The sequence below is a fragment of the Magnolia sinica genome, chromosome 19, assembly GCF_029962835.1.
Source record: "Magnolia sinica isolate HGM2019 chromosome 19, MsV1, whole genome shotgun sequence".
Classification (NCBI taxonomy): domain Eukaryota; kingdom Viridiplantae; phylum Streptophyta; class Magnoliopsida; order Magnoliales; family Magnoliaceae; genus Magnolia; species Magnolia sinica.
This window is the reverse complement of record NC_080591.1, coordinates 18,512,452-18,573,399: the sequence shown is the minus strand read 5'-3', so window position 1 is coordinate 18,573,399 and position 60,948 is coordinate 18,512,452. Positions and strand designations below refer to the sequence as shown.

The window sequence follows — 60,948 nt, the reverse complement described above, 5'->3', positions numbered from 1 at the left end:
GGATGGCTGGTAATATTCTAAAGAACTTTCAACATGGTCCACTGGTCAGCATGTGCCACCAAAATCATAGCATGGAAGATTTAAACCATCACTTCACAGCTTTTCAAATGTTTCATTTGAAGCCTTTTGTGGACCATGGATAAAACATCCAAACCATTCATATGATGTGTTTCACCATCGGACACGCTCATGCACCAAAAATCCTCTTGATTAGAATATCATATTTGTAGACACTGACACAGGTGCATTTTGCTACTAATAAATGTCCAAGATTACAATCTAAGTAATAACTATCTAAGAGATTTTCAATATACGCATGCCAGTGCCTGAATCCTCAATCTAAAATAATACAAGAATGCCATCATCTACAAACAATCCCATAGCACCTATGGGATTTCATTAGTGCCAGATTGTAAAAGGCGGACAAAATTCCTCTTGCACCCCACATCGTGCACTCACAATTGACAACATCTATGTAGAATGCCGCCATGTTTCTTTCTGATAAATCATAACCAAAACAAATAAAAATTCCTACAGGGCATTGTGTCTTTGAACAACAATTTGTTGCCTACAACAAAGATAGCAAGCAATAGTTAGACTCACTGCATGTTTCTAGTAAAGAAATATACATATTACATCAAAATTTCTATTATAATGGAACAGTGCACTGTTCCACCAGCCACAAATGCAAGTGGCCTCATGGGCGCAGGAGAGGCTAGGATCTAATAATTTGTAACTAGGCCCTGCCAGAATATTGTTTTGGAAGTGAAGATATCAATGTAAAGCTATCCATATAGCTAGAGATGATGACCCTATATGTCCCTTCTTCGATGCATATTCTTGGAACAAATTATGACTGGACTGGCTTCCGACGTTTCGCTGTTTGGCAAACATACAAAAGACCCAACCTACACCACTTGGATTTTCCTTGAATCAGAACCCTTAATCCCATTCTAGAAATCATCCAAATCTACATCATCATAGTAGATAACAGTTGAATTACTTAAACTGCCACCTTTCTTGGTGCAATTCTTTGTCACCTTTTTCTTCGACAGACCAGTACTCTCAATGAAGTCATCATGCTCTTCTGAATCTGAGTCCAAGATGCGTGTTGAATCTCTTCTTCTCTTGATTATCTCAGCAATATCATTACTTCTACCAGCGCCGCCACTGTTCTTGTCTGTCTTTCGGTACTCTTCAATTGTTGATTCTATGGTTTCCAATACCCGATCTCCATACTTGGTTATCTTTGCCCTGAGTCAAAGTGATATTACTCAATATGAAATTTGGTGACTGATGATAATTTCATGACTGAAAAACTTACTTGCCGATGCCATTGATCTCAAGAAGCTCTTCTTTTGTTCTAGGAATCCGCCTGCTTATCTGCTGCAATGTGGCATTTCTGAAGTTGACAGAAAGAGCATCTTGTCAGGAGTTAGATTTTGCCAAGGGTTTAGAGGAACGACAGGGTCCAACTCATCAGCAAACACATGGTTTGCGGACATGAAGGATTCTGTACCTGCCCGTAGTTCATTGATCAAACTGTTGATCTGATGGGCTTGGCTCCACAGGGAGGGGTAGTTCTGGAAACCTCTAAAGATAAAAAAGATCATAACACTTCGATATTTGGCACTGAATGGAAACCGTGCTGTATTTCTTTTCTAAACTCCCATCCATAGGCTACAAAATTGAAGGGTTGGTATCTTCTAACCGGGAATATTTCCAGGGCACCCCTTCCAGTCCACAGCCCATTGGATCATCATTCCATTTGCCCCACATGTATGGAATCCTACATGTCAATCCATGTGTTTGCCGCTGAGAGGGGACCAACAATTCTATTAGAAGAAAGACATGCAGACCGTAACGTGCAGAAAAAGAAGCTCACCCAAATATGTGATATGCCATGACCCCTTCACCAGCTTCTTTTACAAGCACAGTCCGAAGCATTCGCAAAGAAGCATAAAGCTTGGCAGATAGATTCTGCAACCAAAGTTGCCAAACATTTTAGAAGTCAATGACCATACAACTAGAGATAAATGAATGGGCACGAGAAAGAAACCGAAAACACAATCTAGTTTTGTGTATTACCAAGTCTTCTTCATCTTGAGGTTGTGCAGAAGTGTCATTTTGTGGGGGGCTTATCTTTCCTGGAAGCAATGGACCTTTTGCTGGCGTCACTTCTGGTCTGGTCGGCTTAGCTGCCTTTACGGACGCAGGGAATCTGCACAGTAGCACAGTTCTTGTTACTAACAGATCATATATGCATGTTTACGCTGCAATTAGAAAGCCAGCATGGTTAGAGCAACCCTGCTTGGATACCATTTAGGAAAAAGGAATGTTATAGAAGTCAGCGAGTTAATCAGTCCATGGATGACGAATTACAGGGTACAGATACATCTGTTTTTGTATAGTGTACTGATCTGCTTGGTCACAAATTAGACCCACAGTTCAGTGATCCTGGCTGTTGATATGATGGTCCACTGTGGATGGTGATGTCCCAAACCTCACCAAGATTGGAAGCTCCTGTCCATAAAATTTGGGTTCCACTAGTAAGGACCAGTGTATCAGTACACCACACATACCAATGCATCAGAACCCCATAATTTCTTGTCCATAGGTGTGTTCTCCAACTCAGAGCACCCATGGTCATGGTTTTTAGCAGTGGTGAAATAATTTACGCAAGGAAATACCACCAAGCTTTTCCCTAACTAGAAGCACTAACTTGTACTTGAAATTGCGTGGATTGTCTACCACAGCACGTGAAAGCTTGGCGGAGCTTACAATTATGGTTAAGTCCTAGAGGAGGGGAGGGTGAATAAGATCACTTAAAATTCTTTGCCTAATTAAACTAATTTATCAATTAAATGCAATTAAGGCATAAGGGTCCAATTACATAGACTACAAATGATTCAACTAATTGAGCCACTAGTTTATGTGGTGAGATGTGAAATATCAATTGTGTGTGCTACAAATTAAGTGCCTAGCATACATTCTAATCATGCAAACATATGAATTAAACACATTCAATCATAAGCAAGAATAGACATGCATCCACATAAGCAATCGCAAACATAATGATGTATAGTGGTTTGGCTACTTGCCGACTCCACTCCCGGCGGACGCACTCTCCTCCAGTGTATCGGATTTCACTATCTCGAAAGTTTTAAATCAAGTACACTTCTAACCTTTACAAGCGTACACTCCTGACGGAGGCCTACACAAGGACTTACACACGTACACACCCGTGTTGGTGATGATCCTGCACAAAGACCAACACGTACTCACCCGTGTTGGTGACACACATTTCCACCCATGTCGGTGGCTCCCGCGGAGACTTAGTTGGTGTTCTATCAGCTAACCAACAACCACTACAATCATAATCCAAGGACCTGCGTATACTCTCGCCGAAGGCTCCCACGGAAACTAGGGGTGCACATCGAACCGTTGGAACCGTGGAACCGGACCGGAACCGTTGGATCGGTCTGGTTTGGTCCAGTTCTACACAGTACTGGTTCCGGTTCCGGTTCCAAAAGTTTGAGAACCGTTGGATACGGATCGGTTCCAGTTTAGGGCCTTGTAAAAGAACCGTGAACCGAACCGTTGATCCAAACCGTAGATCCGAACCGTTGGAATATGCATTGATCTTCCCACACCATTTGTTTTAGGTTGGGTGTTGGTTTCCAACCTCTACGATGCAGTGGGTTTAATGTTTTCATTTTTTTTAGATTGGGCCAAAAAAAACCCACACAAACAAGTGATCAGACTATTCATCTGGTGAACTCCGACTGAATTTTGGCCCATTAAACGTGCATGTATCAGTTCCTAATTTTTACAATTGTCCATTTACATGCCCTTGAATCATTCAAGTAGATCTTTTAGAGGTGTCAGATATGGACAATGGTCCATATGAATCGATTCTGTTTTCTATAAAGAATATCGGTGGAGCGCCATGATAGATAGCAGCAGCACTTGATTGCTTCTGTTATTTTTTATTTATAACTACTTGCCATTGCATTGCTTGCTCAACATTTTGGTTCTCCAAGTCAGGGCTCTTCTGCTATTTTTGACATGTATTTTGTGGTGAGTACTTCACTGGCTTTGGATTCCTTGTGGCACATCAAATCTTTCAGTTCTAAGGCCACCTTCTCCATTGAAGGCATGAACACCTACCTTCATTTCTTTATCTAAGTACTAAATCAGAACTGAGCCGCTTTGAGTACGTCGTTGTAGGGATTTTATACCTAAGACCCATAGAGCGGATCCAGGTCCAAAAGTTCTTGTTGAATCACTAACTGGGCTGGATTTTTAAATGCCCAAAATCGTGGAACCGATCCGGAACCGAACCGTTTTTCACGGTCCGGTTCCGGTTCGGTTCTAGGGTACTAACGGTCCGGTTCCGGTTCTAAAAATTGTAGAACCGTTAGGAACGGTTTGGTTCCAGTTTCACCCCAGAACAGGACCGAACCAACCCGTATGCACCCCTAACGAAGACTAACACATACACACCCGTGCCCAATGGTAGTCCTACACAAGAACCTACATATACTCCCGCCGGAGACGGTCTTACACAATTACCTAATTGACTTTGGATCTCAAACTCGATGGACTCTAAATATGACAACCTTACTTGTCGAATTGAGCCCCGTTGTTGCACCTTCTTGAGATGTTTCTTCAATGCTCTCTTGTGCTTGAATCGACTTCTCATTTGCTCCCACGATCGTTAATGCAGATGCTTCAGCTCCTACGATCAATCACCTTGCATATGATACTCCAATAAGGTGACCAAGGCAATGAGATGATTATTGAATCTCCTACAACTATGGGATAGTTGTTTTCCAATTAGGGATTCACCTAGATAGGTGTTATAGAGAATATAAATAAGGATATACCTATAGGCTTAGTGTCTAATCTTTAGAAAATGGGTGAGTTCATCCACATCTTCATAATGGAGCTTGGAATGCTCATTAGAGTGATTAATCACAAGAAGATTGGAATGTAATTCTTTAGTATAGAGTCTAGAAGAGGGATTAAGAGTGAGGGAATCACCCATGATCTATTTGCACAAAAAACCCATCATCACGCCCAAGGTCTGAATGCCAACCGGTTTGCAATGGCTACAAGACGGGTAAAAAATGACACCTTTGATCGATCGAGCACCCTTTTGACAGGATCGAGAAATTCTAGAAATATGTAGTTTTGGTTGCTGAACTAGTTTAGTCATGTTTTGATCGATCGAGCGATGAAGCTTCAATCGATCAAGACCCATCGCCAGACTCTCGATAAGATCGAGCTCCTATCGAAAACTGTTGTTTGGGCTGTTTGTTTTACAACAGCTTTGCACCTCTTCAAAGCCTAACTAATCATGATTATTAAGGGTCTAAGGCTTAGTTTAGATGAATCAAATGTTAAACTATGAAGAGAATCCTCTAGAGGTAGGTTATATTGGAATCTGAAGTGGTCTAGGGCTAGGTTTACCAAGGTACCTCATGATTTACTTGTTGTCTTCAGCATTGATGCTTCAATTCTCCAAGACTTCGGTCTTCAATGTCTTCCTATGGAGGCTCAACCAACTCAAGACACTCTAACTCACGTCATTGAAAAAATAAAAAAGCACTAACAGTAGAAATAAAAAGTAATATTGCAAACTACAAAAGACATAGGATTCATATATCAATGTTAGAACAAGAAACCCTCCGGATGCAATTGAATTCTCTTTACTTCCAGAATGCCCTCTAACCATTTAAGCCTCCTCATGCACGATGGATATTTTGGGAGTGTTCCATACCCAACAAAAGTTCTAAGAACTTATTAGAGATAAATCTATGGGACAAACTACAATAAAGGGAATCAACCTTAATAGACAATGTAATAGGTGATGTCCCAGAAATAATCTCTCTTAAAACAAGCCCTAAGGTCCTCAATGTTCTTAACAGCAGCACTTATACACCCATCTGGCCCACATAGCAAGGGATGATACAACTCTAAAAGTCATGAACAAGATCACAACCTTCCTAATCCCTACCATAATGCTGCTAATTTAAAAGCATACAAAATCACATACACTCACATAATCACAGGGAAACTATTCTTATACCATGGTAAACTGGAAACAACTTATGGATCATTAGAGCAATTTCTTGAGATATCATATCCAAGCGTGTATGAAACACAATTTTTTTTTTAAATTTATAAAAAAAGGTATTTCCTAGAAATGTGCTATATAATAACAGGGTAACCTTCATTTATATATGTAACCAAAAACAACTGCAAACCTATTTCTAAATATAGGAGCTATTTGAGTTTGAACTTAAAATTGTCTGCTTATAGATTAGATTCTATTCGAGTCTGTGAAACCATGGATTATGAAAATGTGGATATCAACTCATCAGCAATATGCAGATGATGGTCTCTGAGTTTTTAGCCCAACCACCAATATGTGAGTGGAATAATCAGACTCTTGTTTCACTCATTTTTTCCAAACAAATCTGCATATGAGACAAAAGTTGCTCCGACCTGTTCGTATCTCATTTACATGCTGGATGGCGGCTGATTGGGTCATTTGTGAATTGCAGACATTCAAAGAGGCCTTATACTGGTATTAATTTCTTTTTTGGTGGAGTTAAATATCAGGTAGAAATAGACGGATTTTGGCTTTTAAATAGAACAAGGTATGTGAAGGCCATACTATTTCTTTTTATGTCTTCGTAATTTGTACCAATAGAAATTGCTTAATTGTCATAATTTTCTGTGTCATTATCAAGTCCCAAAGGCCTTCATTCTCGAATCAAAAAGTACATTTTTGTAATAATCTGAAATATTATACTAGATTGGAATTTCGCTAGTAAAATTTTTAACAGTGGGATATCTAGCTGATAGAGGTAGACACACATACAAGTTTCTTAAGGCATGTGAAGGCCCGCCTTTTATAACTTCTTAATTTGTACCAGTAGAAATTGCATAATTGCCATAATTTTCTGTGTCATTATCAATTCCCAAAGGCTTTCATTCTCGAATCAATAAGTAAATTTTTGTAATAATCTAAAATATCATGCTAGATTGGAATTTCTCTAGTAAAAGTTTTAACAAAGTGGGATATCTAGCTGATAGAGGAAAACACACATACAAGCTTCTTAAGGCATGTACTTTCTAAATTCTGCCCCACCAAAAAAAAAAAAAAAAACCTTCTAAATTATTCTTAGATGTGTATAGCAGTCGCCAACGTCATAGCCGCTTCCCGTTTCTGGTAAGCGTGGTCCAAGGGTAACCATCTCACCAGCTGCTTATGATTGGCGTGCATCCAACATATTTGGATTTGAAGATTAGGCCTATCTTTAGATTCTATACTCAGGGTACACTTTGGGTTGTTCCAGATGTTTACATTGAATGAACCCAGCAGTGTTGTCCAAATCGTATGTTCACGATATGCATTGTATGATTCATATCATATTGTATGGGTGTACAATTCAAATCGTACACCCAAATCGTAAATCTTAAATAACTGTACAATTATCGTATGAATCGTATTGAATCATACGATTGTCACATCAAATAGTACAATAACAATTTGACCTCTATTACGATATGCAATATGATAACGATTTTGACAACATTGGTGCCCAGTACTTAAATGAGTGCATCACTTCTTATTAGTTCGATGTTGTATAACCAAGGTTCCCTTATGAACACATAATGCAAGTTTGAAATTTCAAAAGCAAATGTTACCATCAGAGATGTATTCAACTATTTAAGAGGTACATGTTGAACTAATTAGAGAGTTGTGCTTGAGAGCATTTTTCTAATTTGTCTCGAAAGTTGTATAGGGAAGCCTTTCCAACATTCCTTTGTATAGTCTAAAGAGCTGTGACTGGCTATTTGTAGTGACATACAACCATAACAGACCAAAAGAAGTAAATACTGCACCTTACTATAATCCTCTGTTGGCCAAAGCAAAGATTGTGTGCTTTGGATTCATTTACCTGCAGAACAAAGTTTGCAGGTATAGGTGTTACCCAGTTATGCATAGAGAAAAACTTGAATACTCTGGCACAGCCTGATGGTTGACACACCAGTTCTAAGAAATTATCACATGGCATACAAGTAATTCAAATAAAACCATCATAAACCAAAAATTACACCTGTGTGATTATCTAACTAGCTGATTGGTGGATATTCAATGGATGGCTATTGAAAAATAGCCAATGGCCCTAATTCCGCAAACAAGTCTCCAAGAAATGAGAATCAGGGAGTAAGCATGTTCAATCAATATAAATTTGGAATTAAAACCTATCTACAGTAGATCCCACAATTTGGATTATTCAATTTGAGTTAATGCATGCAACGTGCACAACTTCAGAGTGCCTGCATATCAACTATCAAGCATCACAGTCTGCCAGAGTATCAAATAACTATCCTAATTCGGAAGACAGGAATGAACAAGCAGGAAACTTTTTTCCTTTTAAGTCATGCAACATGTATATAAACTGGATACAAGCTCCGATACCTTCAAAACCGATGACACAGATCCATATATATCACTTTTTTTAACATCCTCAATGAGTAAATCCTCAATAACCAGATGCCGCAATATTCGGGAGGCTTCACCCTTGGCTAAATGTTTTCCAGCTCCGTGAAGGCTTTGAGCATCATGTTTATACTTTTTAACCTACATTTACAACAGTTAAGATTGCCTATATCTTCTGAATCCGACAATTAAAAACCAAAGAAGAAATGCTTCTTGCAAGAACATACATATTGGTTCAAGGAACCCCTGTATACTTCCAGAATATGTGATGATGAATAGTGTTGTCCTGTTGATTTCACTAATTGAACCTAAGTACGAGGCAGGCAAAAAATCAAATGAATCAACCCTGTGCATGGAGAATTAGATTACACAAAAGAAATAACTCCAGCTACTGGTAGAAATATCAAAATCTAGAAGATTTCCGAACCAGTTGCGTTGCTATGTCAGTCACATCTTTCTCAATAAAATTCATCATTTTAGAACAGTTGTCACAAGTCTTTCTACAGTTTGAAGGATTGAACTTCTCTCCAAAATGAACGAGTTGTAACAGACGTCGGCAATCTACATCGTTCTCACAATAACTGACCTGATCACAGTTAAAATTCACCAGATACGTAAATTTGTTTTGTTCAGTTGTGGAGATCATAACAAAAAGATCAGTTTTTAGTAAGTACCATGCGCAAAAGATTCTCAATATTTGTTTCTAATATTTTTCCTGAATTTCCTACAGCAATATTTCTTGATCCAGATTGAAAGGGGCTCTGCTCTATGACTCCTTGGCAAAGCATGTGCTTGACTCGTATCTGAGGCAACCCAAATAACAGACCAGAGAGGGAAAAAAAATAAGAAGAAGTTAAAATAGTGCAAAAACCTATCTTCGCATGGGTTTCTAACAAACACAAAATGCACTTTACCATAAGGTTCAGAAGGATGAAGAGGTTATACTGATATTGTAACTTACATAGTCACTGTAACTGTAATATAATACACAAGACGAACGCAGACCATCTCTACCAGCACGCCCACACTCCTACGCAATCCAGAATGTGAAAAAATATCATGAAACTGTAATGTGAAAATGTAAGCCTTCCCTATTAACATCATTTTGTCTATCCTTGATGTTTTCGGTATCAAGGAGACATGGTATCAGGAATGTGTTTAATTATTACCTGATGGTAACCTTCAATGGACTTTGGAAGAGAATGATGAATGACAAATCTGACATCAGGCTTGTTGATACCTGAAATCTCTAGATCAGTAGGCAAGTATTATAATAGCAAATTTAGGAAAACCTTTTATAAAAAAAATCAAAGAAATACCCATTCCAAAAGCCACAGTGGCACAAATTATATTGATTTCATCTTTACTCCATTGTTTTTGAACAAAAGCTCGTTGTTGTGGATCCATACTACCATGATAAAATGATGCTTTATGGCCACATTCCTGAAGAAATACATCACATCTGATAACTACACTTGTAAATCAGGAAAGGGGAGGAATACAAACAGAGTCTTAGAAAAGTCACTAGAATCATCAAACAGAGAGAATGAGACAGAAACCTGACTTATGTTCTTATTATATTACTAATTTATGCCTTCTATGAGCCCCAACTCCAAGCAAACAAAAAAAGGAAAAAGAAAAGAAAAGCAAATGCCACAAAAAATATGACAACAAACCGGCATTGCAGATCAACCGAAATCTACCCTACGAAAATAAGCAAGATAATCAGCCTGCACAAAACATAACTTGGAGAGTATGTGAGATGCATGAAATGAGTTCTCGAGAGATGAAATTAGCAGTGAATGGCAGCAGTAGTAAATAAAAAGTGGATGCCTACCTTGAACCATTAATTAAACAGAGAGCAGAAAGGTAGTCAAAACAGTTACAGATCTAAACAGACAGGGCCTGTTTGGATTGTTGGAATAAAGTTTTCTTCCATGGAAAAGAATCCTTCTCTGATGATGTGATGCTTTCTTACGTCTACGAAAATAAAGCTGGGGAAAACAGGATTCATTTCCACAGTTTTCCTTAATGAAAGGGTGTTTTCCTTTACCTTCACAAAAACTCAATAATCCTCATTCTACACTTTTTGAGAGACAGATTTCACTTTTTGACCATTTACCATTCTACATTTCCCTTAAATCATGCAAAGTAAAGAAAACAACCTTTTTTAGGATTGTTTTCCACAAATGATGTAATCCATGGTATTCCTCAGATCTGACGTTTCCTTTCCAAATCTACCTCCTGGAATCCACCAATCCAAACACGCCCTTAGGTTTAATTGGGACCCTTCAAACAGTAAATTCATCATCGTGTCTGTCGTTATGTATAATGATCATTACCCTAAGCTGTTCACTGTACTGTAAAGAGATTCGTCAACCTTAACTTTGGGATGACTCACATCCCAGCTCTTTACATTGCATCATGGTGAAAATCTCAAGCAAGGGCATGAACTACGCATTCTGCTAAGATTGTCACTTGGAATCACCATTAGTAATTTCTTGCCAAACCGTAGAGAATTTATCTGTCAACTCCCAGGGTGAAGGGATGGTAGAGAACTAGTACAAAACTGAAAACTTAGAGATTCCAAATAGGCAGGACCTGTACCTGTAGATCTGAAATATCAATTCTAGGATCTGTTAGAAGAGTAAATTGTGGCACGTTGGATACATTGCATAGGGCGTACATGCAGTACATGGAAGAAACTTTTTCCTTTGTTATTAATATTGGCAAACCCATTTGAGGGATAGTAGTAATAATTGACTAATCAAACTCATGGGACAATTTTTGTCCTTGAATCAAGCAATATTTCTATTAGAAACTCCGCCACTTTGACAGAAAGAACTGACCGTTAAAGATTATATGAAGTTCTACCACTTCATGAATCTACAACGACCTCAATGAAATGACAAACTATTCAAAAACAAGGTACTTTTGAAGGTTGGATTAAAAGATCAAATAGAAGATTTCAGTGACAAGGGCCTATTTCGAGGACAAGGTTTACCAAATTAAATTCAAAGCCAAAGAAGACATAAGACAGAATGATGTAAGTAGCTCAAAATTTTCTCATAAGTTTGTGAAAGGAAATTGAGATGGGTCACTTTCAAATTCGAACCCACAATATACTAAACAAGGAGGTGGAGGAAAGGAAAACAAGTGGATCACAATCCACCTTCTGGGTGTAATAGAGATTAAACGAGATGCTACAAGTGTTTCAAAATTGGGCACTGTTCAATTGAGTGTCCAGAAAGGAAATTCAAAGACAGCGTCAGCAAAGAATAAGAAAGATAATGGATGTGAAGAAGAAAAGCCAGATGGAGGTGGCAATGGAGAGTGCAAGTTGGTGATTGACAATGACAATTGTTGAAATTACATGTCCAAGATGATGCTACAGAAATTGAAGACACGGATGTTGAGGGGTTTTGTCAAACTCACCAAGTGTCGAGAGGCTTTGACAATTGCTTGATTTCTCTTTTCCATTGATGGCTTGTACCACTATGATGTTTGGTATGATGGTGCCAATGGACGTGTGATGCATGGTTAAAAAAAGAACAGTTGCAATATGGCCGTACTGTAACTATATCAGCCCCTAACAATACACGACACAGATGAGTCGGCTTACTAGCAAAAAATGGGTTGTATTGTCCTGCATCAGATGCTACAAGCTGATATGGCGGTATGCCATAAAGGCCCTCTTCTGTGTTTTTTCTTTTTCTTTTTCATCCTATTATTGTACTTTTTTCTTTTCTTCAACCATAGAGAAGGCTTAGAAACTTATTTCAGACCATATCTAGGCCTATTTTGGGAATCAAAACACAAGATTTGAGTGAGATTCAGTGAATCAAAGCATGATAGATCGATTTGATGGAAATCAAGTGGTAAGCCATCACTTTCTTTCCATTTTTCATTTTCCTTTTGTTGAATTTCAATGAAGGGGTGTGCTCTAGGGTTACTGGTACCACCATAGCTTTATGGTGGTACCAAACACATGTGGGGCCCGCTTGATGTATTCAACCATCCAATCCATCCATTAGATTCACCTCAAGAAATACCTAAGATCCAATACTTAATCCCAATGTAAAACTAAAGTGGACGGCATCGAAAGAGACGAGCTGGGAGGGAACACGCACCCTTGAATTTAATAGGGACACACTTGAGTCGTAAAACAGCCTGATTTTTGGCATGATCTTTAATATGGCCTAGATGAAGGGTCTGTACGGACTGGATTCTATATATACAACATGATACCCCCTGCTCTAATCAACGATCAGTGTTCCCTCCCAACATGTTCGATGTGCTATCATGTTGATTTTGGGGGGCCTAGGAGTTTTCTTAGACGAATCATTTGATGGACAAGTTGGATTATGTGAACAAATCACTAGGCCCCATGTCTGGATGGTACCACCATAAGGTTATAGTGATACAGATATTGCCGGAGCACGACCTTTCAATGAAACATGCAAAGCTACACCAAATCATACTTGATTTGTCTTCGATTAGAGCCTAAATGGTTAACTTTCAGCAGTTAAAGTTGATAGATAACATTCTTAAAAAAATGATTTCATATAATACAACCTGAACACACGTTAAAAATATAGAAGAATGATAGATATTTTGGTGTTTTACATTTTTTCCTATTTCCTCAATATTTTTCAAGATTTTTAGGCGAAAAAATTGGCAAATACAGGTCGAATACGCCGTTGATATTGTCATTCAAAGCCTTGGTGTGATGTATTACTCCAAAGGACATGGCATTATGTTCAAGACCTTAGGATAGGCAAGAAGGAAAACTCCTACACCATTCAAAAAGATGGAAATACATTCGTAGTGAATCTTAAGCCAATCAAGTGAATGGATCATATACCGGGGACAATGTTCCAATTATCGGCGGCATTACTGATAATAAAAGTATCGTGCGGTCGATTGTACCGAAAACCTAAGTTAATATAAAATTTCTAGATATCGTTGATATTTTTAATACTATTGACAATATCTAGCGACATTGATATCGCCAGTATTTTAACAATATCCATTGCCATTGTGACCAATCTCATTTTCCCCTTGGACAGCCGAAGAAATCCCTCCCTGTAACCCATATAACTATTAAAATTTAAAGTTGCCCACTCATTAATTATGGCATCCATAGTATATACCAAATGTAGATGGTCATATAGATCCATGATCATAGTTATTATTGGCTTCTCCGGGTACACAACACCAACAAGAAGTATGAGTGCTCAATCTTGAGGTTTTGTGTGCAGTGGGGGATAGGATGTAGCGTGACCTCCATCACATGTTGTGTACACATGCAACACCTAGGATGGACCCCAAAGCCCATGGATTTGAAAGACCAAGCAGTCCAATCTGTCTAGAGAATACTTTCAAATATCCAATATGATATGGCCATATTGTAACCGTGTTAGCCCACTTCTATATGTCACACTGGACTACATCGGCCCATATCCTATTGGAATTAGGTGGGGGTGGGAGATGCACCCTTCAATGTCAATATTTAGAGTATAGAGACTTGATCAACACCTTTGAACAAAATTTCGACCTAAATAGTTAAAATCATATGGTAAAAATAGTGCGCCAAGCTGGTTGATTAAAATTTTGGGACCTATAGATACACTTGGATGGTATAGCAGAAGACTAGATTAGACTAGATTTCTACATAGGGTTGTGTGAGTCTATGTCACAAAGATGGTTGTGCGTATGCATTGAAATACACAATGCAGTTTACTTGATTAAAGCAATAAAACACCACTTATTTCCTACAATTAGAAATCTAGAAGTGAGACTCTTCTAGAAATCCAATGGTGAGACTCCACAATCATATCTCTTGTTCCTTTTCATTTCTCTATTTTGTTGCTCTTGTTTCATGCAAGTGATGGCCATAACAAAGTAGTGAGATAGAGAGAGAGAGAAGAACAAGAACAAGAACAAGAATAAGAACAAGAAGAGAGGGAAGGTTTAGGGCAAAAGTTTCTAGTGTTAATCCAAAAGGTTAACACTCTTATGTTAATCCACAGGTGTACACAAAATAACTAACACACATAAAGAATTTTTTTTTTATTTAGAGATGATGACCACTTTATTAAAAGCTTGCCAAAAGCGAGCAAAGAATACACCATAAAGAAGACAAAATTCAAAAAAGGAAAAAGCAGCCTTTACATGGATAGCCCAACCCATGATACAATCTTTAACTGTTTTGATAACCTCATACGCCCCCTCATGATCCTCTCTATCGCCCTGTCCCATAGATGTTTAACAAGCAACTTCCCAATGCAAAGCAGCAACCCAAGGTATGTCGAAGGGAAAGATCCAACCATGCATCCAAAGATACTAGTTGGGTGATTGAACTCCTTCCCCCCTACATGAATACCAAGCATTTCAAATTTTGCCACATTAAACTGCAAACCGGAAACAGCTTCAAAACACATTTGGTTTCCAAAGGTTATCAACTACATCCGCCTCTTCCTCACACAAAAGCAATGCGTCTTCCACATACTTAAGATGACTAATCTGGCCCCCATCACCTAAAGCCTTGAACCCACAAAACAAGCCACTTTCGACAATTTCACAGTGTGTCACACTAAGAGCCTCTCCAATAACAATGCACAAGTACAAGGATAGGGGGTCACCCTGACTAAGCCCTCTAGAAGATTTAAAATATCCTTTTGGAGACCCGTTGATTAGAACAAAATAAGATATATCCGATCCACCCCCTCTAATTCTAGCCACAGCCCACTATATCAATCATATAGTCCAAGAATTCCCAACCTACATAATCATAGGCCTTCTCAATGTCCAACTTGCATACTAGCCCTGCTCTACTTCTCCCTGTGACAAGAATCAATGCACTTATGGACCACCAAAGCACTATCCAAATTTTTTCTTGGTGCAAATGCACCCTGATTTTCAAAGATAACTTTAAACAAAACCTCCTTGAATCTTGAAGCAAGGACCTTGGCAAGAATCTTGTAAGGACCTCCTATGAGACTGATCAGCCTGAAGTCTTTTGGCTACTCAACCCCGTCCACCTTAGGGATAAGCACAATAAAGGAAGCTCCAAGCTCAAAAGGTAGCCGACCTCACTCAAAAAACTCCATCATAAAGTCCATAATGTCTTTTTTAACACTATGCCAAAACCTTTGAAACAAAAGTATAGGAAATCCATCAGGAATAGAGGCCTTATCCCTACACATTGACCACAACACCGCACACACTACCTCCTCCAAAATAGGCTTTTCAAGCAAGCTTCGTCAAGAGGAATCTTGTTAAACTCAAGATAATCCAACCTTGACCTCCCCCATTTTTCAACAGACGACAGATTCTTATAAAAAGAGATAATAGACTCACAGATCTTGATTTTGATGGAAGTTATAGAACCATTGACCAACTGAATGGAGATTCTATTACCACGAGCTCAAGCACTAGTAATACTATGAAAGAAGTGAGTATTCTTGCCTCCCTCTTTAAGCCACAACACCCTAGATCTCTGGCGCCATTTGATTTCCTCTTCCTTAGACCTATTCGTTGAGAGATCATCCCTCTTAAATCTGCCTTCAGCCGATGGACTATCACCCTCTTCTATAAGATCAAGCACATGAATAACTTCCGTTATCTTATCAAACTCCTCCCTCACCCTGAGAAACTTTTTCTTCCACAACTTTAAGTTTTTTTTTTTCCTTTCAACAATCTAAATTTCCTGCATAACCTGAATCCAGCATAACTGTCCATCGGAAATGAGTCCCACCAGTTTGACAATAGCTGCTCAAAACCAACAAGTAATAAACTGAAGAGAAAACCCATTGGAATTAAGACGAAATGTCTCATAACAAAAGAGACTGGCTGAAACTTTCGTGAGAAATGACAATACCATAAACTGACTTACTACCCTCACTGCAAGCAATATCCGGCCAGGTAATGGTCAAGTACATGAGTTTGTTGACTCAATGTTAATACAAGCACATCAGGTAATAACCACATTCAAATTGGAGATGATGATTTTGTTTGGGGAGAGTGTTGACGGACAACTCCACTAACCCACCGTTTTAGAAAAGGTCAAGCGTGTACTTTCCTGAGAAATGATATTACCATAAACTGACTTACTACACTCACTGCAAGCAATATTCGACCAAGTAGGGGCCAAGTAGATGAATTTGCTAACTCAACGTTAATACAAGCCAAATTCAGGTAATAACCACATTCAAATTGGAGATGACAATTTTGTTCAAGGAGAGTGTTGATACAAGCCAAATCACCACATTCAAGTTGGAGATGATGAATTTGTTCAATGAAAGTGTCAACAGACAACACCAAGAACCCTTCGTTTTGAAAAAGGTCAAGCATGTACTTTCATGCAGTGTTCGAAATATCGGTATTACACTACGTATCACACCCTTGGGATACAGATACATATCGATTATCGCATGGGATATATCGGTTGTATCACGTAATGTGTCACTGTTGTTGGAAACATGGGGAAATATTGGGAAATTGATCAAAATTTTCAATGAAACTTCAATGATTGTTAAAAAAGACATCAATACACACTTACATATCAAAACACTACAAAAAACAAGTGCATATAATAGGTTTTCTTTGTATTGGGTCCTAATCTATGCATTGTCTAACTAAATTGATGCAGATATATTCAAAGTCTATTGATATAATTTATAAATATAAGAAGACGTGTGAAAACACAAGCAATACATTCAAAAGCAAAAGAAGAATCACTAGATCGGTTACATACATGTTTGATTTTATGTTTGGACACAAAGATTGCAACTGATTTGCGAGAAATTGGGAAATTTTGATTTCTTCAAAATTTCCACAATTTGGCTCATCTCCTACAAATCACAAAATCGAAGCTCACAATCCATTACATGAAAAATCGTGGATTTATAACAATTTGACACTGATTTAACATAATTTACAAAAGAAAAAAAAAAAGGATCAAAAATACTCAATGGATTGAACATGTGGGATATATCCCACAACTTGTGTTTTTCGTATTGCACAGGTGGGAATGGTATACAAGATATATCATCGTATATATCAGCCAATATTGTTGATACTTAAAACACTACTTTCATGAGAAATGACAATACCACGCTAGGATTGAGCAATTGTAATGCCCAAAGAGAGCAAAGAGAGCCAAAATCCTTATCAAATTCAGCACTCGGGAATAACTTTAGGGACTGAATGGCACTATGATCATCATCTCGTGTCACCATGATAATGCCAATATAGATAAGGACAATTGAGAGCCCCTTAGCTCACATATAGAAGAGGGTATGATCAGCACGACTTATGAGAGCAAGTAAACTTCGATAGCACCTGATGGAAGTGCTTGAACTACACATGTGGGGATTGTTTAAGACCACATAGCTTTATGGAGCTTACAAACATACCCTTCTAGTGATCGAAAGAAATTCAAGATGAGGAGCCCTATACACTTCATATAAATCTCCATGGTGAAAACATTTTTTACATAAAATTGATGGAAAGGATATGTGAAATTAGCAGCGATGGAGAGTAAACATATACAAAGTTCAACTTGGCAATGGGAGCAGAAGTCTCATAAAAATCAATTCCTTGAGTGTGAAAAAACCCTTTAGCCAGAAGACGTGTTTAATAACATTCTACTACACCTTTGAGTTTATGCTTGATGTACTTTTTTCTAGGAGGAATAAGAAAAATATCCCATGTCTGATTTTTTCAAGAAAAGCATTTTCTCTATCACAACTTCCTTCCACTTAAGCAGAGAGAATTTGGCAAACACTATAAGGAACTATAATAGAGGAAATGTTGGAAAGAAAGGCAGAATAAAAGGTGAAAAAGAATTATACGGGACAAAAGTTGGCAATAGGATGAGCGATACATAAAATTGTTGTGCTTTACGCAATGCAACAAGGTTTAAAGAATCAGATTGTGCATTTATACCTAGGTCTAGAGAAATGGAGTGGGGACTTGTGAGGAAGAGCAATGCTCCTTTCTCATCGAACATATGTTTTAGCCCACCGACTGGATGAGTACGAGTGGGGTCAGGATCAACATCAATGAGAAGAAGAGGAAAGCAAGGAGTCCTTGATAATCGAGGTGTTCCATATCTGTTATGAATCTTATGATACAGCCATAAAGGTCGATGCATATAGGTAACGGCCATGACAGTTACGTGATACAGGGGTGAAATGGGGTACTTGGTTTTTTTTGACACCATATTGGCCGTTGCGATGATCGTAAAGGCCATTACAGGGCATAACGACCATTACCCCTGTAATGGTTGAAAAGCAACCACTTTATTTCTATTCATTCCAAAAACTTTCCTACATCATTTTACAATAGATTTCGACGACTCTTATTATAGTTTTTAAGATTAAAATCGTAGATCGAAGTGATTTGAGTGAATAGAAGCTCTGAGGACCTTTTTTTTCAAAAAATTGAAAAACTAGTATTCATGCCCTTTTTATGATTTATAGTTCTAATGCTTGATTGTGATGTGTAAACATTAGAGACATATAACCATGTTCACAAATTCACTAGACAACCCGATACATTCTCACTAAAGAGTGGACCGTTGCACTACCATAAACATGTTAAAAACAAAAAATGAATACATATTTGGAATGTTTACATTATTATGAATTTTCTAGATTTTTTTTCATAATTTTTCAGGCAAAAGAAAATTTTCGATTGTTACAAGGGTCATAACGGTCGTTACACCCCTATATCGGCTATTACGGCCAATACATGTATCCGTAATGGTGGTGACCATTACGGCCACCATTACCGATATGGAATACCTTGTTGGGACAAGAAACTTTGGTGAGGTGAATAAAAGAGAATGTCTTTAAAGAAAATGGTATCCATCAAGCAGCACTTCCCAAGAACCACAAGGGAGAAGCATTTGTAACCTTTCTTATTGTAACAATGGTCAAGGAAGATACATTTGACAGCCTTGGTATCCAAATTATCCCGATGAATGCCAAGAACATGAACAAAGCACATATCCAAACACGCAAGGAGGGTTAGGAAAGAGGTTTTTCTAGTTGTAGAACTTAGATGGGTGCCTTCCCGTTAAGAATCTTAGTGGACATTTGATTAATTAGGTACGCAACAGATCAAAGACCATCAGCCCATGGATTCTTGGGAACATTCGTTTTGTGGAGAAGGGCTCGTGCAACCTCAGGAAGATGCCAATTCCTTCTTTTATCCACTCAATTTTGTTTGGGGGTATAAGGATTGGCAATCCGAAATTCAATTCCATGTTCAAGCAAATACCTCATAAAGGTTGAGGAGATGTATTCGCCACCATTATCAAGACACAAAGCTTTCATGTTGACCTTAAATTGATTGGCCGGTATCTTATGGAATATCCAGAAAATGGAGAAAACTCTCTTTGGATTCCATAAGATACACCCAAGTAGTGCTAATGAAATCATTGATGAAAGAAACAGAGTTTATAACTACAACAAAAGTCACTGGAGAGAGACCCCAAACGCCAGAGTGTATAAGAGAAAGGGGGTAACACTTTTTTAGTGGGACAACTTAGATAGGAATCGACAATGTTTAGACTTTGGACATGTTTCACAAAATAACTCTCTCATACTATCAGATTTGAGTAAAAAAGGAAATATCTTAAGAGTTAGATGGTACCAACGAAATCAAGCGTTGGCTCCCATTTCTTATTCAATTAACCGATCAACTTGCTGTCGGATATTTATTTTCGATTCAGTAATATTTCGCAACAATAAATAAATAAATAACGACAAATTTCACTTTATTATTATTGAGAGAATCAATCCTAGTACGCCACTAACGCCTAAAAAACTGGAATGGAAAAAAAGCCTCTGACAATGTGGCTTTCATACTCCTCTATACGCGCCCCGGTATATAATACTCGAATATATGCCTTTCTTTAGATGGAATACATAAATGGATCAATTCATTCAACAGGATTCGTTCGGATCAAACCAAGATGAATGGGATCGATCTGACCTCTCGCTCAGATGTAAGACTCCCGCCGCCGACAGATGTCCCACACCACGTTTCATGAACTATGCTCGAGAATGAATGAATTGTGATATAACATCGGGGCCCATCTAAGTGATGTGCACGGTACAAAGTTCATGGTGCAGAACGATGACGCTATAAAAAACGGTAAGTTGTTTCACTTGGTAATTCGAAAGCTACTGCACCACAAGCAGAGGGATCTTGCGCGTAGCCCCACTGATTTGTTTTCGATAAGAGCATCAAGCAGCACAACCCGGTTCTATGTCCCTTTTTGAGAATAATCACCAAACCCCCGGAGTCGCTACTTTCATAGCTCTAATGCCCGCTGAAAAGTTCAAAGTCGCCTCCCCGCATTAACAACAAAGAAGGTAGGTCTTTCTTTCCTTCTAGAAGCAACCCATATAAATCTATAGCGGGCAATGGTAACAACTGGTAAGCATGGTAACAGTATGGGCGGCCGGCCCAATGCTCCGCATTCTATCTTATCAAGAGGTGTGGTTCAACAGAGGTAGAAGGAAAGATGGCATCGGTCACTTCACCTTCTCTTCGACTCCGATCAAGGAAAGGATCAGTTGAAACCCCCAAATGGTTTCTGCGAGACTAACATATTTTCCTGGAGAACCAATAAATACTTCTACTATAAAGAAGGGTTGTGATAAGAAATGCTCATTTTTTATGCCCTTGCTACGGTTAAATGATCCTCTTTAGATAATTCGTCCAAGGGAAGAATAAAATCTAATTGAACTCAAAAGAAAGAGGCAACAATGCTCAAGGGGCACCGATGGACCAACACCTTCGTCTATCACCCGAATTTGTTGATTCACGGCGTCGAGTACTTGCACTTGAGATCTTGTGACTCGACCTATAGACAAGCCGCTCACAATTAATCATCTGTGTAATCGTGGGGTTTTCGAAAGCAAGTCAATATTTTCTTTTTCCAAAACAGTTTAGCTGCTAGCCGGGTCAACTAACGACTTCTCTTATCTTTCAAATGATGTCAGTAAGCATTTCTTAATATGGAATCAATTTCTCGTCTCTTACTTTCCAGTTTCCATTAGTCTGACTTATGACTAGCTTGGAATCTCCCCTCACAGCGAGGCACTTTGCTATAAGTACATGTCAATGGCAAGCTTGAGCCCACCCATTTAGGCTTTGTACTCTGCAATGTTATTCATACATTCAAATTTCATTCTGTTGATCAATAGTCTTTCCTCTTGGAAGAAGTAGACCAACGAAAAGGATGGTGGATATTATCGCAATGGCGGTCTGTAAAATCTAGAAATGGGTAATTCCGACCTCTTCCACTACATCATTAGTAGCCCGCAAAAATGATTGAGATAATCACTACTCTATCCACGCCTTTCCATAGGTTGAGAAAGAGCCACATCCATAAGTAGAGAAAGCTACCCTAGGTAGTGGTTATCCCCAGTAGGTAGTAGTTTAACCAGTAGTACAGTACCCAACAGACATCTTTTTGCATCTGAATCGGAAGCGGAGGTGGAAAGAACATAGGTGATTTCCGCAGTTCCCAAAGCTAGTTTTTTTTTTTTTTTCGATATAAGTAGTGGCAAAGGTTTGAGTAGTACGAGTGAAGTGAATCGAAAAAAGATGTGTGATTCGATCTAGTCAACGCCAGCCTTTCACACGCGAGTTGGGCTATGTCTCCTAAGGTTTTGCAAAGATCTCTAAATATTCATTTGAAAAAAGAGATGAATAGTTAGGGTTGAGCCGATAACGGGGTTGGGTACGATGATAGGCAAGAGAGGGAATGAAACTTGCCACCCTGAAATAATTCATGATGAGCCCACCAACTTCCTAGCGAGATGCCTACGGTGAAAAACCACCAACTTGTCAAGATCCAAATTCGAAATGGTTCCTAGTCCTTGTCAGAGACCAATGTGTTTGCGTCGGTTCCCGCGCCGGGGGGTGGGGGCCTATGTTCTCAATCAGCGAAGCCTCATACGCAAGAAAGAACTCCCACTCGGGATTCTCCACTCTGTGAAGCCCTTCACTCTGGTTCTTGACAATGGGTTGCTCGCTCACTCAGTCTTATGTTGAATCATACCAACCACTTCCACTATGCACATGAGGCGCTTACCACTCAAATGGAATAAGACAAAGTCATCCCTGAATTGGCACCCGAATCAGACCAAACAAAATATTTGTTAGGCTATTGTTCCCTCGAATCCATGGAGTAAGACATCGATTTATGGGATAAGGACAAGACGAAGATGCCAATACAAAATCTGATTCATGGCACATGTAGCTTGACTTGAAGTTTGGAGGGTTGATCACATCTTGTTCATAGATTGAAAGAGATAGAGCCCATCTTGCTCATGACCACCTTGATCCTTTGTCCAGCCATCAGATTTTGAAAGAAACAATAAGATAGAATGGGTACATTTACAAACTCCCAGCATCATTGAGGAACTAGAGATATCACTCGCCGATGAAGAGATGCCCTCCATGATGATGACAAAGCACTCCAACCAAAACAAAAGTGCTCAACCACACAAATAAGAGCACACAGTCCCCAAAACACTCCACAATATCTTCAAGTGAAGGAATCAAATCAATAATGCCAACAATAGAGGCCCAAAAGAAGCTTTACATCAATCATCTCCTTTTTTTAAAAAAACATCACAACTCTCTCAAATCGCAACGAAACGCAACAATTTCTGTTCCTAGAGGTTGCAATTAGGCAACTGGACCAAATCCAAGCAAAAAATCCCAGAAAAACTGTGCAAGCAGAAAATCAAACTGGACCCTTTTCCAAAATGTTCAGATTTAACAAAACACCTAAAATTACAATAAAATTATGGAAAAATCACCATAATTCTTCTAAAAAACCATGCTCTTTCAGATCTCATACAATTTTTTCTTTAAGGGGCCACCCGATCATACACTGCTGATGTCATCCAAACAAGTTGATCACGTCAGCAGACAGCTGTGGGCCCCACCAAGATCTTCTCCAATCAGCGCTGGATTAGCTCTAATACCAAGTAGCGAGACAGACAGAGTGAGAAGGGGGAGAGAAAAGAAGAAGAGAAAGGTAAGCAGGGAAAAAAAGTAAGAAGAGAGGGGAGAGAGGTTTAGGGCAAAAGTTTCTTGCATTAGTCCAAAAGGGCTAACACTCTTTTATTGTTTAGAATATAGGAAGGTACTCTACAAGTGTACATAAAATAGCATACACAAACACAAACAAGTATGTACATGGTATCCTTCAAACCAGCCCTGCTGGTTGCTGGAAATCGGTATGGAAATCTAGTAATCAGATATATAACCATCAAAGGTATTGAAGCTGAATTCCTGCAGATATCAATTATTTTCTGCACATTGAAATTTGTATGCTTCCTTTTTCTGATCCTAACCTGAGATCAAACCTGAACTACAAGTGTCAGATTGACCGCCACCATGTTCTTATGCTTTCATTTCCATTACTAAATTTCTACCACAAGATAACCGAAGGAAATCTTAGCTGCATTTCAGGGAAATTCAATGTTCTGGAAGTAGGAACATCAGGCTATAAGACACTTGAAAACATGAAACCAATAAATGCATTTGTGCTGAATTTACGATAGTAGGAACATCAGGCTATAAGACATTATTGCATCAATACAGTGTCAGAAGAAACTAAGGAAAATTCAAAATATGTTCTAGAGTCCAATTCACCACATACGTTTCACCATATTAATCTCTTGCACAACAAAACGAAACTTCTTACAAGGAAACATACCTGCAACTTCTCAGCTACTTTTTCACAATCCAATCTTGAAAGACAATAAATTATGCCACATTCGTCGAAGTGGTTTTCTCTAATGAATTTGTCGATATCATCCAAGCATTTCTTTGTCTTGGGCATTATGCTATACCTGACATTTCTAGAAATGTTGAGAATTTTGAAACCTAGCAATCAGAACTCATTTTGCTTCTATGCTTACCATAAATTTGGTCGGTTGAAACTTTGTCGGAAAACAATGCAATTTACAAGACCAAGAGCTCGCACAACATCCTCTTTTACACTTGCTGTGGCAGTAGCAGTTAAAGCCAGCACTGGAGTATTTGGGAACCTTTGCTTCAAAATTCCAAGACTCTGGACAAAATACAGCATAAAGTTGAACTTCTGTAATTTACTGTAACGAATTTCTATAAACGAGTTCCAAAACTCAGACCTGATAATCTGGTCTAAAATCATGCCCCCATTGGCTTACACAATGGGCTTCATCAATAACAATCCTAGCAAGTGATCCACATGCATGCAAACTCTCCAAGTGTCTCAATAAAACATCGCTTCTGCAATCAAATCAAGGTGTTTGTATAAAGAAAATGATCAACCTAAAAGGTGCCTAGAAGTAGAACCAGATAAAGTTATGAATATAGAAGAATGTCAACTTTCCTGACATCTAGTATAATTTATTCATGATAGCTGATGTTACAAGGGTTCGTTTAACATTACACATGAGGATATACTACTCAATACTTCAGAGACACCAAAGTATTTATGATGCAAGACAGGTGATTTAATGCTAGCATGCAACGTGGAGATTATGAAAGAGTCCATAAAGTAATTCAATTGACAAAAGATGCTAATCCACCAAATAATTAAGAGTAAATAATAGGAAATAAAATCTGATTTAACCTAAATCACATGCCCGCATGCTAAGAAATCACATAAATCAATTAAAACTAAGCTCGATGGAAGGATAGAACTTCCAATTTAGCATAGGCACGTTCCACACTCAAGGGATAAATTTGTAGGTTTTATGATTAAGGTTAGGAAGGGGAAAATCTGAAATTTAAAGAATTAGTATTCATGGGATTTGAGAATTTTGGAATTAGGGTTTTTTTTAAGAGATTGGAGAAAATCTAGGAAAGTTAGGGATTTCTAAATTTAGGGTTAGGGCTTTGAGGATGGAAGAAAGGGGTTGGATGGAAGAAAAGGGTTTTGATATAAGGAAGATGGAAAACCAAAAGGGGCAAAGTGTAGCCATACAGTCAACCCAAAGGATTCACACGTGTGGCGTAGGATGGACGGGTTAGGTCGATTAGGGTTTGGGGTTGTGTATAGGTAAAGGAAAGATGGGTTCATGAAAGGATAAAGGCTTAAGATGGGAGAATCGAAGGATTTGAAAAAAAAATCTTAACGGAGGAGAAGAGAGAAGATGGTGTGGGGATAGATGAAGACCTTGCACATCCGTTGATGAAGATTAGCCTCGCACCAATCTCTCTTCCAAATCGCATGGAAGTAAATTCAAATCGCATGAAGATGGCAAAAGAAAGCAAGACCTTTTCTCTTTTTTTATCACAAAATCCAATGGAGTCGGATCTCCACCCCTGTGCTTTTATTATTAAAAATTTAGCATAATTACAACTATGCCACTTACTTAAGTGAATTGACCCATCGTCCAAAATAAGAAAACTAAAACATTTATTATCAATTTCAACTATCAAATAAATCCTAAAAATAACAAAAAACGTAAAGAAAGCAAGATCAAAATCCAATGGGCCCATATCTAAAAGATTTGGTGGCCCGATGGCCTGATCGACAAGATACAACAGCCGGATCGACACGAAATAGCAATCATATGACTAAAATGATCTCCCAAGCAGCCCACATGCATCATCCCAAGGTGGGGTCTTCCTAATGCACATCCAATGCATGTGGGGTCTTTAAAATGGGCCGGCGGGCCCCATCTGGAACTTGTCTCTCATCCACAAATAAAGTTGCGCTGATGTAGGTGGTCATCTCCGTCTTTGGTACACCCGAGTAGGTCCTCCAGTGTCCCCATCAATTTATCCACAAAGAAAGTTGAACTTCTTCAATGTAATATATTATGCTTTGCATTATAAAACAAGTACTATATTCTTTTGAAAGAACTTTCCCAATTGGTCAGCAGTGCATTTCTCCTTTATATACCAAGAAAAGGAAAAGTGTGTCCGAGTATAATCAACTTGATCAAGGCCTATATTAAATGTTAACTATATTTTCTGGAAATACAATTGACCAATCTGAAAATTGCATTGACTCAACAAGGTGCTCAAAACTGGGGGGAAAAACATAAATCTTTTACAACTACAAAGGATGATTAAGTAGCCAAGCAAAGCTTGCATCAACTCTCACCGGTATAAACTTCACTACTAATATAAAATGCAAATGGAAAATAGTGATGTAGAAGGGTATCAACATGCAAGCTATCAACATGTCTGCAATCTACGGAATAAAATACCACACACTACCATTTAATCCTGTATGGAACTTGTGTGGGGAATATCGATGCAACAACTCTAAAGAGATAGATATCTCCTTAGAACCTAAGAGGCCAAGTGTAGAAAAAATAGTAGAAGGAAATGGGAAAAGAAGGAAGAAGAGTAAAGGAAAAAGGAGAAGAGATGAGAAGAGAAGGGGAAACGAGGAGAGAGTGATATTTAAGGCAATAGTCTCATGTGTTAGTCCTTAAAGGGGCTAATCCCTTTCTCTCATTGTACCACCGCTGGGTGGGTGGTGTAATCATGTTCAACAAAGGTAAGGCCAACTCTTATATTCTACCCGTGTGATGGGCAATGGATCTAAGGTCAAATTTGAAGGATAAGGACAGATTTGAAGACGGAAATTATTCATGAAGGTTATTGATGGAGAAAGTGTATGGGTGAAAGCAGGTAATGATCTAGTTGATTATGTACATGGATTTATACATCCTGCTACATGTGTGAAGATCAATTTCGTTGAAAGTTTTTCCTAGTGTGTATTCAAAGTTCCCTTTGTCAAGATGGATACCAAGAGTGAATAAAATAATAATATTATGTCCCTAGCAGAGTCGATGCCCCTCCAAATCACATCGACAGACTAGATGGAACAAATCATCTACAATGAGCCACATCTGTAGAATTTTTTCTAACAAGAAAAAGAAAGTTAAAAATCTCACATCGCCCAAACCTGATGAAACCATGACGAACTATGATGATTAGGTAGCAAAAAATGCTCAAATTAGGAGCAAGGTGTCCCGTATCGGTATCGGTTGGCGTAACGGTGACCTCCAAAACCGATACGGATACGGGGGCGTAACGGTGATACGGGGGCGTAATGGCCCGTAACGGCGCAAAATTTTTTTTTGCCAAAAAAATATGAAAAAATATGGATTAAATCCGGAATATTCTAAGCATTCCAAATATGCATTCATTTATAAATTGGAACATGTTTATGGTGGTGTAACGGTCCACTCTTTAGTGAGAAGTTGTATCGGACTGTCTGATGAATTTATGAACCAGATAACCTGAATTTGACTACAAAATTCATATATTTAATTTTCTAACTATCTACTATCAATGATAGATATATTAGAATGAATGTAATATGAAAATATCTTACATTTAGGTGTTTGCAATTATTTTTTAGGGCCAAAATTCATGCGTAAATAGAAAAAAAAATATAAAATGGCACCCCAAATATGTAAAATGCACATTAACATGTTCTACTATGATTAACACATCATATGGCATCATTAAAACAGCAAAAGAATCGTTAGAAAATGATTTGTCGAATTTTCAAAAAAGGGCCGAAATAAATGCGTAAATAGAAAAAAATAAAAATATATATAAAATGCAACCCAAAATATGTAAAAATAAAATTAACATGTTCTAATATTATTAAAACATAATATGACATAATTAAAACAGAAAAATAATTATTAAAAAATTAATTTTAGAATTTTCAAAAAAAGGGCCGAAATAAATGCGTAAATAGAAAAAAATATAAAATGGAACCCCAAATCTGTAAAATGCATATTAACATGTTCTACTATGATTAACACATCATATGGCATCATTAAAACAGCAAAAGGATCATTAAAAAATGATTTTTCGAATTTTCAAAAAAAGGGCCAAAATAAATGCGTAAATAGAAAAAAAATATAAAAAATATATAAAATGGAACCCCAAATCTGTAAAATGCATATTAACATGTTCTACTATGATTAACACATCATATGACATCATTAAAACAGCAAAAGAATCATTTAAAAATGGTTTTTCGAATTTTCAAAAAAAGGGCCAAAATAAATGCGTAAATAGAAAAAAATATTAAAAAAATATAAAATGGCAACCCAAATCTGTAAAATGCACATTAACATGTTCTACTATGATTAATACATCAAATGGCATGATTAAAACAGCAAAACAACCATAAAAACTGATTTTTCGAATTTAAAAAAAAAGGGGCCAAAATTCATTCGTAAATAGAAAAAAATATTAAAAAATTATTAAATGGCACCCCAAATCTGTAAAATGCACATTAACATGTTCTACTATGATTAACACATCATATGACATGATTAAAACAGCAAAATATATTAAAAAAAGTATAAATACGTATTTTTGACGAATTTCTGAAAAATGGCCCACCGAGCTTTGATTCAAAAAAATCTATAATATAATGTGTTTTTCTATCAAATACCTATCTAAGGTTGGTCGAAATTAGTAGTAGAAGGAGTTAGAAACAGTTTGGAAGCAAGAGGTTTCAAAAAAGTAGCAAAAACAGAGCTATAAAAAAAAAAAAAAAGAGTTACCGTTACGGGCCCGTAACGGCCCGTTACGCCCGTATCGGTCCCGTATCAGCCGATACGGGTACAAAAAATCAAATCGGGTAACGGTTCGCACCGTTACCGTTACGTATCGGCTGATACGGCCGATACGTAACCGATTTGGCATACCATGATTAGGAGACTGTTGTGGATAGTATGGAGCAACATATCAATACGATTGTCATCTTCTTCAAGACCGCCAAAGAAGTATGGGATAACTTGAAGGAGATGTATTCGGGTGAGAAAAACTTAAATTGTATTTTTGAGCTTCTACAGAATATATTTTGGGTGTATGCAAAATCAAACACAAAAGTGAATAGCAGAAATCTCTCATGGAAAAAAAAAAAAAAAATCCCCAAATCAAACGTTAGGATAGTCCAAAGACCTTCAGGCTATGGTCCTTCAATGATTAGCCTGCAGGACAAGGCGTTCCAAAACAGTAACGGTGGCCGTAATGGCCACCACCATTACCATTATCATATGGGCTATAACAAAAGTTACGGCCCCCGTATCGGCCGTTACGGCCCTTTTTTTATTTTTTGAAAAAACTGTTACAGGACCATTATGGACCGTTATGGGACTGTTACCGCCTGTTTTTCTGTAACGGCCATTTCGACCCCGTAACCCGTAACGGTTATGACCGTTACCGTTACGTAACCAATTTTGAATACTTTGCTGCTGGATGATTAGTTTGAATCTCAAAACATGTTCTGCTTGTGCTTCTCAATTGCAACCACCAACTTTTTGTTCTTGTCAAGAATACAAAATTCTAGCCCTTGAAAGGTACTCTAAATCTCATGTGATGGCCATGAGCCTTGTGCTAGCATAATTTTTCATAATGCATGTTTCCATGTTTTGTATCATAGTCAGAATTCAGAAATTGAAAGCTCTCTCCAAAATATTTAACAAGTACTGGCCCATTAACTAGTATAAATGCATCTCAATGAATATCAGGTGCATACAAAACCTTGATTCGTGGGCCAACACTCACTTGGCAACTTTTTCTGGAGTGACATACAACAGCTTATATTTACAGCTGCCAGAAATCAATTCTCTAAAGATCTCCTGCTGCTCATTCCACTCCATATTGGCACTTAAGTAGGTGGCTGGAATATTTGCCTGCATAGCATAATTCAAGAGGCATATAATTTGTTAATCAGGTTCAAGTAAGATCCTCATAGAGAAAAAACAAAGACACCATGTTAACTTGCTAAATCAGGAAACAGACCAATACCTGCAACAAATGCATAATTTGATCTTGGATGAGTGAGACAAGAGGGGAAACTACCAATGTTATTCCAGGACATATAAGAGCAGGAAGCTGCAAGACAACACTTAGATCATTGATAAAACCAGATCGAATTGGAAGCTTCATGTAATGCAAGAAATTAAGTGACTTCTAAATGAGGGCAAGAAAAGTCACAAATGGACAATTTTAGCACCACCCTATGTCCAAGATTGACAAAGAGATGTCACCATCAATGCCTATTAAACAAGTACTAATCGAGGTTTCCCCAATAAAGTCAACATATAGCAAAAAAGACATCCGTGGGTATGATATATCGAGTCAAACACAAGTTTCACTCTAATGAATAATACTGGGCACACAGTCAAGCCTATCCACATTTGCTTGGTGATCAGTATATGCGACACATCGTCGCTAAACCATAAGAGAAAATATAGGCAACATCGACTGCGCAATTCTAGCCTTCCAAAGCCAGAATCAATTAACTTTCAGCAAATCGGGATCCCAGGAAGTCAGAACCTGAAGATGGTGTATGCAAAACCATATTCAAAAGCTTCAGAACCAAGGCTTGAATGTGGAGGATCCTATCACGATTTCTACTTTGGATTATACTCTTTAAATAAATAAATAAAAGATATTGAAGCCATCCATTGACGGGCTCCCTTATAAGCAAGGTATTCAATAACGGTAATGGTGGCTGTAACAGCTCCCGTCATAACCATGGCGATATGGGACATAACAGCCGTTACAGAAAAAACAAAACTGTAATGACCCCATAATGGACCATTATGGTGCTGTGACTGACAGCCGTTACAGGCCATTTTTCCGTAACGGCCGTTACAGCCCCGTAATGCATAACTGTGCCCACCGTTACCATTACATAACTGTTTTTGGATACCATGCTTTCCAGAGAATAGCAGGACTACTGACTACTGAATGGCTCAAAAGATTGTTCAAAGAAGAGGAAAGTTCACATGGAAATGGAGGATTTGGACAAGGACAAAGCACCAAGCCCATATGGGTTCTCCATGACTTTTTTTACAAGAGTGTTGGGATATAATCAAAGGAGCCGATGAGCATCATGAAATTCTTATGGTTATGTGGAGTCATGGAGTGGAATTTTCTATACCACAATCTCTAGAGGATGGGTTTTGGGTCTATGTGCATTGAGTGGGCAAAAGGATCCATTCCAACGGCATCTTTTTAAATCTTGGCTAATGGATCCCCTTTTGGGTCTACGACCAAGAGCTTTGGTGAACACATCCGTAAGCTGAGCTTGAGACTTGATGTGCAGTGTAGAAATTTCACCACTATTAACTTCTCATCTGATAAAGTGACAATCGACTTCAATATATTTTGTTCTCATGAAAAACTAAGTTGTTTGCAATATAAGCAATTGTTTGGTTATCACAAAACAACCACATTAGTAAAATTACAGCAAAACACATCTTTTGTAACAACTTTACTCATACAAGGTCTCACGTGGTATGTGCCATAGCCCTATATTCTACTCTTGCACTAGATCTTACTACATTACTTTGCTTCTTATTTTTCCATTTGACTAAATTTCCTCCCACAAACGTACAATATTCGGTTGTAGACAACCTATCAGACAGAGAACCTGCCCAATCAGCATCAAAATACCCTGTAAATGGAGATGATTATATTGCTTATATAAGATTCCTTGACCTGAAGTTTTCTTAAAATACTGCTAAACCCGGACAATTGCAACAAAATGTGGAATTTTTGAAGAACTCATTAACTGACTAACAACACCAACAACAGACAATATGTTTGGTCTGGTAATATGTAAAATTAGTACTTGTGTTTAGATTATTTTTTAACCTATTTCAATTTTCAATGTAGTTTGTTACATTACATGATTACATTTACATCTGAATGATTATTAGATTATCTATAACAATTAACAAGCTAACTAACAAGTAACAACTTATTAAAGCAATAGTTATGTAAATGATACAATACATAAACTCAAAATTATGACAATATATATATATATATAATATTAATGACTTGATGTAGAGATATATTGTACAAACCGAAACTACAAATTGGTTACGAATGCAATTTACAAACTACAAATTAGTCACAAATTCAAAAGCTATAGATATTGTTCCCTTATCCATTGTGCCACATCATCACCCCCATCATTGTCATCACCGTCGTCATCAAAGTCATCTCCGACATATACTTCATCTTCATCTGTTTCTAAGTCATCAATTTGGACTAGTTTTTCATCCACATCCAATGGTTGGTCTTGATCATCTTCTTCACATATCTCCTCAATCCCGTCTATTCTTGGCCTTGACTGCTACTAGGCCAAGTGCTCACCCCTCTTCTCCACCTTTGACTTGAAGAACTTTCTCCAGGTGTCGATCCAAATGCGACATCTCCAGAGACCAACTTCATTAGTGTTGGATCCTTTCTATTAGGGTCCACTCTATACATTTCCCTCCAGTCAATTGTTTAGTAAATAATAGTTAGAAACTAGTTTGTGGGGTGGGTGGGTGGGTGTGTGTGTGTGTGTGTGTGGGGGGGGGGGGGGTGGTTGGAGACATCAATCAAATCCACCCTTCCATGGTGAGCCATGGGCCTAAAAAACAGGCCAATCCATGACTTAGGTGGGCCACACCATAGACAACAGTTGAGAGTGGATGCTCGCTCATTAAAACCTTCTTGATAGTATATAGGGCCCAGTGAGATGTGGTTTGGACATCCAGCCCATCCATTGTGTGTGTCCCACTTGGATGGGGGGTTACACCAAATTCTAGGCCATTCCAAAACTTAGGTGGGCCCCACCAAGTGCTTTAAGATGTTTTAGCATGATTTCCCATGGTTTCAAATGGTATGGCCCACCTAAGTTTAAAATACAACTGATTTTTGGTGCATCCTCCAACCTAGAGGGGACCTACCAAATGCACAGCTTGGATGTCCATGACACATCACGGTGGGGGGCACAGAGTTCGACCTTATGGGAAGCTCCCATGAGGTCGACCTCATACTACCACACACATAAGAGTAACTCTCTAAAACATTTATACTTGGCACTTTCATAGTTTTATGCCGGATAACTATCTCCTTTGAGGATATCCTTATGCCCTTTAAGTATAAGTTCAGAAGTTCGGATATCATATCCTTTTTATCCTTATTTAGAACCATTCTCTCCAAAACGTAAAGAAATCCTACCATATACATCGCTTCTGCCTCACTCTAATCAATGAAAGAGAAGCATACTATAGGATAAAGGATGCATGCAGTCGGATATAAAAGAAATGACATTTGGTTGCCCCATCTTTTATATATTAGATATAACACGAACTTGTAATCATGTTCTTTATAATTAAAGTGTTCCATTATTTTTTATTTGGCCCAATGTATCCCATTGTTGGCTTCTCATCCCATCATAAATGTATCTTTGAGGTTGACAGTAAAGCGACTTGGATTACATAGTGTGGAACACAGCACCAATGTCGGTACTATGTATACAAGGCAAATCTTTGTGGCCCCACCATAATGTATGTGTTTTATCCAACTAGCCATCCATTTTTCTAGATCATTTTACGGCATGAGCCAAAAAATGAGGCAAATCTAAAGCTCAAGTGGACCAAACGACAAGAAAGTGGGGATTGAACACCCATTGAGAACTTCTTGGTAGCGACAAAAGTTTTGGATCAAGCTGATATTTGTGTTTTCCCTTTATCTAGGTCTATGTGACCTTATGAACAAGTTAGATGGCAAATAAACATCAAAGTGGGCCCAAGGAAGGTTTCAACGGTGGACGCCATTGTCCCCACTGCTTTTTTTGGTGTGGTCCACTTGAGCTTTAGATTTGCATCATTGTTTGGCTCATGCCCTGAAATGATCAAGAAAAATGGATGGCCAATTGGATAAAACACATACATCATGGTGCGGCCCACAGAGATTTGCCACGTATACACAGTACTAACGTCAATGTTGTGTTCTGCACTACACAATAAAAGTCCACGGTCAAGGGATTGGAAATAAGCCTTCCCGCTATTACTATATGGTCTAACTAGGCATATTTATGCTATGGTTTTAAGTTTTTTGCTTGAAGTGCATAATGAAGATTGTTGTGTTGCGATAAAAAGTCCTAATAGATACTCTTGATGCATGCAGCTTTTTACTCGTAGCTTAAGCACTCCTCTCAATTCTATAGGAGGAAATGTGGTGGTTGTTAGAAGATGAAAGACAGGTCTCATTTCAAAGCTAGCAAATGCCCCCTCCAACAATTCCCCTCGCATCATTGCTCTACATAATTGGATTTGCTTATTACCTCTAATAGGCATCTTTAGTACCTTCTACCTCTCCCCTCTCATCTTTCTCGTTGTGTCTAGCTTTCACTTGTCCCTACTCCAGGGCGTGAGCTCTTTTCCATAGCACGGGGTGTGATTTTCTTTTCTTTTCTTCGCCCAAGGTGTGGACCCCATGTGTATTCTTTGAGTTGCATGCCCTTTGGTAGGAAATAAGAGTTTTTTTTACTTGCCTTCTAAAAACGAAAAAGAAAATCACATCACACCTACCAAGGGTTCTGATGATTTTTAACGCCTTTAGTAATTGTGCCCGAAACGAGTGATAGGATAATTTGTAGAGCTAACTTTCCTTCAGTCTTTTTTAACAAAGGTCTGTTATTCTAAATGGGTAATACTGAAAAGCTTTTGAGCTCAGGTTTTTTTTTTTTTTTTTGCATGACCTTTGCAGTGTTAAAAAGATTGTTGCGAAACAAGTAACAACTAGACAAAGCTATGGAATCATAAAGAGAATATTAAAGAAGAGAATAAGAGAGATGAGAGAAGGATAATAGAGGGAGAGAGAAACTAAAGAGCTCTCACCCCACCCCTTTATATTATATTAGGGTTAATAATAAAAATGTTTAATTGAAAAAATTGCCCCTCTTACTTATTCCCTTGCAAAACTAAGGCTCATGGGCCTAAAATTTAACCAAAACATATGAAACCTAAGCATAAGAAGTGGACCACCGAAAGGGGACCACTCATAATCATACGTGGCACGTGTGGACCCCACATGTGGTCCACACATGCTCAAGATAAGGGACAAATAACACTCCCCCTCAAGTTGGAGCATATGTATCATGAATGTTGAGCTTGACAAAGAATCGATCTAGATGAACACAATCGAGAGCATTCGTAAATATGTCTGCCACTTGATCTTGGGTCTTAACATACAACATGCATATTTCCTTGATAGCCACCTTTTCCCAAAAGAAGTGACAATCAACTTCAAGTTATTTGGTTCTTTCGTGATAAACTGGATTGTTGGCAAAGTTAGACACAACCTGGCTATCATAGTACAACCTCATCAATATATCCACCACGAACCTGAGCTCACACATTAACGTCTTCAACCAAATGAGTCTGCATGTTCCATGAGCCATAGCCTTGTACTCTACTTCTGCAATTGACCGAGCAACAACACTTTGCTTCTTGCTTTTCCACATAACCAAGTTGCCTCCCACAAATGTGCAATAACCTGTGGTCAGATGTTTATCAGAATGAAAACCAGCCTAGTCTGTGTCAAAATATGCTTCTATTTGAAAATGTCCATTCCGCTTGTAAAGAATTCCACGAACGGGGGCTCCCTTTAGGGCCTGTTTGGATTCGTGTATAAGGGTGTATTGTATTGTATTCGGGTACTGTTCATGTATACGTTGGATGGTTTTCACAATACATCCAAATCAACATGCCATTAATCAATGTTTGGATAGGAGGTATTGTGCGGGCAAGTATACAATATCTTGTACAGATCAATGTTTGGATACGACGTATAGAGGGCATCTAACGTGGCCGAAATCAGCAACATCGACCATGACCTCTGATCAAACATGAGAAAATGATATGACGCCCACCTGAGTTACAAGCGCGGAGGACATCCAGCTCGTGAAAAAGGTGGGCCACACCATGAAAATAGCTCGCCAATAAAATCAAATCGATCCGTTCATTTTCTGGGCCACGCATGGCCATCATCTGTCCATTGATTTGTGTGGACCGGAGATCTCATGGCATGGCCTGCCGTTTTTCCATGCTCTGATCTCCTACGCAAGTAGCTCGTTGGCCTGAAATCGAAGAGAATGGCGATCTTCGACGAGAAATAGACGAGATTGAGCTTTGAGCTTTGAGCTTCTCGAGCTCAAAAACTCGTATTGAACGCACCTACGGAAGGAGAAAACAGAAAGAAACGGGGAGAAACGAAAAAACAAAAATGAGAGATGAAAAACGGGTTTTTGCGATGAGAAGAAAGAGCGGATGAATGGGTTTAAATAGCAGGGGAGAGGATGAAAAGTCGTGTTCGAGAGAGAAAAAAAGACTCTGATTTCTGGTGAAGGAAGTTGCTTTAAAAATTATTATTACTGTCGTCGATTCCTCTGTTTACAGAAAACCGCTTTTCTTCCTCGTTAGCGGATTTGCTATTGCAGAACCGCTGCGGAATTTTATTTTTTTTATTGGCGACGATATAAGGAGGTGCTGGTGTAGAAACCTAACCGTTCTCCTCATGGAGAGATGTCTCTGCAAGGTTTTGAAAGTCGGTCGCATGCAAGAACAATACATTCAATCGGCTGTATAGATGGCAGCCGAGACATCAGACATTACAATCGCATGGCTGCATTTTTCTGGTTCCGCGCGGTATTCGCACGCATGGTAGTCCACGGTGTTTAACTCCTAACCAAACACCGTACACATCACATCAACCCCTTTAATACCATACAATACAACCCTAAACGTGAATCCAAACAGGCCCTTAAGAATCAAAGTATGTGAAGCACTACCTCCATATGAGACACCCAAGAGCCTGCATAAATTGACTCACTACACTAACTAGATAAGTGATATTCGGTCATGTAATCATCAAATAGATCAATTTTCCAACAAGTACACAATATCTCCCTACATCATCAAATAGTTCCCCTATATCTATACTGAGCTTCAAATTAGTATCCATGGGAGTTTCAACTGACTTAGCCCCAAACAAACCTGCCTCTTCTAACAGAGCCATCACATACATACTAAGACGATGGTGCCAGTTATGCTTCGACGAACAAAAAAAGAATGGTGTACTTAACTACATTTGCTTGGTAGCCTTCCAAGCTGTCCCACTTCCTCATAATTGAGATTTCTTCTCATTCTGATATCCCTTACCACATTTTCCCCACCAACTCGTAGCAATCTTGAACTTTTACATCTTTGTTCGTGGTTTGTAAAGGACCGAATAAGATGACTTCAGTGGCAATTCTTCTAGCCTTTCATAAATTCCTTGCCAATTCTTATGTGTGATAGACCTGGTGACACCAATGACTCTTTTCCCAATTTTGCTACTATCATTCCATATTAATGATCCTATGTGATTGTTTGCCAGGCCAGGGAACCATTTCCCTTTTGGCCATCCATATATCCTGTCAATCACATTTCTCCACAACATGCTTAACTCATCTCCAAACCTCTTTCACCATTTACTTAACAATGTCCAGTTTTTCCCTCTCATATTTCCAATTCCCAGCCCTTTTCACAACGGGCTTAACTCCTTTCCAAACCTCCGTTACCATTAACTTAAAAATGCCCAGTTTTTCCCTCTCCAAACCTCTGTCATCTAAAATCTATTTATCCTCTTGCCATGACCTAATGCATTCGAACCACGAGTATCTTTGAGAGCAACTTGTAGCATCCCCTACCAAGTATGAATCATTCATCTCTGTGGCATCCTCTACCTTTGGAATGAGCATAATGAAAGTCGCATTTAAGCCCTTACTTTGTGGTATTGCAAGGGCTATTTGGGATCATTTCTTCAATCTCTTTGCAGTATCTTGGGCCCTCAATGAAATCTAATGAGTGTTTACTTGCCGGGTGGCAGGAAGAGCCATTTCATCCAAGTGGAGTCACTATTTGGTCATTGGTGCCATATGCAGTTATGGGGGTTTATGAAAAGAATGAACTAGCCTAATCTTCAATAATAAAGGATTGATGATGAGGTGGTAAAAAGATCCAATTTTTGGTCATGGGTTGGGATTACGCTTAGGCCTGAGTTCAGATTGATGTCCTTATCCAACTTGACTAAGGATTGGGATGCCTTCATTCAGGGCACACCTTAGGCCTTCTTGTATCCTGCTCTTTCAGCATGGAGCTGTTATTGTAGTTAACTTTCTGTTCGTAATGGGGACATTTAAGTGTTTCTTTTTCAGAGGAATGATTACTTATCATCCTCGACTTTGCTCTAGTTGTATCTTTGGCTTCTTTCTTGTTTAATAAAATTCTGCTGCCATATATATAAAGATGACCAAATTATGCACCATAATATTATGGGGCAAAAAAATTTTGAAGGATGATATTTGTACCTGGTAAGTCAGGCTCTTTCCACCTCCAGTTGGCATTAAAACGAAAACATCATATCCACTCATTGTTGCATTTATCACCTCTCTTTGATTAGGACGAAAAGAATGGTTGCCAAACACTTTCTTGTTATTAGCCTGAAACAGGATAGAAACTACAGTCACCATTGGAAGCAGAAGTGGAGTGCACAGGAAAACCATCATCCATATGGAAGAGTACCTCCAGCTTCCTTGTCCACAGGAAGTCTGCGCTACCCCACCTTTTATCATTGGATCCTTCAATGTAATTAATTTCAATAGCTTTTGGAGTAAATGGTTCCCTTTCCACAGGGGCTGCAGAAAAACTAAATCTATCCGTGGAAGTGAATGGTACAGATGATGACATCCAATTGCTGCAGTTGTCTGACTCATTACGCATATGAACCTGTGCATCAAAAGCCACAGGATCAATCCTCAATGTGTTTACTGGAGGAATCTCAGAACGGAAACCCTTGGTTGTGGTTGTGGCTGTGGCTGTGGTTGCTGAGTAATGTGATCTCTGCCTTTCTTCATCTCTTGTTGAACAATGAAGGTATTTCTCAAGCTGTTGAATTTGCTTATTCAGTTGCAACCTGGCAAACAAAATCAGCCACACATACAAACAGAAATGAGAATGTTTCCACTGTCGAAAGATATAGCAACACAAGAAAAGGAAATCAATAGAATAACAAGAATGTCAAAAGGTGGACCAACCGCTCCTGGCGAAGTTTCTCCGAGCGTGGAGGACTGAGCTCAGCAGCATTGTCAAGAAGTTCATTTGATATGGCAATAAGAGTGTCCTTCATCTCCTGCAAATGACCCGCAGCTTCTGGGCATAGCCCCACCTGGATCATTGACCAATAAAAACATGAACAACAAGCTGACAACTTGAGATTGCAAATTGCATCAAACATAGCTCATAAGATGTACCTTAAAACCATGATTGCATTTGGCACAAAGTTCCGGTGGCAAGCAATTTCCTTCAGGTCTTGTAATATTGTCCTTGCCCTCAGAAGGAGTGAAGGGAGAAAGCTTATACATTGAGGATTGAGGCGTGCCAGTTGTTTGATAGTGTTCCATCACTATCTGGTCAACATCAATGTTCTGAATCCAAAATTGACATAAAATGCATAAATTAGCATCCACGAGCACCTCCATAACCACAAATCCCATATAATTTTATCATCATAATGAATAAACTACACATTAACCTTCAAAATGTCATCATCTTCTATAGCATCACAAAAATTTTCTCTGAGTGCTGAGTTTTGTCCAGCATACACTCCATGGTTACCAGACGATCCATCTCCAAGATGTTCATGTGAGGCTTTGTATATAAATGATGTGTCTCTCGCATATGGGTTCCCCACTTTAACACGGGCATCAACTTCAGTGGAACTCTTCTCACTTGCCGGCAGAGAACTACTCACGTAACTTACTGAATCACTACCCCTAGCTTGTGAATCATGAAACTTTTGATGTCTTTCTGGATTTTCATGCCTTGAACTTCCGGATGATTGCCGGGTTCGATCAGATGAGGTCCACAAGGCATTTCCTTTTCTTTTATCTTCAGGAGAATCCAACCTTTTAGAAGGACAATTGTCTGCACCATTATTTTGAACCAATGGTGCAGTTATTCCAGGTCTTAAATAGTTCCTGCATGCCATATGGAAACCACACAGAGCTCTCCAAGCCTGCCAAAGGGAACCCATCTTATAAAATAAAATAAAATAATCTAACAATTTGCATGATTTGTGCTTTCCATGCACATACTGGCAGAAGAAAACATGCACACACCTATGAATGTACAAAGTATCAGCACAGAAAAATGCTCCTGAATTTACAGTCATAACTCAGTCTGTGGTTCAGAGCTAATTGTAGTATTTAAGTTTTGAAAGATATGCCTATTGAAACAAGATCATGCGGTTCAAACTGCAAATTAGCAAAAAAGAAAGGTATTACATGGAATAAGATGGCACCTTCGCATGACCTCTACTCAACCAACAAACCAAGCATACCTTCTCATTTTCTGGACACTGCAACACATTTCGAATTACAGAAGCCATTGTCCTAAGAACAAACATGAACAAACTATGTGAGAAAAGCAGATTAGAATGATTAAAAGAAGATCAACATGCATCAGCACTCATTTCCTGTAATCATATGCATTATATCTAGAGTTGTCTATGGGTACCGAGATCCATAAGTACATGAGATACCTGAGCCCATTTAAACAGGCCGCATGCGTGCGTGCGTGCGTGTGTGTGTCTATCTGTTTGTCTGTGTGTCTGTGCGCGCAAGTGAGTGTGTGTGTGTGTGTGTGTAGGTACCAATCTATCTCACTTCACCAAACCAGACCTGCCAGCAACCCTAATTAACCACAAGAAGTAATGATCTAAAGCAATTAAAAACATTGAACCAGGTATCAAAAACTCTGGAGTGATGAGAGACTCTGCTTAGGGTTTGTTTGGGGCGAGGGATTTGGGGCAAGGATTTGTGAAATTCATGAATTTTAAATCTTCCCTGTTTGCTTTTCATTGGCAATTTTTCAAATCCATGGATTTCCCAACCCATACCCCCATAAATCCATAGATTTAGGTCGAATCCAAATCCCCTAAAAAACAAAAGTCTTGGCAAATCCACAAAATGAGGGACTCTAAAAAGCAATAAAGCTATGCCCTTGTAATCAATCCTTTGCCTGGAAAATTGCAATAGATGATGTCAAACCAATAGATTTGTAGCTTTACTACCAAACAATGGACTTTGGGATCTACCAAATCCAAATTCAATGCAAATCCATGAATTTGACAAGTTCAAGGATTTACCAAAACCATGTTCTCATTTTCCTTATCACAAACAAACCTTAGATAATTTGTGAAATAAATAACATAATGTTACCGAAAACTATACTTCATAATTTGTTATCACAAACAAACCTTAGATTATCCAAAAGTAGCTATGCATAGTATATTTACAGGAGTTTGAATTTAATTACTAAATCAACTTTAATGTCTCTAATTAGTGTACGTATGTAATGTTTGACACAATGATTGTAATAAGCCCGTTGAAATATATACTTTGCCCGAAAATGATGAAATTGCAAGTCTCGGATGGGCCACAAGCATAGGATCACATTTGAGTGACTAACCAACGCTTTTTAACTGTTGATTTACATGGACAATGTTTGGACAATGCAAATTATCCTATTAAAGTAATTATAGTGATGCAGTTGATAATCTGATTGTTTTAGGATATCATCAATGGGCCATGTGCCCAATAGATTAGTAGCCTAGTGTACTAGTGACACACGTGTAACTCTTAGAAGGATTTTACATGTGATTAAAGCTTCCACCTTGGATTTCAAACCTCCTCTTTGAGGGGATTTGAAACCCCCGGTTACTTTATGGTGCCAAACATATCAGACCCCTGGTTACCCCCCCAAAAAAATAATAAAATAAAACAAAATCCATGGTACCAAACAACCCCTAAAGCTACCTAAACTCTTAGCAGAAGATGAGTGCTCGTCGTTTCAAGTGGAGCGCTTACCTTCAAGAGTTTTCTTCTATCATTCGTTAAAAGGCTAGCAACAACAATCAGGTTGCTAATGCATTAAACTGCCACATGCATCTATTGTCATCAATGGCAATCATTGTTTCAAGATTCGAAAAGATACGACGTAAGTATACTGATAACAAGGATTTCGGAGGTATTTATACAGGCATTCTTAGTGGAGAGCTTGCGAGACACCCACATTTCAGCATTCATGATGGCTACTAGTTCCAGAGAATGCAACTTTGTTTACCCAATACATCCACCCGCAAGAATGCTGTAAGGGAGTTACATGCCGGTGGATGTAGTGGTCACTTGGGCCGCGATAAGACCCTAGCCCTCGTTGGAGATAGGTACTTCTGGCCTCATCTAAAATCAAATGTCGCAAAGATATGTCAATTATGTAGGGTTTGCCAGCTTACTAAGGGTCAAAGAAAAACGATGGATTGTATCGACAACTGTCGATCCCACAAGCTCCACGGGAAGATCTCAACATGGACTTCATCCTGGGTTTGCCAAAAACCGCTTAAAAAATTGATTCAGTATTTGTTGTGTGATGCAGGATGATAGAAACTATCCTAGGATGCAATATGAGAGATCAATTACACATTAATTTCAGCAATTAACATGTAAAATCAAGCATATCCTCATAATAGATTTAGAAATTCAGATTTATAAAATAGTTCAAGAGTGGCCCACTTAGAAGTAGGGACTTCCAATCTAGCATGGGTAGTGCAACAGCCACATGGATAGATAATGATGCAAGCAAAATTCTGGTTTGGGAAAAGTTTCACAAAAATAAAAATAAAAAAATTCATATTTTCATTAGGATTTTGGATTCATGGATGGAAATTTAAGAATTAGGTTTTTAGGGATTCAAATGATCTAGGGTTCAGAAGGTTGTAATGGAAAGGAAAAGAGGAAGACAAGAGATGAAGAAGAAAAATACCTTTCGAAGAAGAGAGGGGAATGATGTAAGAAGAAGAATATATTTTGAAGACGGGGAAGAGGAAAAGGAAGGATGTACCTTGGGGAATCCACCAACAAATAAGCTTCTACCCTTCCACAATTCAATTGGAATGGAGGGTTTCTCACAAACCCTAAAACACAATGAGGAAAATCCATTCACACAAGAGAGCTTCTCTGTTTTTTCTTTCTTCTCAATAATACCACTAGGTTTGGAACTCCACCTCCCATGTGCTTTTATAATTAAAATTTTGGAATTAAAAATTCGGCATAATTACAACTATGCCACTCACTTAAGTGAAGTGGCCCATCATCCAAAATAAGAAAACTAAGATATTTATTATCAATCTTAACCGTCAAATAAATCCTAAAAATAAAATAAAAAACATAAAGAAAGCAAGATCAGAGTCCAAGGGAATGCATGTGAGGTCTTCAAAATGGCCCGGTGGGCCCCATCTGGAACTCATCTCTCATCCACAAAAAAAGTTGCGCTGATGTGGGTGGTCATCTCCGTCTCTGGTAAACCCTACTAGGTCCTTTGATGTCCCCATCATTGTAGTTGATCGATTTTCTAAGATGGCTCATTTCGTACCATGCTCAAATACAACGAAGCTCTCAAGATTGTTCAATTATTCTTTCGATAGGTTGTTCATCTTCATAGGCTTCCAAAGAAAATTGTGCCTGGTCGTCATACCAAGTTCATGAGTTATTTCTGGAAAACTCTTTGGGCAGCAACGAAAACCAAGCTTCAATTCTCTAGTGCCTACCACCCTCAAATCGATGGTCAAACTGAAGTGATCAACCGTAGCTTGGGGAAGTTACTACAATGTCTCGTCTGCAATCATATAGCTACATGGGACCTTGATGCAGGACAATTAACCACTTGCTCTAAAAGCTCGAACTGTTAGAGTATGGCCAATTAATCCCATTATCTCATAGCCCAGGCCCCACATCTCATGGGTTTAGGACCTCGGCCGAACCCCCTTCGTCGGCCCCAAATCACATGGACCGCCCACCCCGAGTGTATCCCCGCATCCCACAGGCTACCCCACTCAAGCCCGATGTGAAATGTACATTAATCACCCTTGGTGAGGAGTCTTGAACACAAGACCTCCCCCCTGGGCCCCAAATCACATGGGTCACCCACCCCAAGTGTGCCCCTGCATCCCACAGGTGACCCCACTCGAGCCCAGTGTGAAAATGCCCCTGCATTAGACCTAGTAATACCCATGTCTGAACTTGCTTATAATAACTCAGTCAACAGGTACGCAAGTATATCACCTTTTGAAGCAGTAACTAATATACGACCACATCTTCTAGTTGATTTGGTTCCTTTACCTATAGAGTCTAGAGCGAGTGCACAAGCTGATGACTTCATCCGCAATATGCAGCAAGTGCATAACAAATTTCGACGCAATATCGCTGCAAGTAATGAGAGTTATAAGCAGCATGTAAATACTAGACATCGCTTTGTTGAATTTGTGGAAGGTGACATGGTTATGTCCCATATTCATCCTTAACGGTTGCCTCCCCCTGTTCAAAATCATAAGGAAGATTACTACCAATGCTTATGTTTTAGATCTCCCACCAAATTTACTTATCAATCCTACTTTCAATGTGGAAGATCTTTCAATCTATCATGGGCACCACACTGACAATGGTATCGAAGAATAAGCCATCACACTTCCAACCATTTTACCGCCTATAAACATGATCGTTGATGTTCTTAATGACCAGATCATCTCCACGTGCCAAGGTGGTTACCAGAAGTTTCTTGTCCATTAGCAAGAACGACCTCTCTCCGATGATACATGGATCATAGCCACAGACTTTCATCGTCTAAATCCTAACCTTTATGAGCAATATCAGGCCATTAACTCGCTAGAGTCGAGTTCTTTCAAGCAGGGTAGGACAGATGCAGGTTGATTTGGACCCATGGCCCATAGGTCATGCCCGGGCCCATTAAGCCCAAGCCCAATAGCTAGCTCATCAATAAGGAGGCCCGAGTCTCCTTTTAGGTGCCTAGCTTATTGAGGTAATCAGCTAGCAAAACCAATCAGCTAACCATGAACAATCCATTAGGTCATGCCCGGGCCCATTAAGCCCAAGCCCAATAGCTAGCTCATCAACAAGGAGGTCCGAGTCTCCTTTTAGGTGCCTAGCTTATTGAGGTAATCAACTAGCAAAACCAATCAGCTAACCATGAACAATCCATTAGTCAAACATTTTTGATGCATTCTTATCTATTTTCCATATTTGTAATAAGCCATTGGTTGTCAATAACATTATATGTTTGCCTTATATGTACGTTTTAAAAGCTTATATAAGGGCCTAGGATGAGTAGTATGAAGGCACTTTTGAATTGAATCAAATTTCTGGAATTGTTCTCTTCTATTTGTTTAAATTCTCGTACTTAGATTGAAGGTGCCTACGCTTGGGCAAATCCTTCCCATCAGCTGGCTGCACAAAAATATAAGTAAATAACAAAAGTCAAGGTTGGGGAGGATAGTGAGATATCATCCCATAACCTTGTTGATATCATTGGGCCTATCCTTCTTGGCCATGGGCCATTCCCTTGGGTCTAACTTGGGTCGCATGCTTTTTATTTCCCTTTTTATTAGTTCATCAAGAAAAGCCTCCCAAAAGGCTCAAAATATCTTCCCTCTCACAACCCTCGAAAGGGTAAGCTCTAGAGCCTATAAAAACACCCAACCTTCTATGATAAGCATCACCACTTCCGAAGTGCCCAACCGGTTATTGAACATCTTATTGTTACCTTACTAGATACAGACCATATAATTGCAAGCAAGGAGAGATGCCACAACTCTATTTCTTTTAGCAAGGACTCCTCAATTCCAATCTCGCACTAATGCTATGAAAGAGCTCGATATAGACCCTGCAAATCAAGCATGGCCAAAATAATTCTCCAAATTCCGGCCATGAATTCATAGTGGATGAACAGGTGATACACTTTCTTCATGTCCTTAAGCCACATAAATGCATTACTCATACATTAGTGATCGCCATTCCTCTAGTGCGGAAGTGATCTATAGTTAACACAACCACTCTAGGTAGACCAGGATAATGTCAAACGGATGCAGCAGCATGAAGAAGAATCATTTGCCTTGCCAAACCATCAGCTACATCATTTCCGTCCTAGGGGAACGATCCAAACGATCCAGTTACGTGATTTCTTCCAAGTTCCACCCATCTAGCCAATCCCCACGAATAACAATATTCAGATGATGCATATTTATCAAGTTAAAAAGATTATCCACACTTATAAAGGGTGGCATGTGCATGCAAGAAAGTTTCTTAAAACCAATCCATAGAGTCCTCACCTCAACTTCACTAGCAAAAAGTGACCCCAATAGGGTCCATGAAACCCATCGAACGTCACCTCGATTATCCTGAATAATCCCCTTATCCTGACAACCCACGGTTCCCTCTACAGCTCCCATCAAAGTTGAGCTTCCACATAGTTTTTAGCTGGGGATTCCACCACATGGGTTGTAGGAGGTCCTCTCATGCCCTCAATGGCCACTAGTCACCCTTTTCTAAAGTCCTTGAGGCCTTATAGCTTTGATTTTCTAAACAATTCATTAACAAAAACTCTTAACTAATTCAACCTCTTCAATTATCAACTGGGTTACCTATCAAGAAGCAAAGTAGGACCAAGATAATCCAACCAACAACCTATGGGGCCCACATGAAACCACAACTACGCCATCTAGCCTTGTGGTGATGTCATCATGCTAATGTGAATGGACTCCACATGATTTGGATCTTAGTTAACCACTTGGAGTGCATGGAAAGTAGGGGTGCAACTTGGGTTGGGTCAACCCAAACCCAATTGGCCCACCAAACTCCAGGTTGTGTTGGGTTGAGGTTAGGTTGGACTTGGGTTGAAAACCCTCAACCCAACCAAGGTTGGGTTCAATTTGAGTTGAGGCCTTGGGCAACCAAACCCAACTCAAACCTAACCTTATATGTGGTACATATACATGTGAGTTATGAGTAACACACATAATATAAATGCAAAATCATGGCCTAGATAGAAAATGGGATTCATGCAAGTTTGACATGCATGATCAGTGAACCACCATTATCTTTGGTACATAAAGTCTTCACACTGCGCACTACTTGACGAATGACATGGATATCTCTGACATGTGATATTTGTCGGGTTCTCTCACACATGTTCCACCTCCTCACACTCGAGGCTCTTCATTGAATATTCAAGAGTGACAACTCAATAGTCATGACTTTATTAAAAAGGTTGGGCTACAACCTATTTTACATGGTCCACACAACACCCAAGCTCTGTGGGGACCACCATGTCATATATTTGACATCCACTCTGTCTATTTCCTTAATTTTATTTGTTTACGAGTGTTGATTGTAGTATTTATTTTTCTGGTGTTATTTTGGAAGTTACATGTGTTACTTTAATGATGTTATTTAATGGTTACATGTTTGATGCAGGAGATGAAATTAAATATGAGGTGCAAGATTTCAAGCTTTAGATCATACCAATTTCTGAACAATTACAAAAAAAAATATCACATCCCACATACATTCAAACATTCAACAAGGGGAATCCACGGGGGTCCAAGCCTACACACGTTTAGGGTTGGATCAAGTAGAATTATAAACCAAACAGTACCCAATGGAGTGTAGATTCATCCAATCCTGCAAAGGACTGTTCTCCAATTCAAGAGATTCACCATGTTTCAAATAGGGGAAAAGCTAAGGTTTGCAAAAGTTAGAAATACTTAGGATCTGGGATTGTCTAGGGTTGGGTTTGGGATTTAAGGCGAGAGAGGAGAATAATAGAGGAGAGAGAAAAACCTGATAAGGATCTTGTATGTGGACAGCAGGCCCACCTGGGCGCACGTGTGTGGCTGTCTGGCCACACGTGTGTGGGGCCCACGAAACTGAAAAAGGACTCCTTGGGTGTGGTCGGCTAGGGGAGGCCCACTCTCACACCAAGTTTCATAACGATCAGCCTTCCAGTGTGTGCGTGGTGCTCCGTCGAAGTTTCAGCCCCTCTGGTGGGCCAAAATCTAGAAATTTGTTGTAGTGGAGAACTTAGGCACCAAAAAAACATCTTAAAAAAAAAAATCTGAAGAAGCGAAGGCTATGGAAGATGGTGGATGTAGGGTGGAAGAGATGGGAATGATTTGGGATAGTTGTGGCTTCGCACCACGGTAGTTAGACCTTCGAGGAAGGGGGGGTTTCGCACCCAATTAGCTTCTTTAACTCAGAGGGATAGAGAAGAAAAAACGTAGAATTTTATTCATAAGCTTCAATGAAAAAAAAAACCCTACATGGGGCTGCCTATTTATAAGAAAACCCTACGCCCCAAAAGCCGCGCCATGTGTGCACATTAATACTTAGAGACAGTAACAAAAATAGCAACTAATCAACGCAATCAAAACCGTTCATGATGTTTCTAATAACGATAATAACCAAAACTCAAAATCCTAAATCATCTAAGGTAGTGGGCCACGATCATGAATCCAATGGTGGAATCCACATGATGATCGGGTCCACTCCAATGCTCCATAGCACAGCCCCATAACTAGGAGGTCCTCCATAAATGTCGTCGTCGATCCAGATCGATAGTGGGGCCTTCCTCCTCTTTGAGTATGTGCGTAGGGTGGGGGGCGTGCGCATGCACATGATGTCCCCATCAATGTTTCATTTGTGTTAGTTTACTATTTACAAGCGTTACCCATCCCAACCCGATCTAACCCGATCCTAGTTGAATTTTAATAGGGTTGAGCATTTAATACCTTGGGTTGGGTTGGGTAACTTGGGTTGGATCAAGGATTGGGTTAGGCCTTCAGCCAACTCCTCTTGAGGTTGTGTTGGGCTTGGGTTGACCCTAAACCCAAACCCAACCCACCTGACTCACACCCCTAATGAAAAGGTCCCTCAAGAATGGTTAGAAAAAATACATTTCTATTTTATACTTGCTCCTACTCGTCCTTGTGAACAACTTTGCATATGAGAGTTAAGTCAATAATTCTAATTATATTAATTCTTAAAGATTATAAACATCAAAACTAACACAAGTAAAGCATCTTACACTTGCACTTGCACCAGTAAGGAGTGAGTTGGTTTAAGTTGAAGGCACTAAAAGGGCAAGGAGAAGGCCAAAACAACGCGGGTGAAGGTAGTAAGAAAACAATTGATGACCTATGGTTTGCTAAGGATATGGCCCTTTATAGATTGGAATAGTGAAAACGGAACAAAATTCAATTAGACAAACCCAAACTCGTTAGGATAAGGATTAGATGATAATGAATGCATTATTCACTTTTACAAAGGAACAAAATCATTGGTGATAGGCGGCCAATTAATTCATCAGCCATGCTTGGAGAATTGAATTAAGGAATTCCTTGAGAAAATTTTCAATGTTCAATTACTTTCTCTTCACATAGTGCAAGTCACTTCATTAGATGCAACCGTTATTTCCGATGAAAAAAGAGTGCACATCCCTAACTCTTGCTTTAAGATTCTTTTTTGCTCTTTTTCTTTGAGTTGATCTCTTTTCCTTTCCTTGATGCATTTGTCTTGATCAAGAAAACATAATTTGAAATTACAGTTTAATTACTATAATGAACATGAGATATTTGTAATCAAAATTTTTTAAAAAAATTACAAAAAAAATGATTCAAAAAATAGAAGTATATAACAAAGAAGCATCAATATGCTATAGGCTATGCATAATAAGCAACCTTCCTTCAGCACAAGGCTTTTGATCTGGCAAGGAGAACTGGAAGTTGGAGCTTAGGAACTTATTTTGGCATGAGAAATTCTCGACTGCATTGGCATGGTACAGCCAATTGACTTTGGGAGCTTTGTCATTGCACACAGGAATCCTGTTGCAATTGCTTTCACTGTAAAGAACACCAGAAGCAAACAATTAGTCAATACAAAAAAAAAAAAAAAAAAAAATGAAGAAACGGAAAAGAAAAGAAGATGGAGTTGCTGAAGAGTATGGAAACAAGTAGATCAAGATGTTTTAAATTAACTAAATTCACTCAATTGCCACCCTTGCCTCGAAAAATTTTCCGTACTCATCAGTCAATATGTTCACATGCTTCAGATGATAGCACCTCCACTAGCCATGGAAAGTTCAAGAATTAAAAAACCTATAAAAGAATATCCTATTCAGTTAAACAGAGAAAAAAAAAGTATTAAACTCATAAAAGATTTCAGAACAGGCAACTGAAGAGAACCATCAATTGATTTATTGCAAGGGCATGAAAAGTACATACATGCAAATTTAAAAGCAAACACTTCAACCCACTGCTAAAAGACTGCACCGGAGGGTATGACAACTGGAAGAAAACAATTCTTGGTTGATCTATGTCGTTATATAGTTTCTATTTGCATAAATTAGGTTAGAACAAAGTTGTCTTGTGAATTCATATTTAATAGGTTAGCCTTTCAAGAAAAAAAAATAAAAAAATTGTTCTCAGCTCATTGCTAAATGATAAGGCATCTGCAAGTCAGGACGATATCATGCAGAGTTGGTACATTATCTCTCCTGTTTATTGGTAGGATTATATTGTGGGACGTATTCACATCACCATGTCCACAATGTGTTCATGTTGTGCTTAGCATCCTTACAATTGTCGACCATAACACCTGGTCAACTACTTCACAACTGATTCGTGAATACTTCACTCAACAATGCAACTAGCAATTAACTATACTCAGTAAACAATCTATGGTGATAGTGACTTGTGAATTTCCCATCAAAACAGCATAGATCTTGCCAAAAATTAGGTTTTCGTTTGAAGTTATGCAGTTCTTGCAAGAAAAGAAGTGCAAATCTACAATGCAGCAGAGTTTCTCAAATAGGCTAACAAACTGGATCTGGCAAGTTCCGCAAGCAGTCAAGCACAAGATCAAATCCGCCCCCCATCTGGCATCTATCTCACACAAGCCTTGGGATCAAGAGAGTGCATAGGCAAGAATCAGCTCTCGATAATTCCCATGGAAAATACAACCAAAACTTATGATCAATGTTTTAAATAGCTTGGGCTGTGCAACATGTAGATTGCACTACATAGCGTAGCCTAGAATTCACGCTACGTAACTCATGAAAATAGCTTAAGTCACAAGTAGTGTACACTACACGCTACATTAATATACAAGCTTTCTACAAGCTTCGCTACACACCATGTTAAAATAGTAAAATCATTTAGCTTTTTATTTGATTTGTTATATTTTGCTATTTTACTAAAATATAGTTAATGTTTTCAACAATTTTAGTGAAATAATATGAGCAACAGTATTAAATCAGTTCATTGCTATTTTTATCTTTATATTTACTTCTTGCCCTATTTTTCCAATTATTTTAATTAAAATTCAGCAGTATGCATCGCTTAAGCCTCACACTTCACACTTCAGAGGGTTGAATGATACGTTACACACACTTTGCTATTTAAAAGACTGCTTATGATACTCAGATAATTTCAAATGCTCAACATATCATGTCCAAAACAACATGGAAACCGGTACAGGATAAAATCCCTAAGTAGGGATTCGAATTTGAAGACACTTAATTAGGGATTTCGACATTCAAATCTGCAAAACCCTAATTAGGGATTGAAAAACGAAAATCCCCAAATGCATACACCATTGTAAAAGCCTGATTAGGGCTTGAACATTCAATGTTGGAGTGAGAGAGAGAGAGAGAGAGAGAGAGAGAGACCTGCTGCAATGGCCGCCCGCTACTGGAATGGCCGCCATTGTGTGGGTAGTGGGTAGGTTCAGTTGGAGCGGAGATAGAGAGAGATGGGATGGGTGGACTGTTGGGGGGAGGGGGGGGAGAAGAGGAAGAAAGAGATGACGAGAGGAGCTAGGAGAGGACGAGAGAGAGGGAGGTCGAGATCGAGAGTGATCTCAGAGGTAGGTAGGGAGAGAGGGAAGGAGGGAGAGGGAGGAGAGGGGAGAACAAAAGGGAGGGAGGGAGGGCGGGAGAGAAGGAGAACGTAAGAGATGGAGGGAGAACGGGAGCGGGCTGTTTGAAATTGGAGAGGGAGCGAGGAGGCCCTCCCTAACGCCGTCAATCGCCGGCAATTGCACGTGCGACCCCACACGGGATCTCCCTAACGATATGCTAAATGGGGCCCACCGTGATGTTTTTGAGAAATCGCCGTGAATCCGTTTTGAGAGATCATCTTAGGATATGAAACAAAAAATGAGGTCGATCCGAAACTCAAGTGAGCACCGTTTGAAACATTCGTATGGCCACAACGTTTCGCGTCATGCAAAGTTGTGTTTTCACTGCATCCTAGTGGGAATGACTTTATAAACGGTTTTAGATGTCATGTAAACATCAAGGTAGGTGCTAGGAAGGCTTCTCCTTCCGCGGTTTTCCGTCTTGTATGGGTCACTTGAATTTTGGACGTCATGTTTTTGTGGCATGGCCTGAAATGAGCTCTCAAAGTGAATTGACCGTGTGCATTTCTCACAAACATCACCATGGGGCCACCTATCATTCTAGCCCAGGAAAGCCTTTGGAAATGGGCTTTGACGATTGGTGTCTATGCTGCGAAGGCCTTTTGCCGTAACTTCTTGCGCAAGGATGTTGGTTAAGGCCCACTGTGATGTTTATGAGAAATCCACCCCGTCCATCCATTTATTGAGATCATCTTAAGGCATGCAACCAAAAATAAGATGAATCCAAAACTCTTGAGTCACAGGAGAGGGGAAATTGGATAAAGAAATGGCTACCATTGAAACCTTCCTAGCCTCGACATTGATGTTTATATGTCATCCAAACCGTTTATAAGGTCATTCCCACTGCAATTAAGTGAAAACACAAAAAATTTAGCACCGTACAAAACTTGTGTGGCTGTAATAATGTTTCAACGATGCTCATTGAGTCTCCATTGTTTCCTCTCGTGTGTCCCACTTGAGTTTTGGATCCACCTCTTTATTAGTTGCAGTGTCTTTAAATGAGTGCGTAAAACAAATGGACCGGCGAATTTCTCAAAAACGTCACGATGGGCCCCACTTAACATTCTTACACAGGAACTTCTAACGAAATGGTTTAGCAGGAAATCCACATCCATTGGTGCCCGTCTATCACGTGGGAGCGGATTAAAAATGTAGGATCTACTTATCAAAGAACCATGAACGTCATTTTCATAATATGATTGGCCGATTCATGAAAATTTATATTGATAATGCAGTGGTCAAATCAGTTAGTTTGACCGAACATCTTAACCATTTACGAAAGTCATTCAAGAAAATGGGGATTCATAATTTGAAAATGAACTCTCTTAAATATGCATTTGATGTATTTACCATAAATTTTATGAGTTTTATAGTAAATCAGAGAAGAATTGAGATCAATCAACATAAGGCACGAGCAATACTAGAAGCTTGGCCGCAAAAAAACAAATTTAAGTTTCAATGGGTTATTGGTAAGGTTAACTTTATGCGATGATTTATTTCCAACTGCGCTGGAAAAACTAATGTGTTTTCTCATCTATTGAAGTTGAAACAAGGAGATGAGTTCAAAAGGGAGACAGAGCATTAGTTAGCTTATTTGTCCAAGCTATCAGTGTTGATGCCACCGGTAAAGGGTCGAACACTCAAGTTGTTTATCATAGCTTTTGCAGAATCAGTTGGAGCTTTGTTAGCACAAGACGACGATGACTGAAAAGAGTGTATAGTCTATTATCTTAGTCGAACATTGTTAGATATCGAGAGACGGTATTCTGCTATGAAAATTTTGTGTTTATCATTATACTCCACGACTACAAAATTACAACATTATTTGTTAATTGAAACTTTCAATGTAATTATAATAACTGATTTAATAAAATATATATTAAATCAGCTTATTTTGAATGGTCAAATTGGTAAATAGATTATCGCATTATCTGAGTTTGATTTACTATATGTGCCATAAATTACAATAAAAGGATAGGCCATAACAAATTTTCTGGTCGATCATCCTTCAGACATGGAAGATCGACTTTCTTTGGAGGCCTTAGACTTGTAGACTAATATTTGATGGTTCAAGCACTGACAAAAGATCAGGAGCAATGATTGTTCTAATCAATCAATCTGGTAGAAAACAAAATTTTGCATTCAAGCTTGAGTTTGATTGCACCAATAATTAAGCTGAATATGAAGCATTGGTAATTGATCTAGAGCTATTAACCGTCTTAGGAGCAAAAAAAGTATCGGTTATGGGCGATTTTTTGTTAGTGACAAATCAACTAATTGGTTTATTTAATTGTACATATATAACCATATATCCATATCATCTTTTGGCGACACAGTTACTAAGTAGATTTGACGAGGTCGAGTTAAAACATATAACTCGAGAAGATAATTGTAACTCCCCGGTTCCCGGAACTCGAGTACACAACTCATTTTCCAAAAACCCAAGCGTTAACCTTTAACGGTGGCTCAAATATTACATACATTTTTTTTATTTTATTATCAGAGTTAATAAATTAGCGGAATATAAGCAAATCAAGTATAAGAGGGAGTCCAAATATACAAAATCAAATATTCGAGTGGTTACCTGTAAACTTATACAAACCAATGTCTTAACTTTTTACAAAATATGACAGTACAAATTTAATACAGATGAAGTCAGGAATTAAGAGTCGCAAGATCATTTGGCTCCTCCCATTCCACATGAACACTAGCGTACGTATCATCTGCGTCTCCTGCACACTGAATACGGTTTGATAGCATCAATGACTATCCAGTGAGTTATAACTCCCAAGATTTATCATATCATCGGGATAATTAAGCATAGTTATCAAATACCGTGTATAACAAATATTACACAATAATTATCATGGAAATCAGATAAGGTTCATCAGATACACATTAAATAAATTTCACAAAGATAATCTTGTTTAAATGCATGGATGCATGCACATGCTCACAGACATCGGGATGCAAATCTAGCTGGCAAAAAGTCACCTAAGGAAAACTAGTCACCTGAAAAAGTATTCCAATGTACGCCCAATGAGAACTAGACATCCAGAAAAGACTGTGCAACAAGGAAACCCAAGGTGAACTAGTCTCCCGGAAAAGTACTCAAAGGTACGCCCTTAAGGAGGACTAGGCACCTAGAAAAGTTCATGCAACAAGGACAACCCATAGTGGTACGAATGCACGAATAATATTTTAAAATCACCCGGTAAAATACTCTATGGTACAACCCATAGTGATCTAAGAAAAACCCCGTGTCTTATATCAACCGCATGGTAAAGTCCACACGCCATGAAAATGCATGATTAGCCCAACCATTCTTATTCCAATTTCAAACAATCATTTTAAGAAAGCTAAAAGGTCACTATGGTGGGTTTGTCACCCAGCATAGGCCGACAGCTTAGGCATAGTGTCTCATTCCACTATCCGTGACTCATGAGACTAATAAATATAATGTTTTAAGGGTAACCTCCTCAATTAGTGGCTAATTATAGTTCTACAAGTGGATCTTAGCATCGGAAGCTTATACGAAGACAATCTATTAAAGCCACATAGGGCAAATATTCCATCACGCCGCATAGGGCAAACAGTCCATCCTAAGGATGGGATAAAAAGGAAATATCCCAAAAGCCACTTAGACAACAAATGATCCAAAAGATGGTAGGTCCACCAGATAATTTCATTTAATCCATTACGCAAATGGTCACTAATTCAACGGCTTCCAAAAACACCATTAAGTAACTGCAAGTGGTAAAACAAGCCACGCACAATACCAAAAGTATATACACATATAAAGTGAGATATTTGAGACCATCGCATATTCATATCTGAATGTAAATCCAACGATCAATCATCATCAAGAATTACTCAAATAAAAACTAGCATTTATCATCATTTCCATTGAGTATCATGTTAGGCAAAAGATAAAATAAACAAACTACGCTAATTATCAAGATGTAGACAAGCTTCCCTAACCCTATTATAGAGGCTTCTATCCAACTAATTGATGGATTTACTCTTTCATCTAACTGACGAGCTTGGGTTATTAAGCTCAGATTCTTGTTAGTATGGTTTTAAACCAACCTTACAGATGGACTTCTGACATGTTGGTCCATCTAATGGACGACCTAGATCAACAAAATGAGGCCCTACCCAAGATGTGCGGTTTACTGTCAAATGGAGAAGATGACGTGAGCTGCAATGGAGGATTTCAACTAATTGGGCCATCTTTCATGCTGAGGCACATGGATGGTCCAGATTGGTCTTAGGTCATTGTGGGACCCACCATTTAGAGAGATTTTCTCAAAAAGTCGATGGGTTCCAAGATTTTCGATTGCGGCTATTAATTGAGCACTCACTAGTTTCTCGCGAGAACTCTACTTTAAGCGAGATGCTTTTGGCAGTTGCCCTAGAATGGGTGTTGAGGATTGATTAGAAGGCTTCTAGAAGTTAATGGACGGTCGAGATGGTGCCAACGTAAAAAACAAAAAAACTCCTTCCGCACGCACCTCTTCCTTCACTGAGGAAAACCTAAAAGCAAGCCAGCCCTGGACAGCTGGGATTGCATGAATTGAAGGGCTGAGACCGAAGGGTTTCTATTAGCTCGGATTGTCAACTTGGCAAACAAAAGAAGAAACGGAGCTTTCCATTTTTTGAAAAACGGCCGCACAAGACCGATTTGTGCTCATGATTGTGAACATGGACACATGCCTCCATTTGTGGGAGGAGATAGGTTTTGGTCAGATTTGTTCTACAGACAGGATGGACGGTTCGGATCGTTCCAGACGATCTTGATGGTGGGCCAAAATAACCTCAAACGGACATTGTCTGTTTAAACCACGAGCGGGCGGGAAAGAGGAGAATTCCTCCTTTTCGCAAGATTTTCGGGTCAACGCCCATCTGACCAGCTGGCTGGTTCAGTGTACCGCGAGTGCATGTGCACACCGGTACACATGCAACTAGGGTGGGGTCCATTGTAATGCTTGTGAGAAATCCACTCCATCCATTTGATACTATGGGTCCAATTAGGGCCCTTAGCCAGCAATCAGGCAGATCCAAAGCTCAATGGGCCATAGATTTGAATTTTGGCCTTCTGATTGTAGGTTCTCATCGATTCGACGATTTATAGTGCATTTGATTTGATCGTCATTGGTCATCAAGGTTTGTAGTCTAATTTAGAGTAGATTAGGTAACCCTACAACTTGATTAAATGGGCAATTACGAGTTTAAATGACTAGATCAATTCAGAATTTATCCTTTCTAGTCCAAGGGTCCTCTAAACAATATAGATGAATCTAATGATTGGTTTTAAAGGTCGGACCCTTTATCAAATAATGCGAGGTCTAGTTCTAATAACCAATCTCCAACCCCCTTGATCAATTGAAACTTTGATGACCGGATCATGAAGTCCTATTATAAAACTATCCTAAAATCGATTCCCATTGTTTCTAATTGTTCTAAATCTTATCTAGGTGGGAATCCAGCTTTGATTTATAATTAGACAGTCAGATGGTTAGATCTATGGGTTGATTATTCTATTAGTTGGTAATCACCCCATTGGGGTTGTTGGCAAACTGAGTGGTGGATAACGTAAGTTATTTGTATCATCACACAAACATGCTAATCTATATTATAATAGTAACACCCAAGTACGCAAAAATATGGGGTGTTACAATCTATCCTCCTTAAAGAGAATTTCGTCCTCAAAATTGAACGGTCCTACCCATACTGTGAATGAGAATGTCTCTTTGACAATGTTTCTAATCATTCATCAATTTTCCTGTGAGGTATATTTGGTAGATGTAACTGTCATTAAAACTAGGGTTGTTACAATAATATTGATGCAAATGAAATGACACAATTAGCATCAGGGCTTCAAATCGCCCAATGATTTGAAGAGAGAGTTATAGATGTTCAAAGGAAGTCATTACCCTAAGTTTTTCAAAGGGAATTAATTGACGAAATTTGCCAGGTCAAGGTAAGCAACGACAATTGGAGAGTTCTAATTATGAAATATATTCGGTCTTCATAGACGAAGATCGGCTGAGATATTAGGAAGACAACTGTAAATTATGTGTTGATTGATAAGGGGCTATATCAAAAAGGGGTTGATGGCGTATTGTTGCAACATTTAAGTAAAAATGAGTCTATGCTAGCCATGAGTGAAGTAAATGAAGGGATTTGTAGAGCACATAAGTCGGAAGGAAAATGAAGGTCGTAATTTGGTGCTATGGGTATTTTTATCCGAGCATGTCTGTCAATTGTAACCTGTTAAAGGCCGTGAAGCATGTCAGAAACATGATTCGATACAGCATATGCCCATGATTGAATTGCATGATATTGTCAAACCTTGGCCATTTCAAGGATAGGCCATCAACTTGATAGGAAAATTTTACCATCCGTCATCTAAGGGGCACAATTTTATTATTATGGCAACCAATTATTTCACTAAATGGGTAGAAGCAAAGCTGATGTCGGAACTCATCTAATTCGTTGGTTTAGAATTCCCAAATCAATCATTATGAATCGTTGAATAGCATTTTCATCTAAGTCAAGGCAGTGATTGATCAATATAAGATCAAATCAATGCATTCAACACCTTACTATGCTTAGGGCAACGGCGGTGGAAGCTAGTAACAATGTCATTAAGAATATTTTATGAAAAATGATTGATAAAAATTTTAAACAGTGGTATGTTAAGTTGTCAACAGATCTTTGGGCTTATCTTAACTCGTTTTGAACAATCACATTGATGAATCCATTCATACTGGTATATGTACATGATGTTGTGTTACTATTAGAGGTGACTATACTATTATTACAAGTAGCATATCAAGCTAACTTGACCTCAACTAAGTTCACAAAAGGTATGCTAGTTGAACTTGATGGCTTAGAAGAAATTTGGTAAAAGGCTTTAAATTCCATTGTGACAAACAAGGCCAAAGTTACTCAGGTATATGATAAAAATGTGAAAAAGAAGGCTTTCTGCGAGAGTGATATGGTTTGAAAAATGATATTGCCTCTTGGGACTATGGATGTTGAATTTTGTAAATAGTCACCTACATGGGATGGACCATATACAGTGATAAGGTTCTCCACGGAGGAGCTTGCATCCTTTGTGATATTGATGAAAAGATAATAAAAAATTCAATAAATGATCAATCTCTATAAGCATATCATCTCAGCTTATAGGACATATGGAGAGATATGACAAGTAAAGATCAAAATGTATTGAAAAACAAAAGCAAAAATGTAAATATTTCACTATAAGGCCGAGGTTAGCAAAATACAATCGGCGAGCCAATTACATTTTTATTAAAGAGAGAGAGAGAGAGAGTAAAGGTTCAACCAAAGTGTGAATTATGCATAAGCAGCCTTCATCTCATCAAATTCTTTAATAACAGTTCTCTGACGAGTTCAACGATTTGTCTTTGAGTCTTCTAGGATTCTCCGCTTTCCAGAACTCGGTCGAGAAAGCGAAGGACTTGGTCGATGCGACAATCGATGACATCAGCTTTGTGCTTAGCTTCTCTTCTGTTTGTTGCTCTCGTATGACCGAGCATGATGAAGATCGACCTGAGAATTGATGACGTTCAGAAGAGTCTGGGAGTAGTTCGAACACCTTCCGTGTCACGCCCCGAACTCGGAAACCGGGCTCACAAAATTCCCGGTCACCGAATCCGGCGCCGACAGCGTCTGCAGTACCCCATTCTCGGCTCCCGGCACCCATACACCAGGTTCCGATCCTGGGATGTTACAAGGAGGATTTCTAATCATCAATTTAATTTGTAATGAGCATAATCATAGGCATAACCCACGAACAATAACCACAAGAACACCATTACAAAATTCACTATGATAAAAAACTTTTAAGTACAATGCGTCTGAAGGGAAATACAAGATAATGCAAATAATGAAAACTCCAAAAGCTCGACTGCACGCTCCCGCTGTTACTATGCTACGACTGTGTCCTGGCGTCACCTGCACGCATCAATCGTGCATAAGCTTATGGAAAGCTTAGAGGGTGGTGTAAGTGTATACGCAATATGAGCGTGCTCAGAATGCAAGGTCAGAGTAATACAGAGTCATGCTGATGAGTACATGAATGCAATCAGCCGTACCAAAGCTATGCGGTACATAATGCAAGTCAAGCATGTCAATCCACATCTACATATCAATGCAGCTCCTCACTAGAGTATCAAATCAGTACGGTTCTTAGTCTGGATAATCATCGGGGTTTAGTGCACTCCAAATGGCATTGCCGCTCTCTCAGCCGCACAGTCCAAGTGAGCGTAAGAAACTTCACTATCCGCCTAACCAATAGTCTGCCAATATCTATCTGGCACGTCGATAGCGAACCCATTCACGAGCTGGTCAAACTCACCCTAACATTGCCCCCTACGCTCGGGTGAGTAAGGCCACACCCCTTTCCAACCGACCACAACACAGTGGGAGACGCGGCCTCCTGGTATTCAGCCCTCGTGCGCTCATATATCCACTTGGTCTCGACATTGGAGTTATCCTCTGGTACCATCGGGTTTAGAGATTTTCACCGTGGGACATCTATGGCGCCCCGATGCTTAGTAACAATATTTTTGGTATCTAATTTAGCCACCCACGATGTGTCTGTGGAGGCTATGGCCTTGATGTCGCTAGGGCATATAATAATCACAACCACACAAAT

The 60,948-nt window shown here is 38.9% G+C and overlaps 1 protein-coding gene across 3 annotated transcripts; it reads right to left on the bottom strand.

Moving 5' to 3' along the window:
- Positions 1-474: 474 nt before the first annotated feature.
- Positions 475-52,253, bottom strand: LOC131235615 (ATP-dependent DNA helicase Q-like 4A). Of its 3 annotated transcripts, XM_058232872.1 has the most exons (26): positions 52,009-52,244; positions 50,338-50,437; positions 50,021-50,176; positions 40,778-40,829; positions 39,971-40,453; positions 39,690-39,863; positions 39,474-39,604; positions 38,962-39,352; positions 38,748-38,879; positions 30,353-30,439; positions 30,110-30,237; positions 24,715-24,835; positions 24,484-24,635; positions 24,279-24,414; positions 9,841-9,964; positions 9,691-9,761; positions 9,483-9,551; positions 9,196-9,324; positions 8,949-9,107; positions 8,749-8,829; positions 8,501-8,662; positions 7,921-7,976; positions 2,089-2,221; positions 1,886-1,980; positions 1,325-1,402; positions 475-1,254 (listed from the first exon to the last, which is right to left on the bottom strand). In XM_058232872.1, the coding sequence occupies exons 2-26, from the start codon at positions 50,364-50,366 to the stop codon at positions 954-956; spliced, it is 3,630 nt and encodes a 1,209-aa protein (XP_058088855.1). In that variant the 5' UTR covers positions 50,367-50,437; positions 52,009-52,244; the 3' UTR covers positions 475-953. The 3 variants fall into 3 exon arrangements, 2 of the variants coding, with proteins under 2 accessions (XP_058088855.1, XP_058088854.1); XM_058232871.1 differs by lacking the exon at positions 50,338-50,437 and having other exon boundaries at positions 50,021-50,182; positions 52,009-52,245; XR_009166232.1 differs by lacking the exons at positions 475-1,254; positions 1,325-1,402; positions 7,921-7,976; positions 50,338-50,437 and having other exon boundaries at positions 50,021-50,182; positions 52,009-52,253.
- Between the last annotated feature and the right edge of the window lie 8,695 nt (positions 52,254-60,948).

What these genes read in the sequence shown, in the direction of transcription:
- LOC131235615 (XM_058232871.1), bottom strand. Translation starts at nt 52,046, where the DNA reads ATGGCGGCCATTCCAGTAGCGGGCGGCCATTGCAGCAG. An exon ending in AAGCCTTGTGCTGAAGGAAG is followed by an intron (nt 40,830 to 50,020) that starts GTTGCTTATTAT and finishes GTTTGTTCTTAG; the next exon opens with GACAATGGCTTCTGTAATTC. An exon ending in CTGTGTCATCGGTTTTGAAG is followed by an intron (nt 7,977 to 8,500) that starts GTATCGGAGCTT and finishes TTTGTTCTGCAG; the next exon opens with GTAAATGAATCCAAAGCACA.